This window comes from Brachycentrus maculatus, unplaced genomic scaffold (genome assembly GCF_059751285.1).
Source record: "Brachycentrus maculatus isolate JH-2025_06_01 unplaced genomic scaffold, ASM5975128v1 h1tg000367l, whole genome shotgun sequence".
Lineage (NCBI taxonomy): Eukaryota > Metazoa > Arthropoda > Insecta > Trichoptera > Brachycentridae > Brachycentrus > Brachycentrus maculatus.
In genome coordinates, this window is record NW_028281116.1 from 533,047 (window position 1) to 605,135 (window position 72,089).

Below are 72,089 nucleotides of genomic sequence, written 5' to 3' on the forward strand. Positions count from 1 at the left end.
ATGTCGCCTTACGTAATAGAAGTTTCCTATTTTCATATTTACAATTAAACATTTCATACTAAATAACCAACTAACCATCACGCCGCTTTCCCGAAGGGGTAGGTAGAGGGAATCGAACTCTTTTATTCACCAAAAAGAACATATAGTACTATTTTTGAAGAATATTTAAGATAAATTGATATATCGTAGTCATACAGGAGAAAGTGACCAACTGCAGTTTTTACAAAAACGTGATTATTAACTATTTGACATCTTACTAGCTTAATACTGCCCTGAAAAAAATCCCAGAGCGATTTTTAACTTGGAAGTATAATATTTTGACTTGTTAAAAATGACTAACTGCATTGATGTTCATTTTCTTTACAAGCAAAAGTGACCAAGTGACACTTGGACATTATTGCCTGTTGTAACAATTTTCAACGCCATGAAGTTATTTATAGTTCTGTATGAAACATTTGACATTTAAATATTTCTAGAGAAACAAAGTGACTAAATTCAAAGTCAAATGGCCAGTAGAGGTAAATTATTGATGGAAATATGTAAAAATCAAGAAAGAGTGATCCATATAATGTACATGAATTAAGATTTGACGATATGTTAGATCTCAAATCTTCTTCTGACCCTTATCCGCAACTAACGGTGCATAGGGCACTGCATCGTATTGATGCAGTGTTATCTTGATCGTTACTTACATGAAGGCAGGATGATCACTCCTGCGCTTCAGGGACCAGTCCAGGGTAATATGAAATAAATATTACAGTGTAAAATCACTAATATTTATTTTCAACCTCCCCTGGGAATCGAACCCGGGCTGGAGGACAGAGCACCAGAACCAAACTTAGATTCTGAATCTGAGTCAGAATAATACTTCTTTACTTTTTGTATATTTATTAAAAAAAAGTTGTGTAATTTAATGTTATGTTACCAGCTAGTTTATTTTCCAAAAAAAAGTTTCTTTCTTAATTTAAATTAATAAAATAAAATGCTTTGAATTAAACTTTTGTATCTGTAACTAACGTTTCCGTTCTCATTCTAAGAATCAAAAGTGACTATCTGCATTTTTTCCTAAATTTTTGCCTGAAAAAAGTGACCAACTGCTTTAAGTAATTTTAAAAACTTTAGGATGTAAATTTTCAAAAATATTTTTTACTCATTTCAATATTGGTAAACATCTCTTTTCACACAAAAATAATCACAATCGTGAATACATTATTTCTTTGTTTTTAATTGATAACAAAAGTGTAAAAACGTTTAAATGGCCCTCCTGAACATTTTACGTTTTGTCAGTTGGTCACTTTCTCCTGTACGACTACGATATGTGTTTTCGTTCGTAGAATCCGAATATGTGATTATCTAAAAAATCATAATTTTTCAGTTAACAAAGTTTTGATCTGTGTGTGCGGTATGTATGTAGCCCATTCCGTTACCTATAATTAGTTTAGTACCTACCTATGAGTACCTACCTATAATTAGTATAATTTAGTATTTCTGACAGAATCACATTATAATACCGAGGAGTAGTAAAATTACGTTTTAAATTTTAATTAATAATATTGCTTACGGTCACACATCTCAAAATAAAGGTTATAGTTAAACCTCGATATAACTGACCTCTATTTAACGAACTTATATAGATATAACGGACGAAAAATCCGGTTAAAAGTAACAAAATTCAAAACATCCTGTTAATATTTTACATGCTTTAATTCAAGTTTTGAAGTATGTAAAAAAATAGCGGACAGGATAATCCCAAGTTATGTCTCAAAACATCAAAAGTGCAAACAATACTTGATTCCTTTAAAGCAAGAGCGTCGATATTAAACAGTAAAGTCACTTCACGACGAGTGTCCGAAGACAATAAATAGAATTTTGTTTGTGTTTTGTATTGTTTATGTGTATCTAAATACAGTGTTAATATTTTCTAAAACAATCTATATCGGACCTCCTCCCCCTAATTAGTTTGTTATATCGAGGTATTACTTAATATCCGTGTTGAGTTAGCAACGTAAACTCCATACAAAAAAGATATTAGGGCGGTACTCCCCTTCTATACCTTACATCCGGTTTTATCTGAGTTTTCTATCGTATTTTTCACAGATTACTTCGGTATTTGACGTATGGGTGATTATCACTGGTAATTTGCTGTAGGTTATGATGATTTTACCTAGATAAGGGTAAGATAGGGGGTGAGGACCAGCCCAAATGACCAGGTGAATTGAAAATAAATATTTCTTCATTTCCCGATTTAATACCTATTATTTATTGAAAATATATTATGCATTTACTAAATTAAATATCCAATCTATTTATTGCCTATTATTTTAAAAAATCTTTAATGAGAAATAACCGAGCCAATAGTAATTTACAGTTAAATTAGAATTAACTGTAAACACTTTTAAATATTTGACTAAATGTCCGCCTCCGTGGCGTAATGGTCAGCGTGTTTAGTTACCGTGCTGGAAGTCCCGGGTTCGATTCCCAGGGGGGATAAAAATAAATATTAGTGATTTTACACTGTAATGTTTATTAAATATTACCCTGGATTGGTTTCTGAAGCGCAAGAGTGATCACCTTGCCTTCGTGTAAGTAATGATCAAGATAACACTGCGTCAATTCGATGCAGTGCCCTATGCACCATTGGGTGCTGATAAGGGTTATAATAAAGTAAATATTCTCTCGGCCAAAGTAATGAGAATTTTGAATTCGCGTTTATTTTATTACTCAACTTCATTTTATTAAAAAAGTTATAAAAGGGGCAGGTAAAAAAACTTACTATTTAATTATTCAAAGGATATTCAAACATATTATTCTCTCAAATAATTAGATAGGAATCCGAATCGCTGAGAGATTTTGATACATTAAAAAATATCTGAAAAAAAACATACACTTTTCCAGTGAATTTAATCAATTTAATTTTTCATTCGAACCCTTATCCGCACCCCAATGGTGCATAGGGCACTGCATTATATAAACGCAGTGTTATCTTGATCGTTAACACACGAAGGAAAGATGATCAGCCCTCCGCTTCAAGTACCAGTCCAGGGTGATATTGAATAAATATGGAAATATTTTGAAAAAGTGAATTTAATCAATACAGAAATAAAACTATTTTGTAAATAAATGAAGCATTTATTTTTAAACTTGATCTACAAATACAAGTGATACTTCGAACATGAAAATTATAATATTCAAGGTTTTTTATATTTAAAAAATAATGCTACATCAGATTCAGGTAACGTTCAGTAATTTAGGAAATCAGTATCCTCTGTAACGATCGCATTTTGTTCCTCTAATAAGATCCTTGACCTTAGCCGAAAGGACTCTGAAATTGACCTCAGTGCCATTTTTGCTTCCATTTCTGAGCTTCTGGAACCTGCAGGTGGCGACCCAGAGCTCCTCTTCTCCCCTGTCATTAGTCAGGACCTTGAGTCCACTGGGGAACTGCAGCGTAGTCTTGTTCTGGGCCACTATGTGGAAGTTGGCAGGTCCGTAAGTAGTGGAGGAGTCCCAGCAAGCTACGGCCGTTTCACTGCAGAGACCGAAGAAAAGAACTCCATTCCGGTTCATGGCTTCTGCTACTGATTGAGACGGCCTTTGATTTGGAAGAACCTAAAATAATGATTAGAACATTTAAAACGAGTTAATACGAAATCAAAAATACCAAAATTCGGAAATATACCTTTTTTCCTCATTTTTCATATATAAACTAACGAATGCTACGTGATATTTCCGAGCTAGTGTTTCTTGCCTAGAATTTTCACTTATGAATTACATGAAATTATAGTACCTTTAAACATAAAGAGTAAATATACTCACGAATAGGCATAGGCTATGAAACTTTAAAGTTGAAGCCTTAGTAGGGTCATGATAAGCGGTGTTGCATAAGCCGTAGCTAGATTTCAGAGTCACTTGGACATTAGGTAATTTTAAAAAAAAGTGATATTTCCGAAGTAATGTTTTTTTTTTAAATAAAACAACATAGTTCTTTTCACTTCATTTTTTTACTTTAAATTAATTTTACCAGTAACCGGGTTTCGTCGTTACCGACATCATCAGGCTAGTATAATGATATCGGTAACGACGAAACTCGATCATTGGTCAAATGGTAAAATAAAATATAAGTGGAAAAAACTGTGCAGTTATTATTTTATTGTATAAAATGCAATTCCACCAATAAATGTCAGTAGAAAACACAAATCTAATGTTTTTTTATGTTGTAAATATTACAAAAGCAGCTAATGTAATCGAAATTTTATTTATATACATGTTTTATACATATATATATATATATATATATATATATATATATATATATATATATATATATATATATATATAATATATATATATATATATTTATATATATATATATATATATATTTATGTATATGTATATATAAATATATATATATATATATATATATATATATATATATATATATATATATATATATATATATATATATATATATATATACAATATATATATATATATATATATATATATATATATATATATATATATATATATATATATTTATATATACATAGAAAAACTACTAATATATAACAATGTCCACCTCCGTAGTGTAGTGGTCAGTGCGCTTGGCTACCGTGCTGGAGGTCCCGGGTTAGATTCCCAGGGGGGTCAAAATAAATATGGGTGATTTCCACTCTCATATTTATATAATATGACCCAGTACTGGTACAAGAAGTGCAGGGCTGATCACCTTGACTTCTTGCAATCAACAATCAAAATAATACTGCATCGCTACAATGCAGTGCCTTATGCACTATTGGGCGCTGATAAGAGTTAGAAGAAAGAATGAATATAACATTTTTTTTAAAGTACTACCGTAATGACTACCTTAAAACCTCAAAACAAACTTCTTACATAGTAATTTTATTGTATTTGTGTTGTGTGCACTTATCACAATTCTTGCATTGATAAAATAGAAAATCCATTTCTAAAATTAAAATCATTATATCGAAGCAATATTTGACTTACAGTAAATTTAGAAGACATGTTGACTTTGGCATTCCAAGCTTCCTCATCCAGCAGGGTGGAAGTCCGGACCTTATTTTCTGTCACAGACGTGAGGGAGTGGTAATATAGGGTTCTCGACCTTCCGTAACCTCGGTATGGAGACAGGGCCATTCCAAGTATACCATCCTCTAGCTCGAAGCTTTCTCCTAAAGAAATACAATATTCAAATGTAAGATGGTACTAAAAAAGATCACTTCACTGAACTCCCTTTTTATACGATTCCGAGATAACATAATTTGTAGTATCTAGAGTCGATTATTGTAACGGGATATACACGGGTCTACCAAACAATTAAATGACTCGACTGTAATCAGTGGTAAACGCTGCAGTGACTAATTATTTGGAATTAATAAATTAAGTCACATCACCCCACTACTTCACCAACTGCACTGTATAAATCATAAATCAACTCATGTATAAATCAATGCATACTCGTAATATGGCTCCAGAGTATCTAAAAGATCTGTGTATTCCAGATGTCGTATTATAGACGTCTCACACTTCAATTAGCTACAAAAACTACCATGGGCAAAGTGATCTTACCAGCTCACAATGAGTGCACTTAATTTGGCAAGCGTGCCCTTGCTATTTGTGTTTGCCCTTAGTGTAGTGATCCGAGTGCTTGTCTGCTATGCCGGAGGTCCCGGCTTCGATTTCCAGGAGAGTTAGAATAAGTATCAGTAATTTTTTACTGTAATATTCAATATCACCTGAACTGACACATGAGGTGTAGGACTGATCACCTTGCCTTCATGTAATTGACATGTTTGAGAGACACTGCATCAAAACAATGTAGCGCCTTATGCACCATTGGGTGCGAATAAGGGTTAAAAGAAAAAGAAAAGAAAAAAAGTATTGTTAAAACCATTTTTAAAACTTACCCTCAATAGTAAAGTTCACATATCTTACATCTGGGCGGAATGTATTATCAGTCACCTTCCATGATGTGTTAGTGAGGAGACTGTACACAATGATGGAACTATTATAAGTGTCTGAAATATAAATATTGGTGTCCAGACATCCCCATTCCGGATCATGGACGTCCACCACCTAATTTATCAAATTGGATACATATATGTGATTGCAAATAGAAATATGTATGTCTATGGAAACTAAACTGGCGGTTCATTATTACTCTATTGAGTGCTAGTTTTTATAGTGATGTATGGAAGCGAAACGTAGAACCAGCAAACGAATTATGAAACCAGACTGAATATCGTTGAAATGCATTCCCTCAGATGAATATTTATGAAATCATTGTATGACAGAATTAAAAATGAATTAAAAAAATTAAATATGATATTTTTTCAAGTCGAAAGATTAATATCATAATTTCAACAGGCTTTACGAAAAACTTGTTTACAGAATAGAGTTGATGAATCTAATGGAGAAAATAAAATCGTTGTATGATTAAAATTAAGATATTAGAAAGGAAAAGAGGGCAATAATAATAATTAAGGATGATTGAAAAGATTAAGAAAACTTCTTTAAGGTGGTATGACATGTGAAGCGAATAGATAACAAGAGAATGACTAGGAAAGTATATTACGCAAATGTAAGCCAAAGAACAGAACGAGGACGGCCAAAAAATACTCGGCATGTTCAGATCAATCAGAACCTAAAATCTGATGTATCAAAAGTCTACGTAATCGAAAGGTATGTATGACTAGATGTATGGATGTGAAGGAAGACAGAAGACTGTGGCGTTCTGTGCTCTGTCAGTATCACAACCTATCCTGACTCAACAAAGATTCTCTAATGAGTTGGTGCAAGTTCATAGCAGTAAGTCAACCCTAGTTGTATCAAAGTCTCTACATAATTCAGTTTCAGTACTGTGGAACTTTGTTTATATAAACAATATGATTTTTTTAAATATAATAAAGTTGTTTAGAATGAGGATCGACCTAGAGTCTCTAACGCTAGGACCGGTGACAATACCCACAAAACTACAATCCAATTCAATTGATACACATACAATAATACCTATATGTTTTTAAAAATTCATTTATCTTCTTACATATGTATGTATTAATTATTGAAGTGCACTGATTAAATCTTTATTTTTATACTTAAATTCTTGTACCTCTATTTTTATACTTAAATACCTGTTCTCATTATATATGAAATACAATATATATCGCTCACTCCATTCAAGAACGTCATAAATCAAAAATCATCAATTTTCAGTTGAGCGTGTTTTCGGTATGCCCAGAAAATGTACTATATCCCAGCAAAAGAGGTATAGTTTTAACTTAATATTTACTCGCTACAGGGCAGAAAGTGTTGTTTTTGCATTTGGAAGAAAAGGTATTGTTTAAATTTTTTTTTTAATAATCTAGTTATTTTTCAAATGGAGAAAAAACCTTCAGATTTAACCTAAAAAGAACTGTTGCACTGTAAAAAGTTTAATAAGTGGCTTGATATTCATTTTAAACAAATTGTATTTTATTTTTTAACTTTAAAAACGTTCTCCTGGAAAATTAAGTTTTTTTTTTATGACGTTCTTGAAAGGAGTGAGCGATATGTACATATGTAAGTATTATACAGATTTTGCACTTTTTAAAAACCTAAAGTAAAATAAAATTAAAGAAAATAACCCGTAAGTAAAACAAAATTTATCACTAAAGCGCATAATTTCCTTGGTCTTAGCATGATAAAATTAATTACTGTCCTTTATGGTACTTACCGTTGTGGTCAAAAGTGAGTCATCTACAAGATCAGGGCCAAGACGATGCCTGGCGATAAGTTTGTCAGTATCAAGGTCAAAAGCCAGAATCTGGGCAGGACAGACCCTAGTGCCACCAATGGTTCCTGTGTCAACTACCCACAGTCGAGAACATTCATCAACCTTTAAAGAAAGTATGTGAAGAAGTAAATTATCTTAAATATAAAATTTATATTTGAGACTAAAATTAGACAGAGGACTTAAATTAGATTACATAGAAATATTAGAAATGAAAAAAGCAATTAATAATAATTTCAACGCTGTTCAAATGCGCTCCCTCAGACGAATTTGTGGAAAATTATTGTATGACAGAATTAAAAACGAAGATGTAAGAAAGGAATGTAAGGCTGAACGAGGAATAATTGAAAAGATTAGGAAGAGTTCTTTACGGTGGTATGGACATGTGGAGCGAATGGATAACGAGAGAATGACTAAGAAAATATATGTGGCGAATGTGAGACGGAAAACAGAACGAGGACAACCAAAAAAGACTTGGCACGATCAGATCAATCAGAACCTAAAATCTGGCTGTGTCAAAAGTCTGCGTAATCGGAGGGCATGTATGACTAGATGTATGGATGTGAAGGAGGCGAGGAGTGTATGTCAGGACAGAAAAGTGTGGCATTCCATCCTCTCTGCCTACCCCTGCGGTGAAACGGCATGATGGTAGTAGTAGTAGTAGTATGTAGTAGTACAACTAATAAATACACAAGTAAACGATTTTTGTAAAAGTCCGTTATTAAATATGTTTCCTGTCACTCAACGTCCCTGATCTCTTTTGAATGTAACTGCTAATCAACACAAAAAAATTAAGCCACTTGAGATCTACCCAAGCTCTTTTGCCTAGCGGCCAAAAATTTGTGAATTTTGTTAAGTAGATAGTGTTTTAGTACTAACCAGTCTTGAAAAAGAAGCGGTTAGCTTTGAAACCGGTTGATATTATAATTAAGTTATAATTGAAATAATTATATGGATATTAAAACAAAGTTATGTTTTAATTAATCTTAATCTTAAAAATGATAAATAAAATAGGTCGTTACGGGTAATTTAAAGCATTTTATGAAAATGAGATCTACCTTCACTCTAAGTGCAGTTGTAATTCCATCACAGTTAGTTCGTTGATTGATGTGCCAGGAATAATCAGGATAAGGTCGAATAATGGGACCGCCAGGACCTTGTTCATCCGTCACAACCCCAAGAGACATGGGACGTCCGCTACCAAATCGGGGAGTGGTCACGAAGATTCTCCGTGTTCCATCTAACAATTAATTATTATCTATATCCTTTTGCATTTTTAAGAGATAAAAAACGTTAATTAATTTAAAATGATAATAAATGTAAATTAAACCACTTCATTTTATTTTTGATATATTAACATACATGAAGAAGAATAGGCTATAAGCTGTTTTAAGTGATCACTTTACACATGTGTATAATGTTATGTATATATGTAGTAATAATGTTTTATTGAATATATGTTCATAGATCTATTCTGTTTTCACATATCGCTCACTCCTTTCAAGAACGTCATAAATCAAAAATCGTCAATTTTGAGTTGGGCATGTTTTCGGAATGCCCAGAAAATGTATTATATCCCAGCAAAAGAGGCATATTTTAAACTTAATATTTACCCGCTACAGGGCAGAAAATGTTGTTTTTGCATTTTGATGAAAAGGTATTGTTTAATTTTTTTTTTAAATATAATAAATATTTTTCAAATGGAGAAAAAACCTTCAGGTTTTACCTAAAAAGATCTGTTGCATAGTAAAAAGTTCAGTAAGTGGTTTCATATTTATTTTTAATACATTGTGTTATATTTTTAAACTTTAAAAACGTTCTCCTGAAAAATCAAGTTTTTTGATTTATGACGTTCTTGAAAGGAGTGAGCGATATGTAATACAATATATCATTTGAAACTAACGCTTATTATTACATACCAAATATCAACAACAACGAAAATTCGACTTATGCGATTTTTCGACATACACGAAAACCTTTGGTACAAATTAATCACATAAGTAGAAGACTTACTGTACATATATCATAGGTGTCTTAACTTGAAATGAAGCATCTATCGTTTTTATACAAAAGAAGTAATCACTCGTTACACTTATTGTAACATTCTGCCCTTTATTAAATATACATGTATATGTGCACTGTTGTATTTATTTCATATATTATTTATAATTTTGAATTTAATGTGGAATTTCAGTTGATGGTGGTACCTTTTGTTAATAAATGCTTCGTCTCAAGTTGAGATACAATATCAATATTTACCATATGTAAGGGGAATAATCCAGTGTCTGATTGAAAATTTGCAAATTGTAGGTATGTAAATCAGTCTGGTTTAAATTTGATCAACACTAAAAACATATCAATATTGTTCAAGATACTTACCATACCCATAATGTGCATCAACATCAATAATAAAGGAAGACCTATATCTGTATTCTCCTTTCTGGGTCATATTCAACTTAAACGTCTCATTAGGAAAATAAAACTCCATTTCTTTCCATTCTTTCACTACATTAAGGGCATTCGATATGTCACGTGACTGGCCATATTGTAGCAGAAGGAAGAATCCCACCGCAAATCCAAAATTCATCCTTATGCTCCCTAAATAAAAATCCACTTGTGAATATAAAAGTAAAACATAATATAGTAAAAACATGATCTTATATTAATTTTGATGTTACATATTTGACATTCAATTTAAAAGTAAATAAATGGTGTCGGGTTGTGGTCCCATGGTTAGTGTCATAGACTATTTAGTAAGAGTTTCTGGATTCGAACAATTCTATCACAATTTGATATCTATTTGTAATAATGAGCCGCTTAGACTCACATAAATAATATGAAATTGAAGTATTTTTGTAAATAATATTTTTTTTTTAAAACATAGTTTATAGTACAATATAGTCAGTTAATTCTGTTATCTGGGTAGCACGCTAACATATAACAATAAGTGTACCCTAGACATAAAAAAGAGGATAACGCTAGCCAAGCAAACTTTTATGAAAAAGTACAGCCTCCTATCAAACAAACATTTAAAAATTGAAGTAAGAAAAGGATTCATAAAGGCTTTTGTTTGGAGTGTTTTGTTGTATGGGTGTGAAACCTGGACCATCCAAAAGTACGAAAAAGACCGGCTTGAAGCATTTGAGATGTGGGTTTGGAGGAAGATGACCAAAACATCATGGGTCGTAAGGAAGTCCAACGAAAAGGTGTTGCAGGACGTAAAAGAAAGAAGAGAGCTTATAAATCATATTTTGAAGAGGAAGGCCAAGCTAATAGGGCACTCAATTAGACATGGCACCTTTCTTAGCAACATCTTCGAAGGAAGAATCTTGGGAAAACGAACAAGAGGCCGCCCAAGAACTTCATTCTTCCAGGATTTGAAGCGGCTCATGGACGTCTCCTCCTATTCGCAGCTCAAGAGGATGGCGACTGACAGAGACAAGTGGCTGACACAACAAGGCGCTGCCTTTAGAAGATGATGATGATAGTCAGTTAATTAACCTTTAGGAGCCACATTTCAGTAAGAAATATTAGAGAAAAATATTTATCTCTGAAAACAAACAGTTAATGGCCAGTAATCTTCGGCAAGGTACTAATAATAATAATAATAATAATCAGGATTTTTAATACCAATATCACTTACAAAAACATCCCTACACAGGAGATTTTAAATAAATAAATATTGCTTAAAGTTATTGTTGCTTTAGGTATACATTTTTTTTTATATACTGGAAAATTGACAGAAGAAATAGCTACAAAAAACATACAGGGGAAAAGCAATGTTTTCTTTTCTCTGATGATGTTATATGCAACTTGTAACAGAATTTATCAAACTGATCAGCTCTAGGTTTGGTTTTAGACTAATTCGCGTACATTGAAGACAAACCATAACTAGCTATTTTTGTTTCTTAAAAAATTACTTATAAATCAATAATAAAGAAAGGATTACAAAAAATTGAGTATGCTATGTGCCTATTTATCAAATAACTACCACTAGTTTCAAATATTATATTTTTTTTTAGTAAATAATTTTAATTGTCAATTTACCACTATTATTTGGTCTATGACAAGAAGCTGCTAGTAAAAATGGAATTGCATTTTTCAACAGTTTAAAGCTTTTTTTCGAGTGGATGTAAATATAGTTTTAAAAACATTTGGAAAAGCTCAGTTGGCAAGAGGGGTATTAATTAGATTACATGATTCTGTATATAAAAGATAATTATTATTTTGTAGATTTTTTCACTAAATTTAAGTCTTTTTTTTTCTTTCAATAATGTGGTCTTTCTTACCTATCGCGCCCATTGTTAAAACACTAAAGCCTAAAATACCACTGACAAATTTTAACAAAATGGAAAGTACCAATGTATATATATTCAGCTGGCTCTTCATTAAACATGCGCAATGTTGTTGAAAATTTAAACAGGGTTGTCGCTAGTGATGATTTAAAAATATATAAAATACCATTGCACACAGATAGTTAACCAATCTTTAAAAAACACAAAGGCTTTGTGGCAAACAAAGGTAGATGTCGACTGAGAAACTTTCTTTGTGGGTTCCATTTCTGCCGACACAAACCAGGTTGTGACCACAAGGTTGTTGTCGCAAAGAGTTTATAGTTTCCAACTATAACTTGATTTCCATTTCTAAATGCAGTATTCAAATAAATCGCAATTATTCAAGACATACAAAGTGTTTTATTAATTAATTATTTTTCTTTCCTTTCTCCTACTTGCAGACCCAAAGCCTTAGATCATATGCTCATCTGTTTCATGTATTTTTATTCATTCAGTTTTGACTAATAAATAGTGGTTATTAAAAAAAATGTTATATTATTTATTGATTCGGCATTAACTTTGTGGAATGACATGATCATTTTATTAAAATTAAACACTTGAATAATCCACTTAATCGAGTTTTATTTTATTTACTAGTTTCGAAAACGACAATTGTTTTCATCTTCTGGTACAAATTAAATTAATCTGGTTTTAATTTGTACCAGAAGATGAAAACAATTGTCGTTTTCGAAACTAGTCGTAAATAAAACTCGATTAAGTGGATTATTCAAGTGTTTAATTTTAATAAAATAAAAAAATGTTACTCTAGCATTTGATTGTTGGTTTAAACATATTTTTTTAAAATTGTTAATATATTGACAGGTGACGTGACAAAGTTAGGTAGACGCCCGACTACGAAACTGACGTCGCAGGTTAGATTCCTGCCAATCGAAAAATAAATATGTAAAAGAAAAATTTATTTTCAATTAGTCTGGATGTTTGTGATGTATTAACCTTTTGTATCCTTACTATCCTACTTGCAGAGAAGCCTCTAAAAGTAGCTTTGCGGGTTATTCCTTTTTTAAAAAAATCATCAGGCGTACTTAGACTAGCATTTTTTATTGTTTCAACCTTTTTTTTATATTTAGTATTTATTTATTTAAACTTCATATACAGAAAATAAATAAATACATTGGCGGGCTTATTGCTAAAAAGCAATATCTTCCTGTCAACCAAAAACATACTAGTGATATTGATCAAAACGTTTGATACAGTATTGAATAGATGAAGCGGATAGTGATCTATCCGAATACCGGATATCCGACTGGCTCATAAGCCGGATATCTGGCGCGACTTCAATGGTCATTCAATGAGAAACCATATCCAAATTTGACAAAGTTTGGGGGAATGTTAATGGTGAATATTAATAAATTATTTTGTAGATTCATGACTGTGTTGGCAATAAATAAACAATTTAAATTTATCACACTTTTGTTTATTTGGCTCATATTTTAATACTGATTTATTATAATACCTGTCTTATATGGAGGGTTGCATTAATTGTATTTATTTAACCAATTATCCAGTATTTGACTGAATATAACAGATATCGGATATCTCTATTACTGACCCATCCCATATCAATGTCAATAAATAACTATGTATCAAACCAACAAGTTTAATTTTTTTTTTTTCATGTTCGCTCCTTATTTGGAGCATATGGCCAACACGAGACGTCTCCAAGTTACTCTGTCACGCACCATCTCCTTGACATCCTCCCAGATCAGTCCGACATCCCAAAGTTCCTGTGAGTATAGTGAGGGAATGGTAGTCAGCAGTCTTCCGGGGCGCCAGAATCCTCGGGGTTGGAAGAAGAGACATGAGGGGTTAATGCTCTCAGGTGGCATTCCAAGGACATGTCCCAACCATGTCCACAAGTTTAATTTTAGTCCCATATTTCTTGTTTTAGTGACTTAGGTATTTTGAAAGTAGTTGCCAATCGTAGGAAATTAAAAAAAAAAAACAAAAAACTAAAAGAGTGATACATATTTGATACATATTTTTTCTTAACAAGTACATTTTAACTTTTACTTATCAACATCAATACGGCATCCTTAATTTCAGCTAATGATGAGGGAAAATAAAACAGCGTATTAATCAATAACATATTTACTCAATTTACATTAACACCAATAATACAATGGAACATTTTTCATTATTATGTAGTATTGGGCGTGAAGCATGCGATTCCCTAGACTACTCTATAGCGTAGTACTCCATCCGTCATCCACCACTGCACAACACACTTACACTAACAGGAAATGTCAAAGTATTTGTATGCTCGCTAATAGTGAAACTAACTGTATAAAATAAACAACCCCCAACTAAAGAACGTATTTTGCTAAAAAAACTCACAGACATCCCTCATCATCTGTGGAAATTGATAAAATAATATAAAATCACGGCTACATGCAACATCCATCATTCAATCAAGAAATTTGTCATTGCGAAAGCAATATCTATTATAATACAACTGGCGACATATACAAAATATCTAGAAACAAATACTACTGTTATGTGGTTAAATGTAATAAGTAGTCTATACATACTAACATTACTTACATAACAATGATTCAAAAGTTTCAGACCTCTATGCAGATAAAACAAAAAAGTTATTGTCATAATTTGATCAGTCAAAATGACAGCTTGGTACATAGTTCCATTAAGGTACTTTTGAAGTCAACAAAAAAGATAACAATTATGAGAAAATGATAATAAAACAATGTAAGCGGATACTATCTTTACAAATATTTCAATTAAATTTTGCAAGAATAGTTAGCGCAATGAAAAAAAGCATTGTTTTCCCTTTTTTTTCACCTATTCATAAGGTTCCAGTATTCCTTAAATCCTATTTTCACAAGATTCTTCTCATAGCTCCTAAAACATGTGTTTTTTTGTGTATTAATATTATGAAACCACAGATAACGAGAGTGCCTACGTGTAATTTTATAGCAGCGATTTATACTAGATAAATATTATGATGGGTTTATTTTAAATTAGTTTAAATAATTTTATACATCACTTATTGTACATGTTTGCTCATTACAATGATGGGGTAGAATAATATGTAGGTATATTTATAATTCTCCATGATGCCATATATTGTATAGCATGTTTCACATAATTTTGCATTCATCCTATATAACTGAAAAAGTACACTTGAGGCGCCATCAGTTCCACCATTACTATTTTTTATTTGCATGCTTCAAATTTGACCAGTTGAATATTGAATATTTTTTATTTGCTTGTACTCAAACACCAAGAGGGATATATCGTGACATATTAGATTTCTCAGGACAGACAAAGCACCTTATGAAGAAAAAAAAACTGTCCAACATAAATATGTAGTATTTTTTTTTACATAATAACCAGTTACAAAAATCAAAGCCATTTTTATCTGATACTAATAGAAAATTAATCCTGTCATAAAAATCATTGTTTATAGCAGTGATTATCTCCAAAACATTTAAAATTATCATTACATATTTGGTATTATGCTTCAGAAAAAAAAATATTATACTGGTAAAATTTTCAGATCTTACTACAATATTAAATGATCTGTTTTTTTTACATCAACACGTTTGTATTGATGGTATTGTTAGACAAGTGCAAACTTATGTGAAACGGTGTACATATTAAAGTAATTTTAAATACACGATAATAAATTATAAACCAAAATGAACTAAATAAGAGTATAACAAGAATATACATACATGTGTAAATACAAGTTACAGTGACTTGATGAATATTTATTTTAAACATTTATTAGATATATATTAGCTTAAAAACTACAGCTTAAAAGAAACGTTATACAAATTGATAAATACATATATTCGTCTTGTAAAGGAAAAATTTATTCATTTTATGAAGCATACAAACTTCAAGACTCGAATATAAGGAATGATACATACATTGATGTGATAACTATGTATGTAATTTATAAACAGGATTTTTTAACAGGCACAATCTTTTTAAGAAACCATGTATAGTTCTTTAAAGACTGACAATCATATACTTTTTTACTAAATTAATTATGTTCTAAAAAATGTTTTTTTTACATTTCTATTCATTCGTAACACAATTAAGAAAAATTATATTCAGAAGATTTTACTAAGTTTATAAGCAGACATTTCTTTTTAAACAGTTTGTCATAGAGTAAATGTTTACATTACAAATGCTGTCTAAGGTAAATATACATATGCCTAAATAATAATTCATTATACTTTTAAAATTTGCAACTGTTTAAATTGATGAATTAACACTTTGCCGTCTGGTAACACCCATTGGTGTCCCGCAAAAACAAAATCGGATAAATCCCCAAAAATCGAGATGCTAGACACTTTCCAATATCATGACAATATTCTCAACAATTCACGTAGATAGAAGGACAGGATTGAGAACTGATGAGAAATGACGACAAGATTAGTAAAACTTGAGGATTTACGATTTATTTATCTCCTAAAAACCTGTAAAAACCGCCAACGACAAGCAAATGATCTGAAAAAGTCCTACTGACACCAAACAGAAGAATCCCGATTAAATGTGCAGACGGCAAAGTGTTGATAAACAAATATTACATACACATATATGTACATAATTATGCATTTATCATAAAATGACTAAAAAGATATTTCAAATGAGATTCGATGCAGTATATTGTAATGTAGCTCAGAAACCCTGTTTAAAAAAATAACTTGAAAATACTAGTCATGTTGAGTTTAAATAAACATTTTAACGATTAATAAATGGTCCAGAAAGCAGCTTTCGTTACTAAAAATAGTCTGATATCAATAAAAACAATACAATTGTTGTTTTTTTTTATATCATTTTTGTAAATACTTATTGACTGCAACAATGATAACATAATACATACTAAAAATGGCATTTTTTCAGTTATGTATGTGATGAAAAATGCATGGCGGCCATAATGAAACAAATGCTAACAATATGTGACTTTTGCGGTTAAAAATACACATTTGTAATTACTGAACTTTATGCACTAATACCTGATCAAATGTCATTTTTGAATTATGTTATTGTTGCTGCAAATGACCGTTATGTAGAATAACACATATTTTTTAAATAAATCTTATCGTACTTGAGTACGGGTTACTTGACTTTAGTTTTGGTCGTTGAATTTTATAGAGGTGACTTTATTTTATTTTAATTAATCTAAAATTTGTGCTAGTAATAAATTACATCCATTTGCACAAAATTTTTCTGAGTATTCATTATTTGCCTTGATATTCAATGTTTCAAGATATATACATTTAATTGAATATCATATTTAACATATAAAACTGGAAATTGAATGTAAATAAATATAATGTACAGTAAAACCTTGTTTCTGCGTTCATTTTAATGTATTCCCGATTTTTTTAAATTGCTGAAAAATTGTTTATCCAATTCACCTTTATATAAATCAAAATAAATTTTACATAAAGGTTTTGTTTTCTTAAAAACACAAAAGCCAAACGGAATCTTAAATAAAGCAAAATATTAAATCAAATTCTTACTATAATTACAAATCACTACTGTAATTTTTCCATACGTTTTTAATTTACTCTCTTTCACAGTTTTATCAATATTACATTACATAAGTTTTTGTACGTTGTTAAAAACGTAAAAACAAGGTTTCACCACATAAATTATATTTTACCCATATTTTTTTCTGAAATATGCGTATTTTTATACTTGCAAAACTCATTTGAACTGTTACATAAATTAAGTATTATGTACTCAACTGTTTTATATTATATGCACTCGTAAACATAACACGCAATTATAGCCGTACACTAATCGCAAACACATGCCTATTGCCAAATAAGCAAGTATTTTAAAAATTATAAATTTAAATTTACACATACAAACATTATGTGCCTATGATGTCACTTTAATGAAGAGAACAATTGAAAATTTTGAATACTTATTATTTATTTTTTTTAAATAAACATTGATCGCCAAGATCAAAAATTCAAAATGAGGTGACCATTGCACTTGAAAGAGGGATGCAATATTTTATTTTAAGGGCTGTGTATTTGTTTTGTTCTTGTAGCCAACAATGGGAGTGATTTCATATATAATATATAACAAAATGAAGTAAGAACCTAAGACAGATTAAACGTAAGTAAATTGTTCAAAACATCAGTTCAAACTGTGAACTTGAGAAGTTCATTCTACATCTTTTAATATATTTTTTTTCTCCTGTAATTAAATAATTTATTAATGGACACCTGGCACCATCAATAAATTTTGACAACATGGTTTTGTGATTGACAGCTATTGAAACACGAAAGAGAAATGTCGATTTACAGTCAAATGATCATATAATCTTTTGATTTTATTTTCCAATAGTCTGCTGTTAAAACTATTCGATTAGGAATTTAATAGAATAGCGTTTTAAGAATAACACATTTGGGGTAGTGGCGCTAGATATTATTTTAAATAAATAAATCAAGAAATTAAGGTAATCTTTGATCAAAATTTACCTATTTTTTAGAAACTTACTTTAATAACCTCTGTGACAGTCAATTTGTCACATCAATGAGAAATATTCATGAAAACATCGACAATCTTATTGATTGTGCCATGAGTGCTTAAACCCAAAATAAATAACAATGTCTCTAATTTAATTATGGTTCATGAATAATTCATCATTGAGTGCAGACCTCGAAAAAGGAAGAAAAAAAAATCCACACTCCTTTTGCATATACTAAAAATGCAAGCTGTTACGATTTCATACTTGCAAACTTTGTCAAGAATTCCAAAAACTGAACAGACTAAGATCTAACAAGCAAATTGTAAATTTGATACAAAATAAAGATGAATAATTTAAGCAATGTACATTGTTTCTAGGATTTTCAAATTTATTTTCTCAAGAAATAAACGGCAAAAATAAAATAAGGAAAACTTTGAACATTTTAACATTCGTATATCGAAGGTTGAAGATATTATTTTACGAATATAGTTACTGCCTCAACACCGCGTTTCGTAAAGTCCACTCTTACCAATGTAGCGAACCCATTTAATAACATCGTGGTCGGAGTAGTTAAGTTTGGGCTCAAATACTTTCAAGTAACGGACCTGAAAAGAACAAAGATGGAAAAAATATTATAATAGTAATGTGTATTTTTTTACTAATCATTCGTAATTAATTGTTTTTTTATAAAGCATCTGATGGCAAATTTTTTTAAATATTTTATTAAAAAACGGATCGGTGCAAGTAGAGTGAGTGGCAATAAATTGGCAACATTTCTTTCACAAAAAATTTAAGACACATGTAAAATATTACTGAATATTTTGGATGTTGTAATTGGGTTATCAAATGCACACATTCGCCTCTGTAGTGTGATAATTTACGTAAAAATAAATATCAATGACTTTTCACTCTAATGTATTTTAATACTACCTGAAGTGCAAGATTGATCACCTTGCCTTCATATAAGTAATTATCAAGATAACACCGCATTAATATTATGCAGTGCCCTATATACCATTAGTTGCGGATGAGGGCTAGATAAAGAAGAAAAGGACTAAAATATTTATTAGTGACAAATATTTTTAAAAAATTCACGGGAATGTGAATAAAAAAGTTTAATCAAGTAAACCTTAAATCGGGGATTTTTTATGGATATTTGTCTAAATTGAAACTCACCTTGAATCCTGATGGTGCGAATGGCACTTCGAAGTTCATAGATATTGGCGGACGTGTCCATTTCTTTTTGGTATCAGTTTCCAGCAACTCTATCTCGGCAGAGAGCTGTGTTTCCTTCATGCCGGCCATACGCTTGATTCTACAAAATTGTTAACAAGTTAGCCTGCAACTCGGTTCTCAATTACACTTTGGCGACTGAATCTACGAATGACCAATAGTATATAAAGGCAAAAAATTAATACATTTTTGAAAAATTATTTCAAATGCAAAATAAAAAATTCGAGAGGTTAGAAAAGATCAAGAGCTGAATGAAGACAGTTTAGTTAAAGTCAAACATTGATATGTTGTATTAGGTAATTAAAATGTAACTTTATTTTAAAATCACTATAAAATATAGTGATTTTAAAACAAAGTTACATTTTGATTATAAAATGGAAAATCACAAAGTTAGTGCTTCAAATATAAATTATATTGATTGTATTAGGTTTTGTCTGAACTTGCCATTCCAAATAAATCCATCAAAAATCATCCATAAAATACTTTTCTTCAACGAGTCATCTCTCAATATTCACAGATTAATTATTCACCATTTTCCATCTTTTCAATACATTTTTCATGTTATAAAAATGAAGGCAATTCGTTGAGTAATACCATTTTCTATTCAAATCATTTAAAAATTTACGCATTCTGCAAGTGTTCAAAGAAAGAATATTCTCAAAATTAACCCTTTATAGCAATGTAAAAAACGCCTCGAATACTAAATAATAACATTGCCACTCTACCATAACAACAAACACTGCCAAGAATGTTCTATTGAAAAGAAGAAGAATAAATTTCATTAATTGATTCGGCGGTCACTTTGTGGTAAAATCTATCCATTTTGAATTAAAGTTTTACTTATTAAACACCACGATATTTGAAAATTATGTGGAATGCATCGAAACAAGTGTCACAATAGATTTGAAGAAAAAGTGATATTTAATAAGTAAAATTTAAATTAAAAAAAGAAGCAAAAAGCTTCTTCACCTCACTTATAGATGTCTCTAGAGAAAATTCTAGAGATTAAAGTACAATGTTTCGAAATTGGATCATATATATATAGAACTTCAAAGAATTTGAGTAGTGCGGTTGTCTTGTCAATCATAGGTAGAATTGGTGAATGTTCCATGTGTGTAAAGTGATCACTTAAACCAGCCTATGCAAGTTGCAAGCCTCGTAAATGCCCAGACTTCCATATTCTTCTACATCTATGTTGAGATGTCAAAAAATCAAAACTCGGAGCAAACTCACTTCCAGACGATGGCGTTCTCAGAGGCCTTGTACTTGGCTTTGCCCTTCAGGCAGATGAGCTGCACTCCCGAAGTGTTGAGGGGAGTGGGGATCTTCACCTCGATCTTCTGCCCCAGCAGCGACGGCTTGAAGTTGCTCTTCAGGACTACCTTCACCTCCATTTTGGTGCGTCCCACTTCGCGCACCAGTGGAATCACGCGGAACGGGAGCGATATGTCCTTTGTAGTACGGTATCTGCGGAAAAAAGGGCACAATATATCGCTCACTCCTTTCAAGAACTTCATAAATCAAAAAACTTGATTTTTCAGGAGAATGTTTTTAACCCTTATAGTGCTGAGCTTATTTTCACATATTTTGCATAAATTGCTAATTGCTTTTCATCATCACTACTTGACGAATTTGACATTTTGTAGGGAGAAATAAAAAACTTTTACTTAAAAAAAATACAAATATAAATGTTAAATTCAGAGCAAAATAATTTTAAATGGTTATTTATAAATATTTTTAACTTATTAAAAACATTATACATGCGCGCGCTAAGACACGTCCGTATAGGTCGATACCTAAATCAAATTGCGCAATAGTCGGTATTCCGACGCTCCGCACTTTATACGCATTAATAGAGAGTCCATCTATCGAAGGTTTGAACTCTAAGGGTTAAAGTTTAAAAATATTATACAATGTATTAAAAATAAATATCAAGCCACTTATTGAACTTTTTACTGTGCAACAGATCTTTTTCGGTAAAACCTGAAGGTTTTTTCTCCATTTGAAAAATATTTAGTATATTTAAAAAAAAATTGAACAATACATTTTCTTCAAAATGCAAAAACAACACTTTCTGCCTTGCAGCGGGTAAATATTAAGTTAAAAATTTGCCTCTTTTGCTGGGATATAGTACATTTTCTGGGCATTCTGAAAAGCTTAGCGTTCTCAACGGCTCACAGTGATAATTTATTAGAATAAAACACATTTTTTAAATATCTCTACAAACATGCTCTTGCAAACCTAATTGTACTGAAGTTTTTTTTTTCACAATTTTATAAATTTACACACTAACGATGGGAAAGGTATTTCTACCCGTTAGGTCGGTTGATGTTTAAGGACGGCAAGAGTATTTTTACCTTCTGCGCTAGCATCATTTCAAAGGCAGAATAGAAGGAATTATCCAATGTTTTTTTATGAATATTATATACCAATCTCTTTATTGAGGTCTTAACTATATCGCTCGCTCCTTTCAAGAACGTCATAAATCAAAAATCGACAATTTTCAGTTGTGCATGTTTTCGGAATGCCCAGAAAATGTACTATATCCCAGCAAAAGAGGCATATTTTTAACTTAATATTTACCCGCTACAGGGCAGAAAGTGCTGTTTTTGCATTTTGAAGAAAAGGTATTGTTTAATTATTTTTTTTAAATATACTTGATATTTTTCAAATGGAGAAAAAACCTTCAGGTTTTACTTAAAAAGATGTGTTGCAAAGTAAAAAGTTCAATAAGTGGCTTGATATTTATTTTTAATACATTGTATTATATTTTTAAACTTTAAAAACGTTATCCTGAAAAATCAAGTTTTTTGATTTATGACGTTCTTGAAAGGAGTGAGCAATATGTCATAATTATCAAATCCCGTCACCAGAGGACCGCAGGCGTAAAAAAATACCCATCCGAACTGTGTTAAGGCCCGATATTCGATAAGTCGCAACTTAATTTTCTTTAAATCCCGGTAACAATTTACATAATTGATCTCTTTATTAAAACAACATTTTTGCATTGAAAAAATATGTTTTTCTTCGAAATAATTATATGGTTTTGAAAAGAAAAAAGTTATTGGAAGGTAAGGATTTTTTTTTATTTCTAAAAAACAAAAAAAATATCCAAAATACATTCCTTGAAAAAATTGGGCATGGACACACGTGCAGCCCTGACCGCGGCTGAACGGATTCTGATTTGAATGCTTGAGACAAGCTTGAAATCTCAGCTTTAAATGAGAAAAATGCCAGATAAGATCAGACAACATTTGATGGTGTGCTTGCTAAATATTTTTTGTCGGTTAAACATTAAATGTTAAATAAATTTATAGAATACAGGGAACAGACAGTTGTCTCAATTCTAACAAATTAAACTCCAGCTATATTAAATTTAAGCAGCTTTTTTTGTCGTACCTCATTAGTTCAAACTCCCCATCGGGTGGTATAAAGGAAATGGAATGTTCCGTCTCGAATTTGCTCAGTTTTACGCACTGGTGGAACTGACAATCGTCGATGACCACCACTGGTTTTCCAGTACGAGCTGCATCATCCGTGTTCCCTGATATGCCTCCAGAAAACGTATCTAGACAGAAATAAATACATACTTAAAAGTTGTAATGAGGCAAAATTATCGAACTTTTGTTTGCGGGATTGTTGATATAAAGTGACGCGCAAATAAACAAATTCACACGTTTTATTAGGTATACTTCTCAATACGCATGTCGAAAGCAGTTCAAAATGTTTTATAATGAGTTGATTAAAACAAACATTTATTTAGATCATGGGTGGCCAACATTTTTAGTGGCCGGGCCAGATTTTAGAAATGAGACATCCTACCGGGCCGTAAAACAAAAAAGCAAAAAAAATATATATTTTTATATATATATATATATATATATATATATATATATATATATATATATATATATATATATATATATATATATATATATATATATATATATATATATATATATATATATATATATATATATATATATATATGTATATGTATATGTATATGTATATATACATATATGTGAACAAATTTATTAGTTACTTTATTAGGTGCTTTTCTAACATATTTGCATGTTTAGCCTCGTAATGCTGTTTAAAGTTATACTTTTTCAAGATAGAAACAGAATCATTGCATATCAAGCATGTTGGCTTTGTTTTAAATTCCACTTAAAATAGTCCATCTGTCTTAAAAGCTTCTCAGTTCTTCTGTTACTCTTCTCTTCTTTAGTCCAACGTCTTTACTACTTGACGCCATTATATGGGTCTTGAAATTGTCAGGATAGTGAAATACTCCCATATATGGGATATGATACGAACTCCGTACGATGGAATGTTTTTTTGGTGGTTTTGTGTACACTAAAGGAAATATGTGTGATTTGCTCCGCGAGCCACAAGTAGACACCCGGCGGGCCGCGGGTTGGCGGCCCTTGAATTAGATAGTCACAAATATCGATAATCACAATATTTGTGACTTTATTGTGAGTGAAAACACAAAGATAGGCAATAAGCTTTGTCAACTGTTGACTAATAGTAGAAAATTTCATTGAAACTGACACCATGATTATATGTTATTTAAAAACACACTTTAAACTAGGAGTACGGACCTTAAATAATATCAATTTAATGCCTTCTTTGGCACATTGATGTCGTAAAAAGTCACAATCTTGTGATCATTTTTAAAAAGTGCTATAATAAATGCACCATGAAAATCTCAATAAACATGTGTAATTGATAAAGAAAAAGAGTAAACAAAATTATATTAAAATGCGTAAATGAGATTACCCAGTTTATAACTTTTGACAGAACAAAATATGAAAGAAGTGGGTGAAAAATGAGAGGATAATTATTCTTACCAATTCCCTTTCCCTTTGCTTCCATCACAATTTTGTCATTGATCCCAAACTTGCATTCAGGCATGCCCGACAAGTAGGACTTCATGACCACCTTGCCGGCTACGTGAGCTGACAAAACTTGACCTGCCAACAAAAAATAATACATTATTTTTGACATCTCAACATAGATGAAGAAGAGTATGGAAGTCTGGGCATTTATAGGGCTTACGACCGTCTTATGCTGTTAAGTGATGTTATTCACTTTACACACATGTAACATTCTACCCATGATTGAAAACTACACTACTCAAATTCTTGAAACTTCTAGATATATTGATCAAACTCGAAACACAGTATCCGGGAGTTAACTAGAGACATTTACGGTGAGATGGGGAAAGTTTTTATTTAGTAGAAACTCTTTTATTTGTATGTGAGGTCTTGTTACTATGCAGTTTTGGCCGCCCTAGGCCCCAGACCATGTAGTAAGTACCAGCCACCCCTTTCTCAGAAAGTGATTTAGGAAAAATTTTGTCATACGATGCAGTGCAGTTTGACCCGCCATAATGTGCACGAGCCTGTAGAATATTTAGGTAATCTGAGTTATTTCTAGTTATCATCTGTGATAATCAATCAATGATCCCCGAAGGCCCCAAGCCCGGGCCTATGAGGCCTTAGGGTAAAATGCCACTGTATGCAACAGTAGGTACAGTATGGTGAAAAAAAATTAACAAAAACACAAAACACCGACCTTGCGGTGACATAAGCAGGTTGACATACTCCAACACGTCCAGGAAGAGTTCGTTCCTCCTGTACTTTATGCCCTCCCGTCGCCAGCCAATCTGGCCGGTGACCTGAGAGGTGATCTGCGCCTGCTCCTCCTTGGAGGCCGACTTGATGCCCTGCTGCGTGATGAACGTCTTCAGGACGCCCGTGTCCGAATTCTGCGGGTAGCCAAAGTCCAGAATCTCTGCAAGAACACCGCAAAAACATATTTTCATTGGAAAATCAACAAAATGTAAAACTTATACAATGACTCTAGATTTACCAGGATCAGATTATTTAGCATATTTTGTACTTGAATATAACTGAAAAATTGGTTTTAAAATTGTAAAGAAAATCAAAAATATTCCACGTTATTATGATTGTCAAGTCAAACATATCGTGGAACGCATGTGTTATTGTAATATTTTTTCATAAAAAATAGGATATTTAACGCAATTATTTCAGGCTTCAGATTGTAGAAATAATTCATTATTTTTCAATAACCTTGCATTTAGCAGGAAATGTATTTAGCATCTATCACAGTGAATCAAGAGTGTAGCGCGTGTTGGTTTTTTTAATTCAATTTTTGTCGCCTGTAAAATTGTCATTTTACAGTTTTTTTTTTGTTTCTCAATATCCCATAAAATATAAAGAATATAAGTAATGGAAAACTTCAAGGATATTTTTTTGTTTTGTAAAATCTATGAGGCAAAGAAAGTCAGCTAAATAAAATTACCATCCAAAAGCTCATAGATGAGCACAAAATTGTTCTTGATATTTTCCTCTGAGATTTTTCCAAAGTAGGACTGCATAACTTCAATGATCTTCAGAAGGAATTCAAACACCATGGCTGCGTTCACATTCTGTTTAGTGACGGCTGCAAGCCAAATATTGGCGCGCTGGAATTATAATAAAAAAAATCATACATAAATGGACTGCTTTGATTATTAATTTTTGGTATAACTATATAGAGAAATTACATGATATATAGGGGGTAAAAAATAACTCATAATCTAAACACGCATGAAATTTTGTTAAAAACATTTTTATGAATAACTCTAGGATTTCATATCAGAAGCATAACTGTGTTTGGGTTAGTTTAGGTTGGGTTAAAACCACATTCGCATCATAAATTTGTTTTACTTTTCATGAATGTCTTTTGCAAATACTTCGTGGCACATTTTATAAACTTTATAAAATAAAACTAGAACCTTGTTTTCAACCACTTTTTTAATGGGTACTTTTCTTCAACAGATAATCCCTGAAGGTTTGTGTCGAAACTGGTTGGAGAAAAATACCAATAAAAAAGTGGTTAAAAACAAGGTTCTACTTTTATTTTATAGTTGTTTTACTATTCTTTCTTCACTAATTTGATTCACATGCCCAACCTATCTAAACACACCTTTCTTAATTTAATTGATAATGCTTATTTCAGCCTTGCATTCTTTCCTTTGAACATCATCTACCATTCATACATCTATCATACATTTTTTTCAATAAAATAATTTAATAAATTATAATCTACATAATTTAAAAAATTGGATACTGTGTGGAACACAATATATTTTATGTCCTCTTCAACAAAGCTAGGAAATTATCAGCATTCTCTTATCTCAAATATGATTTTTATGTGTAAACGGACATAGTCAAATCACATTTCACATACTCTCTTGTACACTATATGATTAGAACTATAAATGGATACAATGTCATTAATTTTGTGACTGCAGAGATTACTATGTGCTAATTGATAAAATATGAAGCAAAAAAAATACATTATTGAGTAAAATTTATAAACATTTAATTAAATTAGGTTTGAAAAATATTATTAAACTCTATTTATTCCATAATATTCGGAGCACATACTGAAAAAGTTTATCATCGTTAAAAAGCTTTATAAAAATGTTACTTTTTAATTATTTTAATAAAGTTTTCTTATGCTGTAATAAAATTATTAAATTGAGCTTTTATTCAAGAGCATTGAGAAAAGAAGTGAATTTTAATAATCGCGGCGAGTGATTTCTTAGTAAAAGTGTCTTGTTTTTGAAGATCGTAATACAGAATGTCCGCCTGCATAATATAGTGGTTAAAGTAATTGGCCAGCATGTTGGAAGTCCTGGGTTTGATTCCCATGGGGGTCAAAATAAATATAAGTGATTTTCATTTTTCTATGTACATTCGCAATACCTTTTAGCGTTTAAAGGGTTGTATTATCAAGTACCTGCATTGATGTTAAATAAAATATAAAAATATTTAGCAGCGACATATTAGATTCTCACATGTAGTTTAAAATACATATAAACATATTATTTTTTTGACATCTCATCAAAGATGAAGAAGAATATGGAAGTCTGGGTATTTACGGGGCTAACGACCGTCATAGGCTGGTTTAAGTGATCACTTTACACACGTGTAACATTCACCATTCCACCCATTATTGACAAACACACTATTCAAATTCTTGGAAGTTCTATATATATGAACCAATTTAGAAACCTTGTTCTTGAATCGCTAGAACTTCACTAGAGACATCTATTGGTGAGATGTAAAGGCATCTTCTTCATCTTTGATGAGATGTCAAAAAATAATATGAAAATAACTCCTGTAATTGGAGAAAATCAAGATTTTGTGAACAAGTATTTGGACACACTCAAAATGTTGTACATATAAGTAGATTAAATATTGAGAGCCATAGTGTGACAGCTTAAATCTTGAACAAAATATGTCATGTAATTTTTTTTACACTATTGACAGTCCTTGCATACTCTACCCTGCACAGTGTAGAGTGTTCCCCAGTTGAACTTGCCTCATAGAATCATTACCTGTGATTCGGTCATTTCAAACTCATTTATATGTGTTCCGCACACATCCAACAGGACAAAGAAAAAACAACATTTATACGTGTCACGAAGACAAGTGTTAACATTGTATAGGTAGGTACCTTGATATGGAAGAACGACGTTCTTGCAATGTTGGTGACAGGCGAGCGCACTTGCTGTCGAGCGTGGATAACGTTGACTCTAAAGGCGTCCACCGCATTGCGCCCGATGTCGTCGCGATACACCCGCGATATGAGCACCTCGCCCTTGTGGTTATACACGAAGAGCCCGCCAATCATTGTAGACGAACTGTTATTCCTGAAAAAAGCAATGCAAATATACCAAATATATCTAAATGGTGAAAAACTAGAAAATGTTAAAATAAGGACAGAAGTGCACATTTTTTATGGCAGGTGTAACACAACTCCATACAAATGCCTCTATCCTGGAGCGACTCCACACAAGACTGTCGTCTTTCATAAAAAATAAAAAATGAAAATACTTGGGATATCAACTCAAAAGATGTCGACAATTATTGTAAATTATAAATAAATAAAAAATACACATCATCAGCCTAATCCGTAATTTTGTCCGCATCGGTGGCGTAATGGTTAACGTGTCTAGCCACTGTGCTGCAGGTCCCGGGTTTGATTCCCAGGGGAGGGGTGAAAATAAATATTTGTGATTTTGCACTATAATATTTATTTAATAATACCCTAAATTTATCCCAGAAATGCAGAAGTGATCACCCTGCCTTTATATAAGTAACGATGAAGGTAACACTACGTCAATACGATGCAGTGCCCTATGCACCATTGGTTGCAGATAAGGGATAGAATTTGTAATGTGTCTAACTCCATCCGGGCTTAATTTCCAGAGGAGTATAAAAACATTATATACCTAAAAATATTTTTACGCCCTTCTGGAACGGAAGCCAGGACGGAGTTACTTCTTCTTCTTTTTGATGGCTTTTCACCCTTCTTGGGTGTTATAGCCAGTGTCGAGTTATTCTTTATTTACACTTATTACATTTGACTTATAAGTGTTAGTATTCCCAGGACGGAGTTAGTAACTTTACGGATTAAGCCAAATATGCAAATCTGTACTGCCAACTTTACTCCAATTTTAGTGACGTTTTTGTACGAATATATACATACAGTGATCCCAATTGATGACAATATAGATTAAATTAAGCAACCATTATACATACTAACGGTCAATTATTATAAAACGAACCAATTGTCAAAATTGTTTCATGTTAATGCAGATTGACGTGAATGTCAAAATCATACAAACACAGCTTCTGACTCATGTTTTTATTAAAACTTAACTTGAACAATGTAAATTTACGAAACATAACAATTATTAGCCAAGACGGAGTATAAATAGAAGCAAAGCACAATTTTTATATTGATTGTCCGATACCGCCGGAAACTTGAAGGTACAGTATTGACCAAGTCAAGCAATCGACGTTTCTTATTTTTTTTATGTAACCATATGTATAATAAGAAACAAAATAATCATACCTTCGTTGCCAAACAAGGTTAACTAATTAAATAAGATCCCATGTAATTAACAACACCATTTATTCGCTTAGAAATCCTTGCCAAGAAATCGCGTACACCGCCCCCGATACAAGTGTATGTCGCTTTTTTGTCACATTCACATTCACAAATCACAGATTCATTCGATAAATATTCGTATGTTGGTCAAACCGATTAGCCTCCTTGCAAACGAGCGTTTTCCGCTGTCATATTCGGCAGGCGTTTTCATCTTTTGGAATTCGGAATTCATGAATCCTATAACACTACATAGTCGTCGTTTTTCTAAACTGAAAATATTTCTTGTTACGAATATTCATAAAGGATTCATAATTATATTGAGAATTCTAAAAAAATTCTTGGCAGAAAATATCGACCGGGAACGTCCATTTGTAAAAAGGTAAAAATTAAATAATAAATGGTGCATTCTAAAACATAAGATATCATTTTTCAGATTTTCAAAGTAAATACGTTAGGTACGACAAAGCACCGTTTTATAAATGGTGCAATAAGGGCATCGTTTAAAATTTTCAGTATAAATAATACCTGACATTGGACATTAAAAAAAGATGGTCTTTAAAAAAAATGGCACATCATAAAACACCATGAAAAAAATTATATCGAGGGACGGCTTGAACGCACACTAGATGTTAAATTATACAAGTTCAGTGCTGGGTATAAAATTCGGACTCGAATTCAAAATTTGAACATTATTGAATTTCCTAATTCGTAATTTTTAAATATTTTTATTTATTTATGTTATTTAAGTTTGGTATTGAATTTGCGTTAAATTGATCTTTTTTACTCTGCACTACGCTTTCGCTCATATTCAATCAAATCAAACGATTATTTCAACTGAAAATAAAAACAGAAAATTGAATTATAAAAGCATTTACGTAGTTTTGCCATTATTATTTTTGTTGTTCCTAATGAATTAGGTAAGTACAAACTTATTATTTTTTTAGTTTAAAAAATTGTTATGGCAACACAATGCGATATGCCAAAAATTGAGAAATCGGAAATAAAATTAACAAGTTTCCTCATTTTGTAGTTTTTGAAGGATAATGTTGCCGTGTTAAAGGTTGATAGGTCGTTTTCCACAGGACAAATAAATTCTACTACATTTACTAAACATGTCTACAAACAGTGTAGAGAATATTTCACTCAGAGAAGAACTGGTAAGTCTGTTGGCTATACAAGTTTTAAAAACGTATATTGAATCATATTTATTTTGTGTTTGGAATTGAGTAGTAATAAGTAGGTGAGAAAAGGTGAAATTCGCAGAACTTTGAACTCTTCGCTTTGTGCATATAAGTGTCCTCAATAAAAATATTCAAGGTTTCACCGGTGGACTTTTGTATATTTATTATTTACGCACTTATATGATCTTATAATTTTTTTTTCTCTAGATTTCGACTGCAGTTAAATTTCTTTCTAACCCAAATATACAAAGAAACCCTCCAGAACAAAAACATAAGTTTTTAAAGTCTAAAGGCTTGACCGACGAAGAGATTCAGAAGGCTTTTGAACAAGGAGCCGCATTATGCAGTCTTCCCGCTGTTGCTTCATCAGAATTGTTGATGTACCGACATTCCAAAACTTCTTGGTTCAAAGAAGTCTTCCTGTCAGTGGCCATATTTGGAGGGATTGCTTATGGAATATATTGGGTATATAAAGTAAGTACCATTGATTTGAAGTATCTTAGCGCTGTCAAGATAAAAGGAAGAAACATGATTCAAAAGAATATTAAATACCTCATTATTTATACTTCTTGATTTGAATAAAATAAATGAAATGACAAAAATCATCTCTATGTACTTGATGAGTATTTTTCCAGATTTAATCACATTAATTACATTTTAGAATTTCATTTCAAAATATGTTTGTACAATTAGTATGTTCACTGTGGACTTATTGCTTTGTATAAAAGAAATATCTTCTAATTAACCTAAAACAGTCAAGTGAAATAGACTGGCTATTTTGTTGTTGCGACTATTCAAATTATAGGCGGGTTAAAATCCAATAGATCCGCATCATTAGTTCTGTTTCACTTAAGTGATCCGTTCACTTAGACCAGATCATTTGAAAGATAGATCTTCCACGGACTCACCTCTTGATAGACTCACTGATAAATTGTGGGATGAGCAGCTAAAAAAAGGTTACTGGAAACTTTTGCCATCATAAAACCCTATTTTTTCAAGACGTTTAAAAAAAAATCATTGGTACACAATTTATAAGGTGAACCCATGAAGTTACATTTGTATATTTTATCAATACTTCTAGATATATTAGTTAATACTTGTAATTGGTAAGAATGTATAAATTTAATTCATGTTTTTAAAAACTCTAATGTTGATTTTTTAATAACCTTGAAAATTGCAGGACGAAAAATCTTGTTCATAAATTAAAAATTGAACAAATTTTTAAATATTTATGATGTAACAAAATATGTGTTAATTTTTTACGGTGTCTAACTTTTTATTTTGTAAATATTTACTTGTAAATATTTGTTATTCAATAATACATAAACATGTTTCAGTTAAACAAAATACTGTAAAAAAAAACTACATCTAGAAACCAGTTATACCACTTAGTCGTGTAGATCATTATTTTCTCAACTCAGTTTCTGTAGATTTCTTTTTCCTTATAAAATTGTAACACTGTCTTCAATACTTAAAATATGTAATAGTAATATTGAACATTGAATTATAGAATAAAATAACAACTGTGTATTTTTTTTCTATGTGAATTTTATTTGACCAGCAACCGGGCTGCGTCGTAACCGTCCAGTTGTTATTTTATTCTATAAAATGCATCTCCACCAAGAAACGTCAGTACAAAACTTAGAACATTGATTTGTTGTTTTCCAGAAATGGTTAGAAAGCTTGCTGTTTGGAGCCCGACCAAAAAAGAAAACAGTAGACGAACGGTTGGAAGAATTAAGTAAATCTCTAGAAAAGAGTATGAATGAACTTAAACAAGAAATTGTTACCGTTCGGTCTGAAGTGGACCGATTGAGTAATTTGCAAGGAAACAGTAATTTAGCACGAGGACAGATTGACGAACTCAAATCCGATATAGCATCCGTCAAAGGTATTCTACTTAACAGGTAAGCAAAATTTATTAAATTTTTATATTAAATTATTAAAATATTTCCCCTTTTCTTATGGATATCTCAAGCAAGAAAAATAAGTCTGAGATCTGAGCATTTATATCGCTAATAATAGAGGTCAGTCTGTCCACCTCTGTAGGTCAGCACGCTCGGCTACCTGGAGGTCCCGGGTTCGATTCCCAGGGGGGGTCAAATAATTAAAAGTGACTTTTTTCACTCTAATATTTATTTAACCCCTTGTGTGATTTTTTCCGAATACAATTCGGGTAGGTATTTTGCTGACACAGTGATTTGCCCGAATCCAGTTCAGGCACATTGTACACGAAACTTTTTATAGTGATTTGATAATATTGTTTATTTATGTTTATACTGATTTATTATATTTCTAAATATGATAAAAAAAATGTGATGGTGAAAAAAAAAGGTGGCTTTTTTCGACCCACTTTTTTCCAAGGGGTTGACCACAGAAGTGGTTAATATTGGACTCTGGACAATTCGCTCACTCCTTTCAAGAACGTCATAAATCAAAAATCGACAATTTTCAGTTGTGCATGTTTTCGGAATGCCCAGAAAGTGTACTATATCCCAGCAAAAGAGGCATATTTTTAACTTAATATTTACCCGCTACAGGGAAGAAAGTGTTGTTTTTGCATTTTGAAGAAAAGGTATTGTTTACTTATTTTTTTTAAATATACTTAATATTTTTGAAATGGAGAAAAAACCTTTAAGTTTTAACCTAAAAAGATCTGTTGCGCAGTAAAAAGTTCAGCAAGTGGCTTAATATTTATTTTTAATATATTGTATTATATTTTTAAAATATTAAAACGTTCTCCTGAAAAATCAAGTTTTTTGATTAATGACGTTCTTGAAAGGAGTGAGCGAATTGACATCCTTAACAACTGAGAAAACACTGCTTTAACTTCACCGAGTGCTCTGTACACTGTTGGTTGCGGTTAAGGGGAAGAGGAGAGGTGTAATGTATCATTTTTTCGGCAGAAACCAGTTTCCCTCGCTGAACATTCGCGCGGAGCCCCCCTCGATCCCCGCCTGGCAGCTGCAGAGCTCGGCGCACCTCGGCGACGGGCGGCCCGAGGCCGAGGATAAGGAGGACAAGGAGGGGGAGGGCGGGGGCAGGGCCGGGCGCAGCGGGCGCAGCGAGAGCGGCGGATCCAACTCCAGCGAAGGAGATGCCGTCACCAAAAACAGCGACAGCAGCCTGGAGATCATGTGAGAATCCAGATATCGCTTCGTAGTGCCGCTTTTGTTGATTAATCTATTTTGCCACTGTGCAGCTGGAAGTCACTCATGTGTTGTTGGAATAACAGAAGGTACTTACGAACTGTACTTTTGTGCTGCCAATAAAGCGCGGTAAGAGGATGTATGCGAGTTCTTTGTCTCTCTCAAATGTCTATTAACACATTTCGGACGGGTGTTTTTTTTTTACGAAGGTTTTAACCAACCGGAGGAAATGAAAAGAAGGGAAAGAGCCCTATATCCAACAGTGGAGGTGTCAGAGGGTTCATGAAGAAGAAGGAGAATTTCTAGCGACGGGATTTGATAATTGTGTACATATAGTTTAGACCTTAACCAAGAGATTGATACATAATATTCATATAAAAACATTCAATGATTACTTCTTTTCTGATTTTGAAATTAGGCGTGAAAATACACTTCCCGTCCTTAAGCATCAATTGACTGAACGGGTAGAAAAACCTTTCCCGTCCTTGTGTGTTAACACATTGTTTGCGGGAAACTCTTAAAAGCGTCTTTTACATACTGTTGGTAGAGAGCAGGAGATGTTGTATTTGCCTACTTTTGATAGAGCGCAAGAGGCGCCAAAAAACATTATACAGATGGGAATTGGGTTTGTGGTTACTTGTGATTAGTATACGACCCTGATTAGTATACTCATTAGGGTCGGGGTTGATGAAGAAACCACCCGACAACAATGTGTTAAAAGCTTTTGGCGCTTTAATGGCTGCACAGCAGTGTACTAAACTGTCTTTTCTTTTAAATTATATGTGCATATCTTTAATTTATCGTCAGCTTAATCCACATTATCTGGGTTTTCTTTACAAAAGAGAGTGAAATCATTATAATTTTACCATCTAGCATAATTTATTGATTCCAAAATTACACTTTGTTGCCTTACATATGTAACGCAACAAAGTGTATGTTATATTGGCATACAATAAAATGTATGTATTCTTGGAATCAATTAATTCCATTAAATGGTAAGATTTAGAATACATTTACTGTCTACTGTAAAGCGAGCCTGGATGGAGTTACGGATTGAGTTAAATACTCAATCAATTAATAATCCCATCACTAGTAACTAACAAAAAAAAGTTTATTTCATTTATGGTATCTGAAACCAGTTTTTAGTGACCTTTGGCTGCACAGCTTAAATGTAGGTTTTTAACACATTACTTTTAATATGACCGTTGCCTGAAATTAGTATATAACCAATTTATATTTATGTAAATATGTGGTTTTAAAAACTTGAAATCTTTAAAAAAAATACTAATATAGAGTTTGAAAACTTGAAATAAGAGTTCAAACAATAATAATTACTTTATAATTTAGTTTTAATAATGTAGCAACTTTATGCATACAAACTGAATTTGACCTACATTTTTACACTCCCAGGCAAATATTGATAGAAAAATCATATTTTATATGTCTTAGAACAAGTGGGAATATGTAATATTGCAGTGGTGAATCAGCATAATACATGATTATCTGAAGCTTATTGATGTATGAGTACATATTACTACACTTCCTATGAAAGAAATATAATACAAGCCTTTGTTTGCATTTCCTGCTTATTTGTACATATCCTATTGATACTTTATTGCTATATTGCTTTTGTATTTATTATCTTTTATTTCATACTTCCTTAAGAGACCAGTAGACTGTAATTTAGAATGTGTTTGCACATTTTCTTTCTACATTTTCAATCTCAATAGTATGGATCTTTCTTAGTTTGTGTCTTAAATTTTTATTTTTATTTACATACACCTTCAAGTTTATTTGTCTATTAAATTGTGATTGTGGCTTGTTTCAAACCGTAAAGCCGCTTGTGCACTATACGAAATTTTACCGTCCAGCAGTCCGGTTTAAAAAAAAATAAAAGCGACTATGACAGTTTAGCGTGATTAACGTTGCGCGTGAGAATTTACGCGCAGCGTGTTCACGCACCGATCCGAAGAAAGATGGACAAAAGCACAAGCCAATCATCATATTAAAACGCTAACTGATGTGCCGGACGGTAAAATTCCGTGTAGTGCACAAACGCCCTAACTGATCACTGTAATGAAAGATATATGTGTTTATAAAACCATTTTAATCTTACTCACAGAATAATAAAATTCTAAGTTCATGTTAAAATTGTAAAAATATTATATTTTTTTAATATAATTTTCTTAAAAATATTTTTTACTGAAATTCTGTCTTGATTTATCGGAATCTAGGCCATAAATGATAAATACGTTATATGTATTAGACTTGTCACTGCTTCTATGTACATGTAGTATTTGCAAACTCTGCTTTAAAATATATATACATAATTGATTAATGACATTTAACATACTTGTATATTAATTTACTTTTCTTTCCCTTTTTTGTTGTTTTTGGTTGTGGTTTTTATTTTATTTATTTATTTGTTAATATTTTTCTATTATTTTCTGGTGTAGTGTTTATTTAGATTAATTTTTATACTTTATTTTAATTTTCTTAGAAAACTAGATTATCTTTCATGTTGTCCTAAATATTGGTTTTAAAAAAAATTAACTTAATTCCTGTTGAAATTCTATGTTTTGATTGTTATATGATTTTTTTCTAATAAGGCAGAAAAGTGATGAATATAAACTCTTTATTTTTACAGTACATAGGAGAGTCAAGAGTAAATGAAGGAGTCGGATAATATAGGATAGTTTAGTGAATAAGTGTGAGAAAAGTGAATATACTTTATTTCGTATGACTTAAAGTGACTTATGTATAAATGTAAATTTACACACACAAATATATATATATATATATATATATATATATATATATATATATATATATATATATATATATATATATATATATATATATATATATATATATATATATATATATATATATATATATATATATATATATATATATATATATATATATATATATATATATATATATATATATATATATATATATATATATATATATATATATATATATATATATATATATATATATATATATATAATGCAAAGGAATTTCAGTGCTTACTTATGTAAATATGTATTATTTTAGGATTGTGTTTCTATCACAAAAATATTGTATTATTATTAAAATGATTACTTTTTTTACGTATTTGCTGACAAATGATAATTTGCTGGTTGGGTAAAAATCACTATGGACAATTGTGCTAGACTTGTTATTCAGAGTAAATTAGATATTGCAGGTCCACAAATGCAGGTCCACAAATGGCTATGTACATACTATTATACATATAAAAAAATATTTGTTTTTTAAAAGAAATATCTATGAAAATACTACCCTATGATGCCCCTTGAGCCAAGATTCTTGTTTTGAGAAAATCAATTTTATTAACTCAATCTTAAGCATCTGAAACATGTCGTATAACAAAAATTACTTTTTTAATTTTTACTATTTTTATAAAATATTTTGTTGAGAACTGTTGATTTTTTTGTTTATTTAAATAACACAAAAAAGACTTTTTTGATAGTGAGACGGCAATATCTAATAAAATAAGTAAACAAACTTTTCTTGAATTAAATATCTCTCTTAACATGAGCATTCAAGTTTCTTTTTCTGTTATGTGATGTGAGCGAGACAAAGATATATTTTATCTGCTCATAGTGGCAGCCGAAATTATTATTTAACTGTATTAATTAACACACTTGGACGGGTGTTTTTTAAGCCTGCGGACCGCTGGCGACGGGAATCGATAATTACGTACATTTAGTTAAGACCTGAACAATGAGATTGGTACATAATATTCAAAATAAAAACGTTAAATATGTAATGCCTTAATTTCTGACTTTGAAATGAGGCCAACACAAAAGGTCAAAATTCCCTTCCATCCTTAAGCATCAATCGACCGAACGGGTGGAAATACCTTTCCCGTCCTTAGTGTGTTAAAAGATATTTTTATATTCTATATATTTAACAGATATTAAATACTCGACAAAAAAGCTGCATTTTAATTTTTAAATATTGCAAACCAAATACTTGGTGCTATAGAGGTATATTTTAGCACCATGGTGATCGGGTCGAACTAATCAAATACTTTTTCTTTTCATCTTGTAAGTGACTGCATATTTCAGTGCCATGATGTATTTTCAAGTCAGAATTTGTTATGTTGATTGTATACGTCAATTTAACCCAATTTGTGTCTTATTTGTAAATATTAAACATCTTTTAATACGTATATTATTACTGTATTCTGTACTAATTTATGAAAGAAAAGAGGAATATTTGTGTTTTTATTATTTACAAAAATTAAAATATCAGATTGTAGAAGTAGTGTGGGTTCTAACCAAAAAACTCTGACTCAAGAGTCCGCGACACTAACCACGGGACCACAACCCGACACAAAGTCATTTTGCATTCATAAAAGGTGGTATTTTTTAAATGTTGATATTAATGAATTAATAAAAATTAAATGAGTCTAGCACGAATTTATTACTTACCAGATATGTATGTAGTATGTGATACAATTAATTTTAAACTCCATTTTATTTTTGAGTGAAATTCCGTATGCTTCTTGTAATAATTGTTATCTGATTTCCATTGAATAAAACTAGATTTATGTGTATTTATGTAAAGTAAGATTTTTTTATTAAAATATTTGTAATTAAAATGTGGTGAAATGAAAGAAAACAGAATGTCTAATTAAAATTGTTTTATTGAAATATTCCAATTCTTATTTTACAGGTTTTTATTTATTGCCGCATCGTACATGAAGTACTCGTAACTTTAAATCCGTTGTGCGTCATTTACGCAATGCATTGCACAAGAAATTTCAGTAAGCCACTCGGATAGCCAGGCCCATTGGTTTCATATGAATAGCCAATTTGAGATATTAAGACTATCCAAAGTGAACTTGGAACGGTTTCTAAGTTTTGGAGTAAATAGCTTCCCTTACTACTGGCGTGCTGGATCAGCTCTGCCATTGGCTTTTTGTTAATGCATTAACTAGCAGGACAGTCCATTGTAATGTGCACACGGACAATCAAAATTTATATACACGGACCTACCCAAGTAGATTAAAAAAAAACTATAAATGCAATTTTTAATTCAAGTTTTTACTTAGATACCACTATTTCTTAAAATGTATTGTGACACGTGTTTCAATGCATTCCACATCATTTTCAAATACTGTATAAAAATGATGCGGAATGCATTAAAACGTGTGTTACAATAGATTTTAAGAAATAATGGTATTTACTATGTAAAACTTGAATTAAAAATGGATAGATTTTATCACAAAGTGACTGCCGAATCAATTAATAAAATTATTATTTTATTAAATGTAATATTTTACTATTGGCTTGTATGAATTAGACAAGTTGTAACATATTTTGTCAGCGAGATGTCTTATTAATATGAAGGGGTCAGTTTGAAATAGGCATCTTATACTATTTTTACCATACATAACGCTGAAAATACCATTTAACCTTTGTTGTTGATTGATGTCCAAGATACTGAGGATAATCACAGACAACGAGTAGATGGCTCAATGCTTAGTTGGAAACTTTAGACAGGATAATTGTGTTATTTCAAAAGCAGCCCCATCCAGAAATGATGAATTAGAGAAAATTCTTCATTTATAACTACAAGGTGTGCTCATTCAAATGGATACATGCATTTTTTGTTATGCATCTTGAGATACATGAAATGACAATTACGTGTTCATACGAGACCCCTGTAATGCGACTGACAATTGTCAATGCAGAGGGTTACTCTAAATATAACGCTAAGTATAATTGCGTCTATAGTGTAACCAAAAAAATATGTTGTATCCATATCCATTTTATGGATGGTTAAGTCTGGTGATCAGTATCAAAAATGACTTGCAACTAAACCAAGGCCAAAAGTATTTTTAAAAAAAAATAAAAGAAATAAAAACCATTAAAAATACACATAAATATTTATTGTCAATAATGAGGCTATTACATTTTGTCCATAAGAGTGAGAATAGTGAAGAAATGATTGTACATTTAATAGTAGCGATACCTTCCACTCTTACAATTTTATTTAGCTATCAATTTATGAGATAAAATTATCAGTAGACCACCAGCAGTGGACATATTTAAATCTCAATTGTACATTTTTCAAAGTTACATAAATAACAGTTTGAAAACTTTAAACCGTATGGCAAACTTTTGTACCATTTATGAAAAACATAAGATTATTGCTTCATTCACAAGTTAATGCCACAATTCTCAGAAATTATCCAACTCTTACGATTCTACACAAATACCGCATATTTTAGATTACTTTTTTAGAATTACAAATGTTTCAAGTGCCAACAATTATCTTCTTGACACTAACGTAATTCAATGAAATTCGTTCAAATCTCTCCTATTTCCAACATCGCACTAATAGCTGTTCATACTTTTGGTGGGATAATGTTTCAAAAAGGTAGCTCTCATACATTACAATCGGATAGTTCCGCATTAAACTAACCAAAGGATAACTTCGGTTACGATACCAACATTTTACTATACACTACCAGACATTTTCTCGGTTGATACAATTTACACTGAGAATTTTACTATACATTTTTATTACACTCAAAGTGAATGACCTCAATATTGTATTAATAAACAATGGATAATCAGCATTTCCATTGCCAAGTGAAATGTTAAGGGTCTTAAGGAAATATGTGCCCCCATATCAAACTTTTTTTAGCGCTAAATACATAATATTAGAAACATAAACTGAATAAATATTAGTGAAAATTCTAGGCTAATCAGACTAAAAACTTGATTTTCCTATTTTTAAGTTTGACCAGTGTTTGTATCTAATTTAGGGGCACTGATCATTTTTGGCCATCACAACAGAATTTTGAAATCACTCAAAATATGCATTTTTTTAAGAATGTAATAAAACATAACTAAATAACTTTTTCCGCTTTTATTTTATTCGACCGGTAACCGGGTTTCATCATTACCGACATCATCGGACTGGTGATGATGTTGTAAACTTCACCGGTCAGATAAAATAAATTTGGAAAAAAGCTATATAGTTGTTTTATCATATAAAATGCAGTAGCGGCAAGAAATTTCAGTACAAAACTTTTTGATTGGATCATAAAAATATTTAATACATTTTATTAATAGTAGCCCATTTTTTAAACACTCTTTTTACAGAGCAAATAACTTTTAAAAATCCAAAAAAGATTTTTTTTTATTGTCCAAAACATATTATGTACATAGCCAAAAAGTATACATTTTACTTAGTAATGAAAATGAGAATTGAATCCCGAATACAGTATCCATAATGTATTCATATTAAAATATAAAAGAGATACTTTTCCTTAAAATAAATGTGTAAAACACTTACCCTATAAATGCAATAGAATAGTGATATTATGTAAAGGAAAACCAGAAATATAGAAAAACTTTGTCATGTTGCGGATTTTTATTAAAACTAATAGGACTTACGCACTAAACAAAATAAGACATAACATTTAAAAAAAGAAAAACAAGTTGCTTCAACAACAGATATATAAAAGTATTTACAATAAATTCTAATGGTGCATTTCTTAATTCTCATAGAAGAAAACACAATTATAATTATTACCTAATTAAATGTATACCAACTGTACATTTTACATGACATACTTATTGCTAAAGATTACTTTGTGAAAGAACAAAAAAACAATTTGTCGCCCTTATAGCACAAGACATGAAAGGGAATTACAGTAAACACCCCTATGACGCAGAGATAGGTACCGCGTTATCAGAGGAGACCATTTTTATTTTATTTTTATAAAAAAGAGAATTTTATATTAATATTTCTGTTAGCCTAAGCGGCTCATTATTAGAAATAGGTATCAAATTATGGTAGAGTTGGTTCGAACCGAAAAGACTTAAGAGTCCGCGACACTAATTACTGGACCACAACCCGACACCCGTTATAGGGAAATTAATGTTTTTAAATTGTATTTCAATTTTACATGACTCATTACAGTCATTTCTGCTAGTTAAAATGTAAAAATACAATTTAAAACATTAACCCCTTATAAAATTCCCTTAGATAAAGGGGTACCTATGACAACACTGTAAGGGGGTTTACTGTACTTCAATTTTCTTCAAGAACTCATCTCATATGAGAAAAATTATTACATAGAAAAGAGGCCTTATATTTTAACAATCAGAGATATATATAAACCATCTCTTACATCGAAGTTTTCCATTTCACATATGCAATAATAATAAACAATTATTTGGATACCAGCAAATTAATAAAATAAAAAATATTTATGTTGAGAGTATGCCAAAATTCAAAAGGTTAAATTTACATTTTTTTTTGACATCTCAATATTGATGACGAAGAATATGGAAGTCTAGGTATTTACAGAGCTCATGACCTGTAATAGGCTGGTTAAGTGATCACTTTACACACGTGCAACCCTTATCCGCACCCCAATGGTGCATAGGGCACTGCATCATATAAATGCAGTGTTATCTTGATCGTTAACACGCGAAGGAAAGGTGGTCAGCCTTCCGCTTCAGGTACCAGTCCAGGGTAATATTGAATAAATATTAGAGTGAAAAAATCACTCATATTTATTTGACCCCCCCTGGGAATCAAACCCGGGACCTCCAGATCGGTAGTCAAGCGTACTGACCATTACACTACGGAGGCGGACCCATGATAGACACTCAAATTTTTTAAACTCTTACATATTTCCTTAATATTATGACACTGTATATGTGAGTTCACTAGAGCCATCTATGTTGGATTGAGAAATATTGTATTCAGCAGAGATACTTTTATTTGGATGTAAATAACTCTTCCATATTCTTCTTTATCTATGTTGAAATACATTTTTTTTTTTAATTTCTCCCGAGTGGTGAAAATCCAGGCTTGTGAACAAGTATTTGGACACACTCAAAATGTGGTTTAATTAAATTTAACCATAGATTTATTTTTAACAACAGCTTCACATAATATGCATAGAGGCGACAATCTCATTTTTACCAAACTCAACATGAGCTTGTAAAAAACATTTGAGTTTTATTTGGGGGCAAAAAAAAATCGAAAAATCTAACCAAATAAATACAATTTAAAAAAATTATTCAATTGACAACAAAAAATACTATATTTAATAAAATAAAAATACGATTATTTGTAAAAATAAAATAATTTCAATAATTGAGTGAAAAAATGTTCTCAACCAAAATTTAAGTAAATGTCAGCAAATATTTTAATATGTCAATACACAAAAACATAGGGGACAACCATGTAAACACGTTTACGTGACATCTGTGGACAGAGATTCTCTACTCATCACAGCCATTTTCAACATGTAGTTATGTCAACAGTGTTTTTTTTTTTTTGTACTTTTGTCTGTGTTTTTTTTCCTCACATTTTTCAAAACATGTTTGTGCTTATTCTTATATTTTTATCAGTTAAAAGATAATTTTACCCATTCTTATCATACTTTGTGCAGTTGTAATGACTAATGACATATTGCTCACTCCTTTCAACAACGTCATATATAAAAAAAACTAGATTTTTTAGGAGATTGTTTTTAAAGTTTAAAAATATAATACAATGTATTAAAAATAAATATCAAGCCACTTTTTGAACTTTTTACTGTGCAATATTTTTAGGTAAAACCTGAATTTTTTTTCTCCATTTGAAAATATTAAGTTTATATTTTAAAAAAACCAATTAAACAATACCTTTTCTTCAAAATGTAAAAACAACACTTTCTGTCCTGTAGCGGGTAAATATTAAGTTAAAAATGTGCCGCTTTTGCTGGGATATAGTAAATTTTCTGGGCATTCCGAAAACAGGCACAACTGAAAATTGACGATTTTTGATGTATGACGTTGTTGAAAGGAGTGAGCAGTATTTAGTTTGTAAATTTAAGTTGTTTATAGTGCATCATTAAGTATTTTGCGTTAGATTTGACTTCTCATATTTTTTTCAATTAAGGACTAGCATAAAATAAACATAAATTCCGCATGTATAAAGACAATTTGTTGAGAAAAATACCCGTCTTGTACAATTATGTTGGTTCTATATTTATTTGTAAAAAATTAGATTACCCGACTCTCAACCACATAAACATTGTGTGTTTGACAGCACAATTGAAAAATCTAACTTTATTGTTTATTTAAAGTTATTTAGAAAGTGGATGAACATTCCTTCATTCTGATCAAATAAAACACAGTGATGTTTGAATTTTGCTGCTGTATTTTAATAACCGATTAAAAAAAGAGTCATATGTATACATATCAATTTGTGTTTCAATCTAGAATCATACATATTTTTTTAGCTATTTTCCATATGTTTATTTTATAATCGCCCTTAAATTTTGTTGGATTTACATTGGAATTGTTTCTAGGCCAGTTTAATAATTTTACTGTAGTAAATAAAACATCAAGTAGCGTAATAATTCATTAAAATAAATATGATGCATCCTCATAGTACGGGCTGTAAGGCAAAGTACAGGATTGCCTAGAAACTTTAGATCAACAGTACATATAATGAGGTATACATCAATTATATTAAAAGAATGTTTGCTGTAAAAAAGAATTTGGTTTTATGTAATTTTTAAAAAAGTATATTGATTTAATTTAGAATCGGAAATAACAATGAAGCACTGCAAAGAGAGTAATCTAGCATTGCTAGTGAAAATAAAAATAATACAATTACCTGTCTACTATTGAAAATTAGATCTATATATATATATTTATTGGATTTACACAAACAATAACTAGTCATATTGTAAAAAAAAGGATTGAGAGTTTAAATTCAACATAGAATACTTAATAAACCATGATAAACTTTAGTCAAAAACTAAGCATAAAAAATAAGTTGATAGCTGTCACACAAACTAAAGTAAAATGTCTACGCAGTTGTCAGTTGGTAATAATAGCAACATTCTATATCACCTTATTGAAGTATTTGATGGCTTCCCAATAGATGACAGTCTACAGAGTCGCTTTGCACTTCCAGGAAACAACAGGATAAGGGAGCGTATCAACATATTAAAGTATTTGATCTTTAGTCGCCATTCTTAGCACCATTTATTTGGACACAATTGTTTAAAACATTGTCAAATTTCGATAAAAGAGCAATATTATATCCAAAAAGACAGTAATATTACATGATGGCGACTGATTTTAAGCATAATAAATATTCAAATCAATTTGATACAGCCAAAGTGTCAGAATAAAAAGACAATTTCAAGGACTCTAAAAACTTTAAAAATATTATGTAATAAAATTAAAGTAAAAAAAGTATGTTTTTCACATACAGTACTCTCAATTTACCAGGATGGATAGTGAAAAAAATATTCTGGTTGATCCAAAAATACAAAAAGAATTATCGTATACATATTTTAGTTATTGTTTCGGCATTTACTTTGTGATAAGACACGTTGAAATTATCAAAGAAAACACTTGTTTTTTTACCACTTGAATTTTGTCCACCTCCGTGGTGTAATGGTCAGCGTGTTTAGCTGCCGTGCTGGAGGTCTCGGGTTCAATTCCCAGGGGGGTGAAAATAAATATTAGTGATTTTACACTGTAATATTTATTTAATATTACCCTAGACTGGTTCCTGAAGCGCGAGAGTGATCATCTTGCCTTCATGTAAGTAATGATCAATAAAACACTGCGTCAATTCGATGCAGTGCCCTATGCACCATTGGGTGCGGATAAGGGTTATAAGTAAGTTTACATTTAGACCTGAAGATGGAAGCTTAGCTTCCGAAACTAGTCATCATAAAATAAAATGTGTTTTCTTAAACATACATGAAGTGAATTTTTTTTATTTCTTTATCTAGATAGGGTTAGTTAACCCTATCACACGACCGGCATATAAATCCAACATAAGATACAGTTGACAGTTGTTTTCTTTTGTTAAAACAACTGTCAACTTCTGTTGTGTTATTTTTGTTGCATCAATCATATTATATTGTTTTCATTTTCGACTTTACATATAAATTTAAGATTTTTTTCAAAGATCCCGGTTGAACTGCTTCCCAGTTAAAGCGATGCTGGTAAATCAAGAGTCTGTTGTTTATTATATTTTCTCTGGAAATAATATTATTTTAATACAAATGGTTTTCAAACTTAGAAAAGAAAAACTTAAAAGAAATATAACTTTACAATTATTTATGCAATGTTTAAGGAAAACATTTTTCGTGGGGTTTACAAGACTGAATTTTCCTTATTGAGAATATACAATGAAGGTATGAAACAATTGATTAAAAAAAGACGTTTTAAAATTCTTTATCATCACCCATTCATTGACTTATATTAAACCTGGCTCATTGCATACATCGGTTATAATTGGAATTGTAATTCTATTCTGAGATCGAGAAACATTTCGCGCACCGTTTTCATCATAACAGGTCAAAATTTACAAAGCGGACACCTTTAACGGCTGGCAAGTGGCAAGGGATATGATAAGATTACATGTTCTCACTGGGAATAGAACTTAATATAAGGGATAACATTAAGAAAATGCATTATGTATACCATTCAACTGAAAAATTTCCACAGTATTCATTGATATGCTTAAAAATTTATTGTTAAAAAAGAAAATCAGTTGTATTCTATTTTAACATCTCATCAAAGATGAAGAAAATATGGAAGTCTGGGCATTTACAGGGCTGACAACCATCATAGGCTGGTTTAACTGATCACTTTACACACGTGTAACATTCACATCTAAAAATGCCCAGACTTCCATATTCTTCCTCATCTTTGATGAGATGTGAAAAAATAATATGTAAATAACTCCTGTAATTGGAGATAATCCAGATTTTGTGAACAAGTATTTGGACACACACAAAATGTTGTTAAAATCATTTGCATTAACTGAATTTGAAATATCCTTTAAAATAATCATTAAAATGAAATGCATGGGGCACAAATGATAAGTGACTATTTTTTTTGTCAAATTTAGGCCTAGTATTCTATTTGTAACCATGCTGTGTAATAAGAATGAATAAATTGATATTTTACAACAAAATGATGCAGAAATAATAGTAGGGAATTTAGACTTTCAAGAAAAGGGTAGTGTTACATATAATATTTTATTTAAACAAATCGTAATAATACAAAGAATAGATTATCTTTGACAGTATGAATCATCTAAGCATCTTAATTCTGGAGAACTTAAAAATTTATGAAACTTGCGTATAATTTTTGTCATTTTAATAAAATTTGTATTGAAAAATATTTGCATATTGTTTTTTTTTTAGGCATTACAAAAACATTGATAACTTTGAACCAAACGAATGACCTAAACAGTCTATGAATTAGAAGTAATGTATTATAGAAGAAGGTGGTAAGAGGATACTCGTTATTCTGGAACATGAAGGGGAATTACAGCATGACATTTTTGAACAAAAATTATTTTCTTACCAATGATATATTTATAAAATCAGGTGCAAAAGATACATAACGGTGATTTAAAATAAAAAAGTACTATGTACTATTGACCCTTTGCACTTGAGAGTTTTTTGGTATGTGCATAATGCCAACTCATTAAAATTCCATAATTTATTACTATTCAATCGTAGTAATATGATTTTGGTTATATTATATTCAAAAGTTTAAAAAAAATCTATTTATTAAAAACATTGAGAAATAAAACTTTATTTTCCTGACATCGTTGCGGCAGCACTCAAGTAATACCGCAAACCTCTATGGCGACACATGAGTGCTAAAGTGCTCACCTATTATCTTTATTTTTGAAGTCATTCATATTGTACATATGATTAATCTATTCTGTTCATACATTTTTTGAATCACATATTATAAACATATCATTCATAACACGCTATTAACACATTTCGGACGGGTGTTTTTTACGCCTGCTGGCAAAGAACTAAACAAAGAGGTTGGTATATAATATTCATATAAAAACATATAAATATGTAATTCCTTCTATTCTGACTTTGAAATGAGGCCGGCGCATTAGGTAAAAATACCCTTCTCGTCCTTAAGCATCAATCGACCGAACGGGTAGAAATACCTTCCCCGTCCAAAGAGTGTTAAGGAATCTGTATTAAAAACACTGATATTTAGGCAAAAACAAAAATAACTTACGAAAACAAAGTGAGTTTTGTCATTGCCACAGGCCACACGTTCGCCATATATTTTTTGAACACTAACTGTCGTATACGCTTGGTAATTTAGTTATGTAGCACAACATTGGTATGGGATTGTATGCAGTACCAACACATTCTGAAGCGTACAAACACAATCATAATATTATTAGAATCTAAACTATTATGTCAATATAACGCTAAAGCTGGGACAACTCACTGAACGTCTCACACCAGCACACGACACACTCGACACAGTGGTCCACCCTCCAGCCACCATCTGATGACCCATTCACCGATACAAGGCAGCAGATCATTCATTACCACAGCTGCTCTCCTGAAACCGACAAATGAACGCAATAAGATTGACATCGTGTAAGTATGAATTCACGCGAGTCGAAATCACGTAAGTAGAGGACTTACTGTATTACGAAATGATGTTCTTACTTTGTCCCGTGGGTGTGTGCTAACAAATCCGGTGCAGATGCAAGTTCCTGCTGAGAACTGAGCGCACGTCGTGCGTGAAGCGGAGGGCGTCCAACATGGGCAGCAAATTTAGCAGCGCCATGTCCATGGGATCACAGAACCACGACTTTATGGGTATCGCGTTGTCTGAAAATATTGCGTATATAAAATAAAAACATACAGACATCCATAAAGAACAGACCATTCTTTTTTAACACATTTTAAGTTTTTTTTTGTTGTTAATGGTATTTGTAATATTTTAAAATTAAAAAAGAATTTGATTTAAAAGTATAATAACTGGGACACTTTTTTTTAAAACATGGTAAAATATCCTGTTTTCAAGACTGATAAGTATAATGATAAAAATAATAACTAAATAAAAGTATTCTTTAATTTTATTGTCAGTCAGTAAAAAGACACACCTAAAAATCCGATAATAAATTCAAAAATAGTGTGTATGTTTTAACTCGACCAGCAGAAAAAACATTTAAATAAAATCAGTAATGCTAATTTAGGTTGTATATTTATGGCATAAAAATAGGACATTTATTATTTAGGTATGTGTCTGATACCAGATAATAATTACATTTGAAATGAACAAAGCCAAAGGAATAATGCGCAAAGCCTCTATTAGAGGCTTGTCTGTAGTTAGGATAGTAAGGATAGGGAAGGTAAATGTGAAAAATACAACACAAATACCCAGACCGATTGAAAATAAATCTTTCCTGAATGTATTTTTTACTTGGGGGGAATCGAACCCACGACGCCAGTTTCGCAGTTGAGCGTCTACCCAACTACGCCACGGCACCTGTCTGGGTGACGGGGTATGGAGAATAAAATCCACTTTATTCTATGTTAAACCTTCCCTTTTCTTCTCCTGATACTATGGCTAATTTAATACTTTAGTTACTCATTTGAAATCAGCAAAAACACACCCGGATATCCTCTGTAAGCTCCGGGAGAGTTATCTAGGATGAAGATCCTGTTCAAGTCAGAACATATGGAAGACAGATCCTTCGTGTAGGTACCAAATTCGGGAGTGCAGTGTTGCCTGTAAAATAAAATCAGCCGTGTTAAATCTTCGTATGTTGCAACATCAGGCGGTGCAAGAACAACATAGTAAGGCGCAGGATCTACGTGTTCGCTTTTAAATACATAACTTTTATGCAATTTTCCCCCTGGGTGTGGAATGAAGATGCGGTGTTGCCTGCAATTCAACAGAAACATGCAAAAATAAAATAAATAAACTTTATAAAGAAATTAATACAGAATTTTCTTTTATAAATCCAAAAAAATGCTGTAGTCTTCCTTCTGTATCCGTGGAGGTTACATTCCAAGGAAATTGCAATTAAAAAATGTACATCTATCCTAATATTATGCTTCCGCTTCCGTAGTATAATGGTCAGCTACTGTACTGGAAGTCCGGGTTCGATTCCCAGAGGGGGTTCAAATAAATATAAGTGAATTTTTTACTCTAATATATATATTCAACACTACCCTGGGCTGGTACCTGAAGCGGAGGGCTGATCACCTTTCCTTCATGTGTTAACGATCAAGAAAACAATGCATTTATATGATGCAGTGCTCTATGCGCCATCGGGTGCAGATGAAGGATTGAAGAAGAAGAATATTACTTAATTTTTTAATAACAAAAGAAGATTGTTTTTTATTATTAAACCAAATAATTCAACGGTAGATCATTTTACTTTTAATTCCTTTCCACATATACCTAACATACTTTTTTACAAAATTGAAAATGTAAATATTTTAATAAATAATGTTAAAATAAAATAGCACACATTCACTTTCAATGTTCTGAGCGATACATTATGCTTAAGCAAGTGAAAACATAATACTGCCGTGTAATTAATTTGCTAGAAGCCACAAAAATAAACAAAACTTGGAAATCAAACAAGTACACGATTAGCTTAACATCCCATACACAAAAATGCTGACAAATTTTACAGAATACAAAGAAGTTTCATCCGGCTGGTATAAAATGACTTGCAATAGCGGAATATATACATTTATTATATATTTAAATATATTTCTCTAAAACTTAAACAGAACAAATACAGTAGAACTCCGTTTATCCCAACTTCATTCATCTTAATCGCCAAATATCTAGATCGTTATCAGGAAATATTAAATAATGATGTTATAATAACAAATAAAAAAAGGCCCTGCCGACCGCATAAATTCTTTGCCCAATGAATTCACTGACACGTTTAAATCCTTTCCGATCCCAAAAAAAAACGATAATTCCAGGCAGACATTCCAATGGGCAGAAATTCATTTTTCAGAAAAAAATTGTGAGCTTGAATTTTAACTTCATACAGTAGATGCTCTCTTACTCGGCGCCTCTTTGACCAGCCTCTTCTAGAAATGCCCCGCGCCCAAAATACACGCAGACAAGTAGCAACTAGATGTAATGTTCATAAAAAAAATGGTGTGACTACGCTTTTAAAAAGTCGATTCAACTCAAGAAGCAGTAGAAAATAAAATAATTTTTTAATCCATTATAGGACATCCAATTGATGTGTGGTTTTTTCTGTACATATTTTTTACAGTTTGTGAAATGTTAATTTTTCGTCAGTTTTTAATACAGAATAAAAGTTCTGTTTTCTTAGTGTTTTGAAATTTTTTTATTTTTTTCCTTCCTTGCGAAGGTGTTTTTTTAAATGTGTTTTTGACTACCCTCTCTTTAACCGGCTTTTTCGTTATCCGGCCCTGGGTTGGTCGCGTCAAGGCCGGTTGGGAGAGCGTCTACTGTAATACAAATGAAGAAAAATATGTCGAATGACAATCGACATGGGACCTACGAGGAAAAAATCAATGTCGAATGAGATTATACACTGGACCGATAAGGGTTAAGTAAGTTTTTAAAGTGAATCCAATTTGCTTTATCATTTCAAAAGCAATAACAAAGTAAACTAATTTAATGGTTAATTGGTTAGTTTTTTATCAAATAAACCGGATTCCTGTATACCCAGATCACGTCTACACTCATTATCTTTGATAATTGAAATTATTCGACCTCTCATATTTCCCTTATCCTGGTGTTATATGGATTTCAATACATATTTTTTTTCTCTCTTCAATATAACGACACTTTCTCTAATGTATAAAGCTGTTATTTAATTTGTATTTTTTCCGATCAACCAATATTTTCTAATCTAGCAAATTCTATGGACGTTAGTAAAAATTTGTTATATTTAAGCATTATTTTTAGGAGTGATATAAAATATTGACCTGTAGAAGCGCTGTCTGAGGACTCCTCTTCCATTGTCAAGTTTATCAGCAACCGCTGCTCCATATATTTCCATAGAGGCTGTGAAGACAACCAGGTCATACCACTGTGAAACCTAAACAAGAAAATTCACAATTTTAATACAGCAATATTTAATACGAATGCCGAAAATTTACCCTCTGTTCGGACTAGTAAAGCATTTGTATTACAGTACAGAGAATCTGTAGGGTAATTTTATCAAATAAAACTAATATGTATTGTGAAATTTCAAATGTATTTATTCATCGTTTTTACAGAAATCAAAGATTTTAGTTATTTGAGAATTATTTAATGACAAGTAAAACGCTTTGTCTCTTGATTAACATAAAAGCATATTTGCTAGCACAGGAATATTACCATTCAAGGCATATAATTAAGGGATGAGTGGGTATTCGGATTAGAGGGGGTTCGGATTAAAGAGGTCCTGCTGTATTAAATCTTCAAAAACTGTTGAGAAGTGATAAAAAAAAATTCAAAGTGTAAAGCAAAATATAGATGTCAATTTGATGGGTCAATCGGAAATATTCTGGGCAATTTGAGGAATCTATGAAGCTATTCCGAGCAAATCTGAACAAATATCAATATTTTGTAATAATTTTATTATAAAGTGCTGTTATAAAAGGCCATTTTATATAATCTCTTATGAGAAAACTGGTTTCGGATTACAAACAATGCGGCATACAAATACTTTTACGGAACGAATAAAATTCATATGACATTCCACTTTACTTTTCCATACTAAATTTATGCTTTTTGAAACCTAGCCACGATCTTATCAATTAATCACTTGGCAAAACCATTTTATATGAGTGATCAAACCAATTACCAATCTTAAAAATCGCATCTTAAAAAGCTGTGTAAAAGATCGATCTCAAGGTACCACCCCTTTAATGCGTACGCACTGGACATGCCTGGTAACTGAGGTATAATAAAGCGAGTAAAAAATCTGCATTATTCAGCTTTCTACCTGACGTACTATATCCGCGAACTTATTTAATATTAATGTTTGAAATATTTATAAATGCCTTGAAAAGCACTAAGATCTGGAGGGCGTGCTAATTTCAATAACTTAGGTTGTATATAAAGATAATTTGACATAAATTCTAGCACAAATAATGAAGAAGATATTTAAGAACATGTCTCACACATTGGCACAATGCCATTATCATCTTTCTGTCCCCGTGTGATTTAAATTTATTTCCATTTTATATACTTACTTAGTTTTTTAGCAAACTAATTTAATATTGGCAAGTCTTCTTAAATAAATCCCTACATTGATGGTGATCTAGCAATGTCTTATTTTAAAAATAACTGCTTTGCAGAGCTTAAACTGTATTTAACTGAGAATAAACATGCAATTTGTCAGTTTCATTTATTGATTAATTTATTTTGGAATAGTGGAAGCTCATTTTTTCATATTATATTTTCAAAAGGGATAATCTGCAAAGCATTTATCGAAAAGACTTGTCTACAGATAGAATAGTAAAGATGGGAAAGATAGATATATAAAATACGCAAACACCAAGGCTAATTAAAAATAAATCTTTCTTGAATTCGTTTCTCAAGTGGCGAGAACTGAACTCCAATCCAGTTTTGCAATCGAGGCTTTACACAGCTACGCCACATTCATTGCTTTCTCACGGTCATTGAAAAATCAAAATTTAAAATAAAAATTGCTAGTGCTGGATCACCTTCAACACACTACAAAAATTAATTATTTTGTTGGTCTTCTGTCCTATTCAGAAATTAATTTATTTTTTAAAAAATATTATAGGACCTTCAAGATCAACCAGTTCATTATTCAAAGAGGTACTTGAAAAAATTGCCAATTACGACTTTTAACAGATGAAAATTTTATGTGAAAAAAATATTAATAATTTTATTGAATTTAAAGGAATTGTGATTATTTTTATTAATACATACATTGTTTGCGGGAAATGCTTAAAAACGTCTTTTACAAACTGTTGGTAGAGAGCGGGAGACGCTTATAAGTGTTTTATTTGCTTACTTTTGGTAGAGCGCGAGAGACGTCAAAAAACATTGTGCTGATCGGAATTGGGTTTGTAGTTAATTGCGACTAGTATACAACCCTAATTAGTATCGGAGTTGATGAAAAATCTGCCCGTAAAAAAATACAAAGAACTATTAAATGGTTACTGTTGACTATCTATACAGGTTATAAGATATTTCAATATATATTTAAAAAATCATTTTATAAAATGTTCTGAGGTATTGCAAAATTTTGTCAGATGAAGAGTCTGAATAGCACAGTACAGTAAACCAATATGCAGTTCATATATTTTTTTTAACCTTCATTTAATCATAGAATGTCATTTAGTCATCGTTTAGATTAAACTCCGATTTGCCTATGAAACTGCCGTTCAATACATGGGTACCACTTGTTGTGAGTCACAGTTAAACGCTTTCTCTATGAAAAAAATATTGACCATCATATAACTCTGTACCTCTGTTTCTGGAAGGAATATTATAAGAAAAATTGAGTTTTGATGTATTTAACAAGACATATGTTTATATTTTTTTTTACTATACTATTTTGTTTTGAGACTATAAATATAAAATTAGTTGAGACATGAACGGCTGTAAAAAAATATATGTATAAAAACATCTACTTAATCAGTAAATTAAAAGATAAATATTTATAAAAGAAATAAGGCCAATTTAAAGATAACAATGAAAGATTTGGCAAATATTTTTAATAAGTAGAAAATTATAAATTTGAGAAATAATGCATGGCCAAGAAGATTATGATTAATCTTCAAAGATAAGATAAATATGACAATATATTTTTACATAAAGTTGGTATCACTGTACATTAAAATATGAGGGGTGAAATCAACATTAATACAATTTGAGACTTATTAAATGCGGTGGACAAACTCAATCACAGATCTGAGTTTGACTATATAAAAATCGATAAGAGTAGAACATAATGTTAACCAAAGAATTAAAATTTAAAAAGTTTGTGGTGGCGGCATTATTTTCCAAAAAACATTTTTTTTAAATTACATCCTTGTAGTTCCGACACTAACTTTTTACAGATAAATTATTTGAAGTACAATGCCGAATTTTGTTATCTACCCATTTTACATACCTGTAACTGTTTTGAGAAAATCAATAAAATTTTATGAGCTCAGTAAAATTATACAGTTGTGGATTTATCAGAAAAAAATGAGTTAGTTTTATTTTAAGTAAAACACTGGTGCATTTTGAAGCACTGTTTATTAAAATTATAACATATTCATTTTATCAATGTTTTCTTAGCTAAGTAGATTAAAATAACAACCAAATAATTATTAAAATTTTGAAAAATTATTTCATGTTTATTTTAAGTTTATTTTTGTAGAAAAAAATATTAGGGTGGGAAAGGGTTTACTAAGCCTTTTTTTGTGCAAATGAATTATAATTGTGATTACTTACAGTATCGAGGAAATAGTCAACGTGTGGCCGTTTATGCACAAAGAACCTGACGGGATGTTTATCGATAGTGACTTTTAGAGTAAAATCAGGTGGAGTCCCCGGCTTCACAGTAGGCCGAATCATCGCGTCATGGTGCGAGTGTATGAGAGTTTCGTCGAGATCCAAAACTAACATTTTCCGCTTCACCAGATCTGAAATGAACACTTTATTAATGATCTCACTCGAGTGTATCACTAATTCTTCGTTTTTGTCGGCCGATTCAAATATAACTTACTTAGCCTGTGTCGAGAAACTGGTGACAACGGATAGATTTCATATTTGACAGATTGATGTTGAGCTACCTGAAAAAGCAACCACGCGGTGATGTTATGAAAATATACAGCGAAATAACCGTTAAGAACTAAAGAAACAAGTATTTAAAACATAACATAAACAACTTGACGTAGACTTACAGCTCTTATTTGTTTTTTGAACATATAACAAAAACAACTCCATACTTTAGAAGCTAAAACCATGAACGCGCGAAGGCCCATTTGCAATTGTTTCAGCATTTGAAATAACTTAAAAATGATATATTTCGCACTAAATATAAGGAGTAGAAGACAAACAGTATCTTGAATCATTCATTAACTAGTTATATCACAAATTATCTTTAAAATTTGAGTGCGGTATACACAAAACGCGCCATGACATAATCGGCCCCAATCACACTGCCAAAGACTAACTAATTTTCATAGAGTACAAATTGGACAAAATAAACCATAGAGTGAACTATTGAACTGAGGATAAGTATCTATCTATTGGATTTTATAACAACAAACCAAAAAAATGTATGGAAAATTCTTAGGAAGCCTCTTTTGCATTTTTTAAACGAAACTGATTTTTACTACAAAAATATAACATCCTTTCGGTTCCAACAAATATCATTCTACTGATAAGTTTGTGTAAATATACTCTAGTTTTTTTGGTAGTAAATAAACTAGAGTATATTTATTTATAAAATAAATATATTGTTACTTGGCAACTGACAAACATTGAGGCTCCTCGTAAACATGAATTTTCGGCGGTGGTTTTGACTTGCGATTTCCTATTTTAGAATTTTAAGTGCATCAATTCCATAAATAAAACTACATTTATAAAAAAATCATGTTACTTTTTTTCCCAGCGGAAAATATTCCTTATTAGAAATTTCTACATAGCATATTTACATGCATTTGGAATTCTGAAAGGGAAAAACGCTGTAACAGAAAATATGCGTCAGCAGAAAAATTTAGTAATATATGGCAACTGGCAACATTATCATGTTATATTCATACAATTCATCTGTGGTCTGTGGTTATATTCAGTTATATTGGCGATATTATACTATTGTATTTGAGAGTTGACGTTTTAATTTTGGCGTTTTGCTCGTAAAAACGCCGCCAAGTCATGGCAGCGGGACCGATAGCTGAGCGAAATCAAGGTAGACAATATGTTTTTATTTACAAAAAAGTATTTTGGTGTTTAATTAATTTTTTAAACAATATTTTCGCCAGCGGTGTTTTCATAACCTTATTGTACACAATGTTCAATTTGATATTTCATTAATTTTTACAGATGCCACTATTTATGTCGGCGGTCTTGATGACAAAGTTACAGAATGTCTTATGTGGGAACTTTTCGTCCAAGCCGGACCCGTGGGTGAGTGAAGATTAATTTTGTTAATTAACGATTATTTGCATAGTAGATAATATGTCAACTAATATGTAATTTTTGCTTTTAGTAAACGTTCACATGCCAAAGGACAGGGTTATACAAATGCATCAAGGCTACGGATTCGTCGAGTTTCTTGGGGAAGACGATGCTGATTATGCTATCAAAATTATGAATATGATCAAGCTATATGGAAAACCTATCCGAGTAAACAAAGCTTCTGCCCATCAAAAGAACTTGGATGTTGGAGCTAATATTTTCATTGGTAATCTCGATCCCGAGGTAGACGAAAAGCTTCTTTACGACACCTTCTCAGCTTTCGGAGTAATTCTTCAGACACCAAAGGTTAATTTAGACTATAACAAAATTGAAATATTGATTACGCTCCCAAAGTAATTGATAAATCAAAAGACACATTAATTTAAAATAAAAATGTAACTTTGTTTTAAAATCACTATAAATATTTCATTATAACTTAATAATAATGTATACCGGTTTCGAAGATAACAGCTTCTTTATCAAGACTTGATAATGTAAAAATGTAATTGAGAAATGTAAAAAAACAACAAAATACAAATAGTTTTAATTTATAATGAAGCTTTTTATTAATCAGAAACTCTTATATTAGTTTGTGAGGTCCGAATCCTGGATTATAATCACACACATAAGAAACGCCAGAAAATACCATTTTCATTTTTATTATTTAAGCTTATAATTTGACCAGATAATTAATTATCTGGTCAAATTATATGCTTAAGTAATAAAAAGAAAATGGTATTTTCTGGCGTTTCTCATGTATGTGATTATAATCCAGGATTCGGACCTCACATTCAAATATAAGAGTTTCTGCTTAGTAAAAAGCTTCTTTACATCTCACCAATAGATGCCTCTAGTGAAGTTCTAGTAATTCAAGAACAAAGTTTCTTAATTTATAATGCAAAAGATACAACTTTTTAGTGTGTCCAAATCCTTGTTCATAAATCTGGAGTTATAGGAGTTTTTTTTGTATTATTTTTCAACATCTCCACATAGATGATGAACAATATCGAAGTCTCGGTATTTACGGGGCTAAAGACCGTCATAGGCTGGTTTAAGTGATCACTTTACACATCTATGTTGAGATGTCAAAAAATAATGTAAATTTCTAGTTTCATGCTGATGTAAAAATGAATATTTCAGGTGATGCGAGATCCGGACACTGGAAATTCCAAAGCCTTTGCATTTATAAACTTTGCATCGTTTGAGGCGAGTGACGCTGCTATCGAGGCCATGAACAGTCAGTACCTCTGCAACAGGCCCATTTCAGTCTCCTACGCCTTTAAGAAGGATGTTAAGGGAGAGAGGCACGGATCAGCCGCAGAAAGGTATGAAACAATCAACATATGTGTATTGTAAATACAGTCTCTCATTCTTGACCAAATGCTGTCCTTGTTTGTAATCTAGTTTACTTGAAACTACTCTACTTGTATGTCTTAGCTCAAGTGTGAGGGATACTCTATATACGATACTTATTCTTTCTGAGTCTGAATTTTCACCATCCTTACCAGACCCTTACTTTAGAAGGTCATAAATATATGTACATTATTATCAAATCCCATCGCCAGCATTCCGCATGCGTAAAAAATACACATCCGAAATGTGATAATAAAGGACCCATGAAAATTTAAATCTTGATTTATTTGTTTGTTTTAGATTACTGGCGTCGCAGAATCCCCTTTCTCACGCTGACCGGCCTCATCAGCTGTTTGCTGATGCCCCTCCGACAGTAACCATGTCCATGCCGATGCCCCCTCCCCCGATGGGCATGATGGTGCCGCCGCCGCCGCCGTCCACCCCGGGCCCCCCGCTGCCCCCGCCCAGCCCCAGCCCTTTCCCGGCTGGCATCCCCCCGCCGCCGCTGCCGCCCATGAGTTTGCCGCCGGGTCCCCCGCCCATGGGCATGGGCCCGCCGCCCAACATGGGTCCCCCGCCGCCGCCGCAGGGGCACAGCAACCCCCCCCTCCCGCCGCCGCCGCCCCCGCGCATGATGTGGCCCGGCGGCCCCGGGTTCGGCCCGCCCGGCCCCCCTTTCGGCCCCCACTTCGGCCCCCCGCCGCCGCCCGGCGCCAGGGGGCCGCCCCCGCCCTGGAGGGGACCCCCTCCGCCCCCCCACCATGGCTTCGGCCCCGGAAGACCTCCGATGCCCCCCCGTGGACCCCCGCCGCCGCCTAATTATTATAATAATAATGACAATGGAAATTACAACAACTACTGATAGAAATGAAAATGTATGTAATAATAATAATAAAATAAAAATAATTTTTTATACTTATCTCTAACTGTGTTTTCTTACTATCCCTCAAAACTTGAAGTACCTAATATCTAATTTTTTGTAATATGTTCCTGATGTTTCTTTTTTTTAGTCAAAGTAAACTTAATAAAAGTCCGCTTCTATAGCAGCACGCTCAGCACGCTTGGCTACCATTCTGGAGGTCTCGGGTTCGATTCCTATGAGGGGGTCAGATAAATATTTTTTTTATGATTTTTTTTTACTCTTAATATTTATTCAATATTAAACCTGGACCGGTATCTGAAACGGAGGGCTGATAACCTTTCCTTCATGTGTTAACAATCAAGATAACACTGTTTATATGATGCAGTGCCCTATGCACCATTGGGGTGCGGATAAGAATTTGAAAAAGACATGTATTAAAAAGTAGAAGACTTTTTAATCTTCCTTGCTCCATCCCATCTTTCTTAGTAGATTAAGAAATAAGTTAAATAAAAATACTGCAGAACAGAATGTGTGGGTTCCTCGAGCGCCCGACGCGGCTGCTGAGGAACCACGCTCCATCATTTATTTAATTTTCTCCGGACATTTACATCTCAAGTCTGCAATTTTTTGCTCATCTATAAATATTGTGATTAGTGTTAACTTGAAATGGTTAAAAGTTATAATTTTACAAAGGTTAGCTGTTAACTGATGAAAGTGCATCAAGAATATCATTGCGTCGTTCAATATAGCAATGCGGTCCTAAACGGTGTAGTGTATTTCTAAGAATCTGTGCCGAATGAACACATGTGGCCATCGGGCGTTAAAAAGTGCTTTGTGTTAGTCCCTTAAGGGTACGTTACGACCATTGTGTATTCATCCGAAACTCCTACATTCTCGGGAATAAATGACTGCAATAAAAATGTGCAAAGACAATAACGATCCTAGAACGTGTGCTTAAACGGTTAAATTTGATGAAATCGAACTACGAAACCCTCAGAGACAAAACAATCATGTCTGATAACGTAAAGGCGTCAAAAGAGGATAAAAGCGGAGTCCCGTTTGAACTGTGTTGAACCCGACTGTGCTAGTCTGGAAGTTGGAAGTTGGCCATCCACAATGACGAGGAGCTCAACAAGCTGCCCTCCAGCGTGACGACCATCGCTCAAGAAGGCGTCCTGCCCAACACCTTGGCCATTTTCCAGCCCATAGGATCAAGAGGAAGGTGTTTTAATTTGTCATCTTTTCCCCGCTCCAGACTCGACGGCCCGAGACCGATTGACGACGTTTTAATCCATTTATTTTTTGTATATCATTATCATCATCATCCTATTATTATTATTATTATCTATGTCTTTATAAGCGCCCTTGAGGTAGTATTTTACGAAAATGGCGCTATACAAATTATCCAAATTATTATTATTATTATAACTCATTTATAGATCACTTATTATTCCACATGTAGATTACTGCTCAACAGTATTATTTTTGGCAAATGAAGGAAATTTAAATAAATTAGAGATGGTTCAAAATAAAGCTAGGAGAACAATACTTTAGAAAAATAGATATAAGAATGTAGAAAAAATAAGTGAAGAATTCAACAGGTTACCTATAAAAAAGACAATACATAATATGCTTATCTTTAACTTATCGTCTTTGTAGACTGTTGGAGTTGGCTCTCATCATCCTCAGGTTTTGGCTCCTTCTATCATATACAACGTCACCTAAGCCATACCTTCGAATCATGTTATCTTTCTGCAGCATCTATGAATTTTTTGGTCTCTAGATATCTTTCGAGGAAGATCCATGGCAATCGCCTGGTTTACAATATGTTCGGGTTCTCTATGTTCTATGTGCCCATACCATATCAATTGCCTTTTCTCTACTTTACGTCATTCATACCAGGCATCATTTTAATACATACCAAACTTAATATAAAATATTTCCTTTAAATGAACCATGCTCTATAGAGTGAAAGTTCTTGTTGTTATTAAGTATGCAGACATCCTTGGCTAGTGTGCTTACTTGTGCATCTTGTAAACTTTATTTGTTTGCAATTTTTTTTTCAAAAAGTACCTAGGCGGTTTTCAAACTGATCGATCGAGAAGTTTGGTGTCATTTTAACTAATCTAGTGACAAATTTTCTAAACATTTCAGTTGGTTATTTGAATTGCGTATGGGCGATGTAAAACCTCCAAATTAGCCTTATTCTAAACATATTCGTTTAAGTTTCACTTGGTAGGTACCACTATTTCTTAAAATCTTTTGTGACACGTGAATCCATGCGTTCCGCGTCATATTCGTACACCATATATGAAGCGAAGTCTAAATTTTAGAGTTGTGCCTTTGGGACATTAAGGGGTGACATGTCGCTCACTCCTTTCAATGTCAAATATAAAAAAACTAGATTTTTCAGGAGATCGTTTTTAAAGTTTAAAAATATAATGAAATGAATTGAAAATAAATATCAAGCCACTTATTGAACTTTTTACTGTGCAACAGATCTTTAACAGATGTAAAATCTGATTTTTTTTTCTAATAAAATATTTAGAATATTAAAAAAAAATTAAGCAATACCTTTTCTTCAAAATGCAAAAACAACACTTTCTGCCCTGTAGCGGAAAAATATTAAGTTAAAAATATGCCGCTTTTGCTGGGATATAGTACATATTCTGGGCATTCCGGAAACATGCACAACTGAAAATTGACGATTTTTTATATATGACGTTGTCGAAAGGAGTGAGCGATCTGTCACAATAGATATCAAGAAATAGTGGGATTGACCAGGTAAAACATTAATTAAAAATGGATACATATTACCACAAAGTGACTGCCCAATCAATAAACAAATCCAAGCTTATTGAAAAATGTGTGTCTTTAGTAAAGTCTACATTTTTTATTATTATTTCCTTAGTTGGCTTACATTACATTTAATACAAACTATTTTTTACATTTAATTTACATTATTGATATATTTACTTCTTCTTACAGTAAACAAAATATTTGTTTTTAAATTCTTTTAGAGTCTTTTCATTCTTTATACATTCAGGCATCTCATGATTATACATTATACATTTCAAACTCTTTAACATTGTACGTACAATTTATATGTATTTGCGCTGACTAATTCTAAGTGGAAAAAAATTGGTTTGTTGTAATGTCTACATAGCTATATGTCTTTTTGCCTGACTAATCTTGGCCTATGAGAGGAATGATAGATCGGAGGGTAGTGGCTGTGTCCACATTATGGAGTTATGCATGATGACATCAAATATACGATGCTGGAGACTACTATTTTGGTCCACATTGTGACTGAATATTGCTATTAGGATAATCTTATTGTACATATGTAAAACTTAAATACAAAGACAGACCTATGCAATTATAATATATATTTGATATATAAAATTTACTGCATTTTCATGAGGAATCACAAAAAATCCTGGAAATTAGAGGTTAGTAATGCAGCTTGGGCAGGACATATTGCAAGACAGGACCCTACAAGATGGACCCCAAGAATTTTACGATGGAGACCTTGAGAGTACAAAAGAGGTGTCGGAAGACCCCAAAACAGATTGTCCGACGACATAGTTGCTGAGGAGGGTAAAAACTGACTGCAAACCGCAACAGACCGGAGCAAATAGAAAAAAGGGGAAAAGGCCTATATCCAGCAGTGGAGGTCAGAGGGCTCGTGAAGAAGAAGAAAAATTCAGCTTCTCTTGTTGCCTGAAGGTGTTATTTATATTCAATAAACTATTACAATGGTATGGATGCTATACAACGACGTGATGGAATCGTATAAACAGTATGCAATCATATATTTTCATTGATCTTACTGCTTATTGTTGAAAAGTAATGGGTGGCAACCCGAGAACAAAATTTTGTGCAAAATTTCCAAATACATAAAGGGGCCTGCCTTATGGTATAAGACGAAATGAAGAAAAAAGTTTTATGTATTTTTGACATCTCAACATAGATAAAGAAGAATACGGAAGTCTGGGTATTAATATGGCTCTTACAACCGTCATAGGCTGGTTTAAGTGATTACTTTACACAATTTGCTTTACTCAATTCTACACATGATTGATAACCACACTACTCAAATTCTTGAAACTTCTAGATGTATTGATCAAACTCGATACACAGAATGCGAGAGATTACTAGAGACATCTTTGGTGGTATGAAGAAACCTTGTATTAAGCAGAAACTCTTTCAATTGTATGTGAGGTCCGAATCCTGAATTACAATCTCGTAACCTTCCATATTCTTCTTCATCTATGTTGAGATGTCAAAATTAATGTAAAAAAATACCTTCTAATTGGAAATAATCCAGATTTGTGAACAAGTATTTGGACCTACTCAAAATTTTGTAAAAAAAAAAGAAAATTATTTTACTTTTATCAATTTCTATAAATATTTTTAAACGGGGGCAAATTGAATCATTGGCTACTTTTTGGCAATAATGGATTCCAAATAAAGATTTTTTTCGTTTATTTTTTACTGTTTTATTCATTATCTTGATTATTTTCCTGTTTGTTTACCCTTAAAATTCTCTGGTGGGCGACATTTTAATTAAAGTTTAATGAATGGAGCTACCAGTGGCGGCCGGTGGTCGGTGCATTTTCTATTATTGTATATGGTATGTAGAGGTCCTCACCAAAAAGATACATTCCCAATATTGCACAAAAAATCTTTTAAATACAAATCTGTTCTGTTTACCGTATTCTATCAAAATCTTAGTTAAAGTTGTGAGAAAACGTGACCAATCCAGTGTTAAACCAATATGAAATCATTAAATCGCACCAACACATAACAATTTTACAGCCTAGAATTCGTGATAACTTTTAATTACTTATTATAGAGATGTAACTTTATGGTGAGGACCTCCACATATATGCAACTAACTAACTAACTATCTCGCTGCTTCCCGAAGGGGTGGGCAGAGAGAATAGAACGGCACACCAATCTGTATTTGCAAAAAATCTTCGCCTCTTCCAAATTCATGCAACGCCTCATACATACCCACCGATTATTCAAATATCAATTATTAGCGGTATTTATCGAATATTTTGTAGCGAGCTAATTGCTCAGCTCTAAAATTCAAATTTGGGTTCAAATATATGTAACTGTTACATACGGCTGTATGATTAATACCTGGCCTATATAATAAATACGAATTTTATTTGTAAAATTCGTTTATTTTATTTTTTACTTCTTCCTCTTCTTTTAATCCTTATTCCGCACCCAATGGTGCGTACGGCACTGAATCATGTTTGTGCAGTGTTATTTTGAGGGCAAGGTGATCAATCCTGCGCTTCATGTATCAGTCTAGGGTAATATAAAATATTTTAAGTACGTATTAGAGTAATAAATACATATTATAATAATAAATATGATTTTTTTTTTTGGAATATGTCTGCTTCTGTGATGTACTGGTTAGAGTACTTTATACCGTGCTGGAGGTCCTGGGTTACAAAATCATTATTATAAAATATTAAAATAAATTATATATTAGTGATTAGACTGGTCCCTGAAGCGCAGTGATCACCTTGCCTTCATGTAAGATAATACTGCGTAAATACGATGGAGTGTCCTATGCAGTATTAGGTGCGGAAAAGGATTAAAAAATAAGAAGATATTTGTTTTGCAAAATTGTCACCTTTTAACTCGATACACTTTATCCAACGTTTTTTAGACTTGTAAGATTCGTATACAATTTAAAAATAAAAATAAAAACAAAAAACAAAAAAAAACAAAAAAAACAACTCTCCGACTTTCCGAATTGAGCATTCGTTTTGGCAATTATCTCATTGTTTGAGTTAAATCTTCTTCCAAGCCATTTTATCATAAAGAAAAACAGGAAGTAATTGCTGGTGATTATGGTAGGTAGATGAGAAACCAATTGTTATCCTAATACACGGAATTTTGGCTTGGCAATGACACAAGTCAACACACGTGCCTTGGTTTTGACATGCGCAGTGGCGTAGTATGGTAAACCCTCGACCGCGAGTTCGATTCCCGCCAATCTCAAAATGTGTCGGGTTGTGGTCCCGTAGTGGCAGACTCTTGAGTCAGAGTTTCAGAATTCGAACCCACTCTACCACAATTTTATACCTACTTTTAATAATGAGCCGCTAAGGCTCACAGAAATAGTCGTAGTATAAAATTAAAGTACTTTTGTAAATACATAAAAAAGTAACAAATATCGCTCACACCTTTCAAGAACGTCATAAATAAAAAAAATAGATTTTTCAGGAGAACGTTTTTATGGTTTAAAAATAAAACACAATGTATTAAAAATAAATATCAAGCCACTTATTGAACTTTTTACTGTGCAACAGATCTTTTTAGGTAAAACCTGAAGGTTTTTTCTCCATTTGAAAAATATTTAGTATATTTAAAAAAAATAATTAAACAATACCTTTTCTTCAAAATTCCAAAACAACATTTTCTGCCATGTGGTGGGTAAATATTAAGTTAAAAATATGCCGCTTTTGCTTGGTATAGTACATTTTCCGGGCATTCCGAAAACATGCACAACTGAAAATTGCCGATTTTTGATTTATGACGTTCTTAGAGCGTTCTTGAGCGATATGTACTTCTCATTGAAAAAAACAAAGATTTCAAGAAAGATTCTGGGTATTTGTGATGTTGGTATTTTTCACATTCAACTTCCTTATCATTATTTATAGATTTGGCGTTTAATTTGGAGAACTCTATTTTAATTTATGTATTAAATGTTAAATCAAACACTGATTTTTTGAGTCCAAGTTTTTAGTAGACTAAAAAAATCAGTGTTTTATCCTACCTGCAGACAAGCCTCTAAAAATAGGGGCTTCGCGGGTTATTCTTTCTTTTAAAGAGATTTTTTCTTCTATAAAATGAGAAAAAACATCTCTTAAAAAAAACATTATTGTTTTTTAAAAAAGCATTTCGCTTGAAGTAATTTACACTAGGTGTACCTAATTGTGACTTTTTTTTTAATTTACTGGTAAAGCGCCCAATTTTGGGTGATACCTGCCATACTAGTGATTTTATTAAACAATTTTTTTTAATGATTTTATTTGGGGTTACACGTTTTTGCCATACTTTTTTACATGTTTAATGATCGCCCTATTAATATTTTTGGAGTTAATTGATAAAAGGTGTTTGACATTCAGCGGGAAGGACAAACCCTCCGACCGAATGTCCTGAATGAACCTGATGTTAGGGAGTAAGGGGCAGTTATATATTATAAATATGTGGTCAGCAGTCTCATCCTCCTCTCCACACGCGCATTATGAACAAGTTAGAATGTTAATTTTTTTGAGGTGGGATGCAAGTATAGTGTGTCCTAATTTTGACTGGGGTTAAAGATAAATATGGCTTCAAACTAAAGCCACCTGTTTTTCCTAACCCTGGCGTCGCCGAGTTCGATTCCCACCTATTGCAAAATAAATTCAATAAAGATTTATTTTCAATTGGTTTAGATGTTTGTGATGTATTTTCCTCAATAACCTTCCCTATCCTTACTACCTACCTACAGACAAGTAACTAAAAGTAGAGGCTTTTTGCGGGTTATTCCTTTAAAAAAATAGCGGAAAAAATTAATCTCAACTAGTTTTCACAAAAAAATTAGATAATTTACAAACGTGTTTTGAAATATTTATATGTATATTAAAAAACATCCACGATATTTTGCACTCTTTCTTGAATATCAAATGAGGCGCAATGACAGCGCAAAATTTCCTTTTCATAATACATTTCAATATCCTTGTCAAAAATTCTATTTATATCGCTGTATAAAATGGTATACGAAAGGTTATGAAAATGGGATTTAAAAAAATCATGAACCGGAAATTATTTTCTTTATAAAAAGTGGAAACTGTTTTGACGTAATTTGAGATTTTCCACAACATAAATAAAATATGCTTTTTATATTTCGAATGATCCAATATACCCACTCATATAAAAATCAAGAGATATGTGAGTTCGACACCCTTTTTCATGCAAAATACACACACACACATACAAATGCCAAGTGAACAAACAAACATACGAAGGGTGAAGGATACAATACAATATAAACATACGAGCAATAAATATTTTTTTTAGGTTTAAAAAAAACATTGCTATAAAATCGTTATATTCTATTCTAAATAGACCTTTTATTAAGAGTTTAATGTAGAGGTTTACAAAGACGAAACCGAAAAATAACAGAATCTACATTTAAACTTCGATTCACAGAAACGTAAGTACACATACAAATACATTGCTTTCATTCCTCAGCTAAAAGTTACCCGGGATAATAAACACTTTGCTGGAGATCAACGTTCTACAGATGTCAAGGATGAGGTTGGAAAAAGATGTAAGTAAAATGCTGAAAGAGTTTTCTTAGACATAGTGGAAATTTTTCCCTATTGAAAACGTTGCTTGATTTTATCGGCAGATTCAAGGGTTCGTCAGTTGTGTTTGTTTTAACTTTAAATATTGTATTTGAGGTCTATCTATAACTAATTAGTATTGTATTGATTTTGTATGTAACCGTATATAATATTGTCTGTATTATATATCAAATATTTCTGGGAAACACGCATAAATACAGATATATTCAAAGCGAAACAGATCAATTGTAACTAATTGAAATCTTCATTACATTTGGGCGTGGTAAAGACTTTTAATTGTCATGAATATTGGGGTACTTACATACTCCTTATGCTAGAAACGCGTTACGAGATAAGAAGTACATTTTCATTGGATCGCCAAGAAATAAACATCATTTTAAATGAACATGTATTGCAATTTTTTAAATTATGTCCTCTCACAGAATATGTACACTCAATGTATTGCTTTGCATTCTGGTTCGTTGAGTAGAGAGGGTACTGTTTCTATGGAATCTCCAATATTAAGATACTATACTAAAGCAAAAGGGTTTGACACTTACGGGATCTTTGTGGCAGCCCTAGTCTTCTTGAAATATCTGGTCTCTTTTCACCAGTATAGTTGTTAAATTTATAATTATAGTTAAATATCCACATTTGAATAAGTCTATGTAAGTAGTATTTAGGTCCAAAAATTAACGATGAGTTAAGAAAGGAATTCCTGTTTTAATTTTCAATTAAATCATTAACCTGATCTTTTGTAATATATAGCTGAGAAATATTTCCCACCTCTATTACTTTTTTCTGGAACTCCACAGAAAAAAGCAAGTCGGAATTAAGTTTTAAGAGAAATTAAGCTAAAATTAGATAACCCACATAAATCGATTTAATATATTTTCAAAGAAACAATAAGAAAGAAAATCGTCGAGGAAAGTTCACTAAGTTACCTACCTTAGAGTTTAGATCTGGTTTATGATTTTTTTTTATTTTCAAATAATAAAAAAATCGCGATTTTTACAATGACAAACAATTAATTCAACATTGAAAAAGTTGAATTTATCTGATTCTTTATTAATTTAATCTATTAATTTAACTATTTAAGGGTGAAAAATACTTCAATCTAAAGAAAAGTTCATCTTCGAGATACCAAAATGACTTTGCATTACCAAAATGCAATACCAAACAATTCCAACAGAACTTTAAATATTTGGGAACCAAATAGTTCAATAAACATCCCACATATTTAAAAAAATGAAGACATTAAAATGCTTAAAAATAAATTAAATGACTTATATCTGTGTCAAGAAAAAAAACAGTTTAAAACAAAAACCATTTAAAAAAAAAAAATTATCATCCACAAACATAAACAAAAATAATAAGCGTTAGTCCCTCTCCAAGCACAAGAGCTTAGTCTCTTTATTGGAGAGAACAGCGTAATTAATTTTGATTATTTTTTATTTAAAAAAAGAGAAATATTTGCGTTTTTATTATTTACACAAATATTTCAATTTCATACTATTTCTGTGAGCCTAAGCGGCTCATTATTAGAAATAGGTATCAAATTGTGGTAGAGTGGGTTAGAACCGAGAAACTCTGACGTAAGAGTTTGCGACACTAACCACGGGACCACAACCCGGCACAATTTTTAAGATAGTAAAGTAGAAATAAATAAAATTATTAAATAAAAACTCTTGTTACTATATTGAATAAAAAGGTAATAATGATTAAAATGCAGAATATATATTGAATAGTAGTAAAACGAATGAACTTAAGACAAGTTAAAGAGAAAGATTTATTTTAAAGTATGGAAGCAAATAGATGCAGGGTGCGGCGCGGGAACTTCCTTATTTAAACAAATCATAAAAAAACAAATCATAACAAAAAGTATTTAAGATATCGTTCTTATAACTTTTTCAAGTACCTATGTACATTTCCGCCATTGTCCGCCTCCGTAGTGTAATGGTCAGCACGCTCGGCTACCGTTCTGGAGGTCCCGGGTTCAATTCCCAGGGGGGGTCAAATAAATATAAGTGATTTTTTATTATATTTATTCAATATTACCCTGGACTGGTACCTAAAGCAGAAGGCTGATCACCTTTCCTTCGTGTGTTAACGGTCAAGATAACACTGTGTTTATATTGCAGTGCCCTATGCATCATTGGGGTGCGGATAAGGGTTTGAATTGAATGTACATTTACAATTCATTCCAATTACTTCTTAAAAATAATATCTTGAAGGTGGCTTTTCTTTAAGTCAATACATTTGGAGTGTCGAAATCGAATGTTTTGGTCCAGCATATTTAATGACACTTTAAGAACGATGACAGCTTTTATTTTTTTTATTTGTATTACGCCAACACATTCAAGCTGGAACCTTTCGAACCTTACTATGTAGTATAATCGATATTTATCATTAAAAAAAACTGCCCTAAATCATGGTAAGATTGATAAAATTCATAATAATAATAAATACGTTTTATCAATGACAGTTAAATGGAAACTAATTTGATTTCTTTTGAAATCAATTTTGAATTAATGGCAGTTTAAATGACGAGGAAACATAAATGCTTTACATCACCATATTGCGAATGTGGACAAGATATAGGAGATGCAAACCATACGTTCTTTCAGTATCCGCTCACAACAGAGAAAGAAAACTTTCCAAATAGCTTAACACAGGCAGAAATCCAATTCCCCACCCTAGTGTCTTCTATTTTTTACCCTTATCTACACCCAATTGTGCAAAGGGCATCTTATAGGAGCAATGTTATCTTGATCGTTAAATACACGAAGGAAAGGTGATCAGCCTTCCATTTCAGGTACCCGTCCAGGGTCATATCAAATAAATATTGGACTAAAAATCACTATTTATTTTGACTCTCTTGAGAATCAAACCTGGGACCTCCAGCATGGTAGCCTAGCGTGAAAAACACTACACTATAGAGAAAGACCCAAGTATACCCAAGTATATATACACCCTTCTTTCTGAACCTAATTCTAGAATTGCGGTCATAATTTCTAAAATGATAAAGCTAAACGCATTTAAACTATGATATTTTTATTAATTGTAATTATTATTTATTATAATTATTTTGTTTGTAAATAAAAATGTAAATAAATACTTGACACTGGCAGAAATATCCTCTCACTGGGTGACTGCCAAAAAATATTTTTGTTGTTGTTAAATAAAAATATTAAAAAAAAACATGAGGCTCGTTTTTAAATTCCATGTAAAAACAAAATATTTATTTTCAAAGCATGCGTATCTATAATTATTATTTTTTTTAAATGTACTATCCGAGTTTTACTTGTTATCCTCACATTTGTATCGGGCTTAAGGTTCGTTGATAAGGTTTTGGAATGGCATGTGCTACAGTAGCCGCCGGGACGTCGTTTCGTAGGTACGTCTCGACGCTGGTTAGGCGTCGGTAACGAATTACGTAGACAGCGAAAAAGTAACAACAACTCGATTAAAAAACTGTGTGATTCAAAAACTGACAATCATTTTTCAATCCTTTAGAAAATGAACAACATATTTTAAAACAATAAATGTGCTTGCGTATAATAATATAAAATTTATGATAACGGAGTTTTTTTATACTTGTGAAAAGGGATTCGGAGTTTTGTTTACATATTTTCAATATTGTTTCCGGTAAAAAATGTTTTTTAACTCAACTGAAAACATGGTTAGAAAAAACATGAATTTTTCAGTTTCGGACATTGTAGGTATGTATATATTGTTATATTTTAATATTTAACTTTTTTATTTTGTAAAAAAAAGATAAACTTATTTAATATATGAGGCACTTTCTTCGTGAGTATTTTATATCATAATTTAAAAAATAACTTTTTTAAAATCACTATCAACATTATTTCAACACGATTATTTTTAATGTTTTTTTTTCAAAGTGAAACATATTATTACTCAAGATCAAGGAAGATGTCATTTGCTTTAAAAGTTATAATAATATACATGGTTATGAAAAAGTTATGTTATTTTGTCAGTTATAATACCAAATAATATATATTTTTTTTTATTCGTTCCAGGCCAATATTCTTCGTATTCTTTTAGTGAAATTCTTGGTATTTTGTAAGAGTTTTCATTTCCTCTTTATTTATATAAATTTTAATAATATAATATACGCAATATTCAACTTTGAAGCGCAGTTTCGATCATGTTTTTTTTTTATGCAACCCACTATAGGTCGTTCGAAATCATAATTTTTCATTTTGTAAAATAATTTTAAATATACATTTTTTTTTCATATCATCTTTTCCATTGTTTGATTTTATACGTAACGTAATTACGTTAATCTTTTTTTTTAATGTAAAAAATCCACACTTTCGATTGTGTTTCTTTCATTATTTT

General features: G+C 31.6%; 5 protein-coding genes across 6 annotated transcripts; 2 read left to right on the plus strand and 3 right to left on the minus strand.

Annotated features, from left to right (window-relative positions):
- Nucleotides 1-2,998: 2,998 nt before the first annotated feature.
- On the minus strand, nucleotides 2,999-12,300 carry LOC148303473 (royal jelly protein-like protein). The gene is made up of 7 exons (XM_088269873.1): nucleotides 12,080-12,300; nucleotides 10,170-10,388; nucleotides 8,849-9,030; nucleotides 7,734-7,895; nucleotides 5,929-6,097; nucleotides 5,009-5,193; nucleotides 2,999-3,609 (listed from the first exon to the last, which is right to left on the minus strand). Exons 1-7 carry the CDS (start codon nucleotides 12,177-12,179, stop codon nucleotides 3,256-3,258), a joined length of 1,371 nt encoding a protein of 456 aa, XP_088125999.1. The 5' UTR covers nucleotides 12,180-12,300; the 3' UTR covers nucleotides 2,999-3,255.
- A 3,872-nt stretch (nucleotides 12,301-16,172) lies between these two features.
- On the minus strand, nucleotides 16,173-29,928 carry AP-2mu (adaptor protein complex 2, mu subunit). Its single transcript, XM_088269868.1, has 9 exons — nucleotides 29,778-29,928; nucleotides 28,374-28,569; nucleotides 26,169-26,331; nucleotides 25,419-25,637; nucleotides 24,692-24,814; nucleotides 23,235-23,403; nucleotides 21,069-21,302; nucleotides 19,779-19,917; nucleotides 16,173-19,207 (listed from the first exon to the last, which is right to left on the minus strand). Exons 2-9 carry the CDS (start codon nucleotides 28,548-28,550, stop codon nucleotides 19,100-19,102), a joined length of 1,332 nt encoding a protein of 443 aa, XP_088125994.1. The 5' UTR covers nucleotides 28,551-28,569; nucleotides 29,778-29,928; the 3' UTR covers nucleotides 16,173-19,099.
- Nucleotides 29,929-30,779: 851 nt separating this feature from the next.
- On the plus strand, nucleotides 30,780-36,930 carry Pex14 (peroxisomal biogenesis factor 14). The gene is made up of 5 exons (XM_088269871.1): nucleotides 30,780-30,970; nucleotides 31,202-31,468; nucleotides 32,663-32,901; nucleotides 33,901-34,131; nucleotides 36,791-36,930. Exons 1-5 carry the CDS (start codon nucleotides 30,926-30,928, stop codon nucleotides 36,795-36,797), a joined length of 789 nt encoding a protein of 262 aa, XP_088125997.1. The 5' UTR covers nucleotides 30,780-30,925; the 3' UTR covers nucleotides 36,798-36,930.
- Nucleotides 36,931-47,060: 10,130 nt separating this feature from the next.
- Dd (CTD nuclear envelope phosphatase 1-like protein dullard) lies at nucleotides 47,061-56,130 on the minus strand. Of its 2 annotated transcripts, none has more exons than XM_088269874.1 (7): nucleotides 55,871-56,130; nucleotides 55,693-55,759; nucleotides 55,419-55,609; nucleotides 51,944-52,056; nucleotides 49,627-49,742; nucleotides 48,674-48,838; nucleotides 47,061-48,563 (listed from the first exon to the last, which is right to left on the minus strand). In XM_088269874.1, exons 1-6 carry the CDS (start codon nucleotides 56,039-56,041, stop codon nucleotides 48,693-48,695), a joined length of 804 nt encoding a protein of 267 aa, XP_088126000.1. In that variant the 5' UTR covers nucleotides 56,042-56,130; the 3' UTR covers nucleotides 47,061-48,563; nucleotides 48,674-48,692. The 2 variants fall into 2 exon arrangements, with proteins under 2 accessions (XP_088126000.1, XP_088126001.1); XM_088269875.1 differs by having other exon boundaries at nucleotides 47,366-48,563; nucleotides 48,650-48,838.
- A 623-nt stretch (nucleotides 56,131-56,753) lies between these two features.
- Nucleotides 56,754-59,382, plus strand: Spx (Spliceosomal protein on the X). Its single transcript, XM_088269878.1, has 5 exons — nucleotides 56,754-56,880; nucleotides 57,015-57,098; nucleotides 57,181-57,455; nucleotides 58,290-58,474; nucleotides 58,803-59,382. Exons 1-5 carry the CDS (start codon nucleotides 56,847-56,849, stop codon nucleotides 59,362-59,364), a joined length of 1,140 nt encoding a protein of 379 aa, XP_088126004.1. The 5' UTR covers nucleotides 56,754-56,846; the 3' UTR covers nucleotides 59,365-59,382.
- The last annotated feature ends 12,707 nt before the right edge of the window (nucleotides 59,383-72,089 follow it).

Coding starts and splice junctions, on each gene's coding strand:
- Spx (XM_088269878.1), top strand. CDS start 56,847: ATGGCAGCGGGACCGATAGCTGAGCGAAATCAAG. Junction 57,099..57,180: donor CGTCCAAGCCGGACCCGTGG/GTGAGTGAAGAT, acceptor TTTTGCTTTTAG/TAAACGTTCACATGCCAAAG. Junction 57,456..58,289: donor TAATTCTTCAGACACCAAAG/GTTAATTTAGAC, acceptor TGAATATTTCAG/GTGATGCGAGATCCGGACAC.
- Pex14 (XM_088269871.1), top strand. CDS start 30,926: ATGTCTACAAACAGTGTAGAGAATATTTCACTCAGAGAAGAACTG. Junction 30,971..31,201: donor TTTCACTCAGAGAAGAACTG/GTAAGTCTGTTG, acceptor TTTTTTCTCTAG/ATTTCGACTGCAGTTAAATT. Junction 32,902..33,900: donor AAAGGTATTCTACTTAACAG/GTAAGCAAAATT, acceptor TTTTTTCGGCAG/AAACCAGTTTCCCTCGCTGA.
- LOC148303473 (XM_088269873.1), bottom strand. CDS start 12,179: ATGAAGAGCCAGCTGAATATATATACATTGGTACTTTCCATTTTGTTA. Junction 7,896..8,848: donor CAACTGCACTTAGAGTGAAG/GTAGATCTCATT, acceptor CTTTCTTTAAAG/GTTGATGAATGTTCTCGACT. Junction 5,194..5,928: donor TGTGAACTTTACTATTGAGG/GTAAGTTTTAAA, acceptor GTATTTCTTTAG/GAGAAAGCTTCGAGCTAGAG.
- AP-2mu (XM_088269868.1), bottom strand. CDS start 28,550: ATGATTGGCGGGCTCTTCGTGTATAACCACAAGGGCGAGGTGCTCATA. Junction 21,303..23,234: donor GGGGAGTTTGAACTAATGAG/GTACGACAAAAA, acceptor TTTTTTCCGCAG/ATACCGTACTACAAAGGACA. Junction 19,208..19,778: donor TCGCACCATCAGGATTCAAG/GTGAGTTTCAAT, acceptor TGTTCTTTTCAG/GTCCGTTACTTGAAAGTATT.
- Dd (XM_088269874.1), bottom strand. CDS start 56,041: ATGATTCAAGATACTGTTTGTCTTCTACTCCTTATATTTAGTGCGAAA. Junction 49,743..51,943: donor CTCAGACAGCGCTTCTACAG/GTCAATATTTTA, acceptor TTTATTTTACAG/GCAACACTGCACTCCCGAAT. Junction 48,839..49,626: donor AGCTTACAGAGGATATCCGG/GTGTGTTTTTGC, acceptor CAATATTTTCAG/ACAACGCGATACCCATAAAG.